At 55.7% G+C, this 69,442-nt stretch overlaps 1 protein-coding gene across 1 annotated transcript; it reads left to right on the forward strand.

The window, feature by feature from the left end:
* Positions 1-19,696: 19,696 nt before the first annotated feature.
* On the forward strand, positions 19,697-59,323 carry SFRP1 (secreted frizzled related protein 1). Its single transcript, XM_045535762.1, has 3 exons — positions 19,697-20,498; positions 25,300-25,377; positions 55,911-59,323. The coding sequence occupies exons 1-3, from the start codon at positions 19,955-19,957 to the stop codon at positions 56,231-56,233; spliced, it is 945 nt and encodes a 314-aa protein (XP_045391718.1). The 5' UTR covers positions 19,697-19,954; the 3' UTR covers positions 56,234-59,323.
* The last annotated feature ends 10,119 nt before the right edge of the window (positions 59,324-69,442 follow it).

Consider the following 69,442-nt stretch of genomic DNA (forward strand, 5'->3'; position numbering starts at 1 on the left):
GAGAGATGCAGCAAGGGGACAGGGTGAAAGGTGGGGAGCCTCGTGGCTGTTCAGGGCCACGTAAGTTGTTGGGGGGAAGCTGGAGGGATCGTGCGAGCCAAGTTGCAGAGGGCCTGGAGTCCGGAATTGAGCCTGCAGGTGGTCAGGAGCCACTGGAGGCTCTGGATAAGCATGTAGCATGTCCAGGGCCGTGCCTGGGGACGGCTGTGCTGGCAGAGGTGGCAACATCAGCAGCGATCCTTCCTGGCCCTTCTGAGGTGCCCCGCGTGACGTCCGCACCCACTCTCACCCGAACCTGGGAAAGCTGGCGTCCCCGCTGGCTCGGGCAGCCTCCCCTTCCCACCTCCCAGTACCGCAGCCGCGGTGGGAATCTGGGGACAAAGCAGTGCCAGGCATGGCCGGGTGACTCAGTGATGGATGGCCTTTAGGGAAGGAAAACATTGGCCTGAAGGACGTTCCAAATGCTCTGGGAGGCAGAGTTTCAGGCAATCGAACTTTCCTGGTGGCACAGAGAGCTGCCCCTTGGTGAGCGAGAATGTCCCGGTCACAACTGTCCTTTGGAATGAGAGGTTGGCTTGCTTCTCAGGGTATTTTCATGAGTGTTAAAGGGTGCTTTTTCCATAGTAATTATTCTCCCTCCTGCCCCCGTGGCCCCAATGGGTTAAATGGCTGCCACTAAATCCTCTTTCGGTATAGGTTACAAAGTCCCCGCACACAAACGCCTGGCGCTGAGAATGTGGTGCCCCTCAGGGTAGCACATCCCGATGCCACCAGATTCGGAGAGGTTGGCGCCCAGAGCCGAAGGCATTTTGGCCACCACGTAACTCGCGGTGCCTACGCCTACCGTGCGCGAAGGGCTGAGCCGGGGCTGGGAGCGGGCGACATAGCTGGGCTGCGGCACTGCCGACGCGCAGCGGCTCCCGCCACCCGGCAGAGCGGACCACGCACAGGTGGCAGCGTGTCTGTCACGCATCCTTAGCCTTTTAAACGCACGGTCTCGTTTAGACGCACCGACACCCGCTTGCAAGGGAGCTGCCGGGGTGACCGCCGTTTTAGGCCGTGCGGGCTCGCTCGGAGACGTGTGTGCATCGCTCTGATTCGGGGGGCGGGGCCGGGGCAATATACCCAACCTAAACTGCTGCACCCCCATAATATGCTGAAGCAAAAAAATAAAAAAAAAAAAAGAAAAAAAAAGCATCAAATGCGGGAGGATGTGCGGGGACGGGTGATGGGCGAGGGGCCCAGTGCAGACCCTGCCAGCCTCCGCCTTCCCGCCGTGGCGCGGTCCCAGCAGGCAGGGCCCTTACCTTGTGCCGGGGCGCGCCGGGAGGGGAGAGCGGGTCGGAGGCCGGGAGGGGAGAGCGGGTCGAGGCCGAGGCCGGAGAGACTCCCAGCGGCCGGGCCGGGCGTAGGGCAGCGTCCGTCCGCCCTGGCACCCCCGTGCCCGGCACGGTGGCCCTCGGCGGTCAGCAGACACTCTCCTTTCTCATAGCTCAAGTCAGGGACTAGGCCCCAAAGCGGCAGCTGCGGAGGCCTCAGTCGCAGTCAGAGCAGACCAGGGGACCGGGGCTCCGGCGACAACCCAGGACCCACCCAATCCCCACGTGGGCGCCCGGGAGGTGCCACCCCGCCCTGCGCGGAGCAGCAGAGCCTGCCCTGGCAGATGCTGGGAGGATGCATGTGTGTGTGTGCGTGTGGGTGTGTGTGCGCGTGTGTGTGTGAGAGTGTGAAAGTGTGAGAGTGTGCATGTGTGTGCGTGTGTGTGTGTATGTGTGTGTGTGAGAGGGTGTGTGCGTGTGGGTGTGTGTGTGAGTGTGAAAGTGTGAGTGTGCACATGTGTGCGTGTGTGTGTGTACGTGTGTGAGTGTATGTGTGTGTGTGTGTGAATGTGTGTGTGTGCATGTGTGTGAGTGTGTGTGTGAGCGAGTGTGTGAGTGTGTGTGTGTGTATGAGTGTGTGAGAGTGTGTGTGTGTATGAGTGTGTGAGTGTGTGTGTGGGAGTGTGAGTGTGCGTGTGGGAGTGTGAGTGCGTGTGTGTGTGAGTGTGTGTGTGAGTGTGAGTGAGTGTGTGAGTGTGTGTGAGAGTGTGTGTGAGTGCATGAGTGTGTGTGCGAGTGTATGAGAGTGTGTGAGTGTATGAGAGTGTGTGAGAGTGTGTGTGTATGAGAGTGGGTGAGTGTGGGTGTGTGTGTGAGAGTGTGTGTGAAAGTGTGAGTGTGCATTTGTGTGCGTGTGTGTGAGTGTGTATGTGTGTGTGAGTGTATGTGTGTGTATGTGTGTGAATGTGTATATGAGTGTGTGTGTGCATGTGTGTGTGTGAGAGTGTGAGTGTGTGTGCGTGTGGGCATGTGTGTGTGTGTGTGCGTGTGTGTGAATGTGTGACGTGTGAAAGTGCCTGTGTGTGTGCATGTGTGTGTGTGTGTGTATGTGTGTGAGTGTGAGTGTGAGTGTGTGTGTGCGTGTGTGTGTGAATGTGTGTGAGTGTGTGTGAGAGTGTGCATGTATGTGAGTGTGTGGGGGTGTGTGTGTGAGTGTGTGTGTGTATGTGTGTGAGAGGGTGTGTGAGAGGGTGCGTGTGTGAGAGAGTGTGAGAGTGTGTGTGAGAGTGTGTGTGAGAGGGTGTGTGAGAGTGTGTGTGTGTGCGCGGGTGTGTGTGTATGTGTGTGTGTGTGTGTGAGAGTGTGTGTGAGAGTGTGAGAGTGTGTGCGTGCGCGGGTGTGTGTGTATGTGTGTGTGTGTGTGAGAGTGTGTGTGAGAGTGTGAGAGTGTGTGCGTGCGCGGGTGTGTGTGTATGTGTGTGAGAGTGTGTGTGAGAGTGTGAGAGTGTGTGCGTGCGCGGGTGTGTGTGTATGTGTGTGTGTGTGTGAGAGTGTGTGTGAGAGTGTGAGAGTGTGTGCGTGCGCGGGTGTGTGTGTATGTGTGTGTGTGTGTGAGAGTGTGTGTGAGAGTGTGAGAGTGTGTGCGTGCGCGGGTGTGTGTGTATGTGTGTGTGTGTGTGTGAGAGTGTGTGTGAGAGTGTGAGAGTGTGTGCGTGCGCGGGTGTGTGTGTATGTGTGTGTGTGTGTGAGAGTGTGTGTGAGAGTGTGTGTGCGTGCGCAGGTGTGTGTGTATGTGTGTGAGAGGGTGCGTGTGTGTGTGTGTGAGAGTGTGAGACTGTGTGAGAGTGTGAGAGTGTGTGTGTGCGCGGGTGTGTGTGTGTATGTGTGTGTATGTGTGCGTGTGTGTGAGAGTGTGTGAGTGTGTGCGCGCGGGTGTGTGTGTATGTGTGTGAGAGGGTGCGTGTGTGTGTGCGTGTGAGAGTGTGAGAGTGTGTGCGTGCGCGGGTGTGTGTATGTGTGTGTATGTGTGTGAGAGTGTGTGAGTGTGTGTGCGCGGGTGTGTGTGTATGTGTGTGTATGTGTGTGAGAGTGTGTGAGTGTGTGCGCGCGGGTGTGTGTGTATGTGTGTGAGAGTGTGTGTGAGAGTGTGTGAGTGTGTGCGCGCGGGTGTGTGTGTATGTGTGTGAGAGGGTGCGTGTGTGTGTGCGTGTGAGAGTGTGAGAGTGTGTGCGTGCGCGGGTGTGTGTATGTGTGTGTATGTGTGTGAGAGTGTGTGAGTGTGTGCGCGCGGGTGTGTGTGTATGTGTGTGAGAGTGTGTGTGAGAGTGTGAGAGTGTGTGCGTGCGCGGGTGTGTGCGCGTGCACACCCTGTGCTGGGCCAGGCTCTCCGGCTCCCGTGCACACACCGGGCTTTCCTCCCAGGGCCGCAGGGCCGGGACGGCGACAGCGCAGCGTCCCATTTGCGGGCTGGGGGAAGGGCATCCAGCTCCTTGACACGGCAGCGGTGCGGGAGGGGCTGGGGGCCGTCCTGCGAGCAGAGAGACCCTTGTCCTATTCGTGTGAACAAACTGCAGTTGATAAGCCCAGGGCGCGGAAAAGTCCGGTGGGCTTTGAGAAAACCAAGCAGCGTTATGAAAAGCAAACGTCCTCTCTCTCTTTTCATTTTCTTTCTTTCCTGGGGGCTGGGGCAGAGGTGGACGTGGCTCTGTGCCCACAGAGGGACTTTGGAGTGCTTTCCGAGGACAGACACCCACCTTCCCGGCAGGCGGTGGCGGAGCAGGCGGCGAGGGGCGGCTTATGCAGCTAACCGCTTTTAGGAGCTGCGGGCGACTGCGCGGCCCTCTCCACCTGGAGGTTCCCACCTCGGTCGTCGCTCCGGTCTCCTGGTCTAATTGAGAAAAGCCGGAATTCAGCGGCCAGACCGGCCCACGGAGGTCCCTCGTCTGTAAGCCTTCCCTGACCCCCCAGCACCCCCAGATTAAGTCCCATTCATCTTGGATGAGAACGGCAGGATTGGGAGTGAGGAGAGGTGGGGCTTTAAAATGCCCAGATGCATCAGTTAGAAAGTCTTAGGACAGAGGTGCCAGCAGCTGTCACGCAGCGCCCCGGAACACTGGTTCTGCCCCTTGCCCCGGCTCCAGCCTTCGCCCCACCTGGAGGCCCCCGGAGCCCCGCAGCCTCTGCCTCGCTGGCCTGGTGTAACCTCAGCTTCCGCCACCTCCTGAAACCTCCGGCCAAGTCTAGCCGAGCGCCAACTCCACATGACTTAATGCCTGCCTGTCCCCAGTCATTGCACGAGAGATATCCTGGCCCTCGAGGACTTTAACCTCCCTCCTTGTCTCACCCTCTTAGGACATGGATGCCACAAACGCCATCACACCTGCCTGCCTTGCTCACGGCTGCGGCCCCGCGCCTGAAACGGCACCTGCCACGTCATAGACCCTCCAAAAGATATGTGCCCAATGAAGTGACGGCCGAACGCGTGCTCTGTACCCCTAGCATGACATCCATGCGTGTTTGCCACCGGGCTGGTGAGACAGCTCGAGGGAATGAGCTAAAGGCAGCACAAGGAGGACAGCAAAGGACAGAGAGGGGCAGGGAGGGGACCACGGGCAGATCCAGGACTAGGATTTGGGTTTCTTGACTCCACCCCCTGGGTGACCCAGGGCAAGTCCCTCAGGCTCCTTCTGGTTGGATGACACAATGTCTGGGGTCACTTGCAGGCCTTTCCCTGTGATTCCAGAGGTCTGCAGGTGGGAGCGTGGAGACCCTGGCCCGGTGCCTGATGCTCTGGCTGGGCTGGGACCTGCCTTGGCAGCAGGTGCCCGAGTGCAGGGGACCCGCCCCTTAGTCCCAGGGCTGCAGGCTCCGCACGGAGCCACCGGAGCAGGAGTCGTTAGCAGGGAGGGATGAGGAACAAAGAGGGCCCCTGCCCAACTATTAATAAGGCCGCAACCCCATCCATCTTAGTGAGACAGGGCGAGAACACCAGGGCCAGGCAGCCAGTGCACAATAGGGTGCAACAGAGACCCTGCTTTCTTTTCAAAAAGGAGGAAAGAAAGACAGACAGAGAAAAGGAAAGGACTTGCAGATTGGAAAACTGTGCTCCAACGCCCACCTCTGTCCCCTCCTGGGAAGGGACCCCCTGCTGTGCGGCCGCAGCTGTTTGAAGGATGCAGAGGGTGCAAGGTCCTGCTCTGGGCTGGGGTGGCGAGTGGCGGGATGGAGCCCCTTCCCCTGCACCGGGGCAGAGTCTGTGTCTGCTGGGTGCGGGGTGGCCCCGAGCGAACGTGAGGCTCTCTCCCAGTGACGCAGGACCGATTCGTGAAACAGGAGCTCAGGAAGATTTGTCAGCCTTGTGACGTAGGGCTCCCCGACAGTGCCATCACATCATGTCAAAGCGTTCCTGAGTCTGGCTCCGGTTCCTCTCCTCACTGACCGTGCGGCTCTGAGCAAAGTGTGTCCTGTCCCTTCGCAGTCTCTGCACAACCGACTCTCCTCCCAGATGCGCTGAGACCACGTCTTGCTAGCGTGGGTAAAAACCACACGAGGCGGGCACTCCGCACGTCTGAACCGGATCGGGGTCTGAGCTCACTTTAGCTCGAGGACAGGCGGGTGAGGTCTCCGGCAGGAGCCGGGGCTGCCTCGAGCGTGGATCCGTCTGTCTCCTGTTTATTCAGATTCCCTGGGACCCAGCACACGGCAGTGACGAGTGAGTGACAAGAAGGCCGGAACTATGATGGCTTTCTTGAGACGAGATGTGATCAAGTGCTGACCATCCCTGGAACCTGGGGACCTGTCCTTCCTGCTGGAGAACGTCCTGCCGACTGTGGAGGCCCCCCCACCCCGTGGGTCCCCACCCTCCCAGACAGTAGGACCCCTGCAGCAAGGCCCCGCGGGGCACTCCGGGCCGTGCAGATTTCCTGGCTGGTGTGACAGCTCCTGCGCAGGTGTGGGTGGGAGGAAGGGGCGCACCACATGTGCTCTGAGGGCTCCCGAGAGGGGGCTGCACAGGGGACTGCAGAGAAGGAAGGACACAGATCTCTGCCCACCTCTGCGCAGGCTGAGGTCTCCTGGGGATCGTGCTGGTGGGGACGTCAAAAGCGTTTGACGTGGGGGAAAGGGAAGAGGCACCGTGGGCGAGGCCAGCGACAGGTGCCACACAGGTGTCCCAGCGCAGCCTACCATGGGGCCTGTGATGGGGTAGGACAGGGCCTGGAAGTTTCTGTGGGGAACAAGGCGTGGCACTCACACACTGGTGCCCCTGGAGAAGCGGAGGCTGCCCCCGCAGCAGGGACTCCTGCCCCGACCCTTGTGAGCTCTGCAGGAAATTCTCGCGAGCCTTGCTGGTCCTGCCTCACGTCCAGCCACGCTCCCCGGTGTCCGAGGCACCAAGCTCTGGCCTCCCCTCTCTTATCCGGTGACCCACAGCGTGTCCAGCCTTTCCTGAGAACAAACACCTCCTGGCCTCTGCAGCACCCAGGGCAGCCGTCACCTCCCTCCTGTCCCGGGCAAGTGTCCAGTGCAAACGGGAAAGGTGTGTTTTGTATGGCAAGTTATTACAGGATGAATTCCTGCAGCCGGAAAGGGGTTCTGGCAGGCACTGTCCTGGCATGACAGGTATATGTCCTTCCAAGCCTCTCCTCTTGGCACGGCCCCCCGACGGGTGGATCCCCCAGGCAGCGCCAGTTCCAGGCCGAGCAGCCGGGAGGCTGGAGGGGCCTGGGGAGCATGTCGGGGGGCCGGAGGCCCGGCGTCCACCGCGGCTGACTGCGAGCCCTTGGGCAGGCTGTTCCATTTCTCTGCGCTTGTTTCCACCCTCCTGTGCTTCCCTGTCCGGAGTTGCAGCAGGGGAAGAGACCAGACTCCCTTCTCTTAGGGGGATGCGTGCGTGCTGAGCACATGCCCAGGGAGGCACGCAGCAGGCTGGGTGGGGAGGAGGGTGTTGTCTGAGCCAGTGAGTGAGCAAGTGACAGAGAGAGAGAGAGAGGGGACACCTCCGTGCAGCTCCCTGCACACAGTAGGAGCTCGTTAAATATTTGCTGATGATTGTTGGCCTAACAGTTCTCACTCCCTTGCTCGCCTCTGTGTGGCCTGGAAGAAGGATGGAGAACATGACTCCACACGTACGGAGGACTGGACAACGGGGTGATTATCCGGAGAACGTGAGCCCTCGCCCCGCCCCGCCCGCCAAGGCTTGTGCAATAATTACCGGATGCTGCAGGTGAAGTAGGACTTTTCAGAACCCGTGTAACTGAGGCTGCTATCAGAGACTCACATTGTTCCTGCTGCCCACGAGAAGACTGATGCTGTTCTAGTTTTCTGTCTTCTTTTCTTCAAAATTAATAATCTTTATGCCTTTACCTTTTTTTTTTTTGCAGAAGTGACATATCATCATTGTGGAAATTTTAGAAAATGAAGAAAAGCCAAAAGAAGACAGTGGAACCACCTATGGTCCCGACACTCAGAGGTGGCTAACATTTCAGTGTATCTATTTCAAGTTTTTTTTAGCTATCTCTTTGCCTTTTTCCTTCCCTCCCTCTCTCATTTCTCCCTCTAATCCTTCTATTCTTTCTGCAAAACTAGAACCATACTATACACATGTTTGCATCCAATATTCTCCACATCACATTGAACTTACGCCTCTCTCCTCCTCCCTCTTTCCCTCTTTCCCTCCTTCCCTCCCTCCCTCCTTCCTCCCCTCCTTCCTTCCTTCCTTCCTTCCCTCCCTCCCTCCCCCCCCTTCCTTCCCTCCTTCCTTCCCTCCTTCCTTCCTTCCTTCCTTCCCTCCCTCCCCCTTCCTTCCTTCCTTCCCTCCCTCCCCCCTTCCTTCCCTCCTTCCTTCCCTCCCTCCCCCCTTCCTTCCTTCCTTCCCTCCCTCCCCCTTCCTTCCTTCCTTCCTTCCCTCCCTCCCTCCCCCCTTCCTTCCTTCCTTCCTTCCCTCCCTCCCTCCCCCCCCTTCCTTCCCTCCTTCCTTCCCTCCTTCCTTCCCTCCTTCCTTCCCTCCCTCCCCCCTTCCTTCCTTCCTTCCCTCCCTCCCCCTTCCTTCCTTCCTTCCTTCCCTCCCTCCCTCCCCCCTTCCTTCCTTCCTTCCTTCCTTCCTTCCCTCCCTCCCTCCCCCCTTCCTTCCTTCCTTCCTTCCTTCCTTCCTTCCTTCCTTCCTTCCTTCCTTCCTTCCTTCCGCAAGCTTTTATTTATTGAGTGCTTAGCAGGTACCAGGGCTCTGACCTGTGGGATGCAGCTAGGAACAAATCTGATAAAAGTCTCTGTCCTTGGGAAGCTGACCTTGTGGTGGTTGACAGACAACAAACTAGATAAACGAGCAAACCGAGTCCTGCGTGAGAGGTATGTAGGCGAGTAAAGTGGGAAAGAGGGCAGAGAACGGTGGGGTGGGTGCAGTTTAAGTAGGAAAGGTCCCACTGAGTGGGTGACGTCAGAGTCTGGACAGGCAGGGCAGGATTCTCTCCTAAGGTGCTCTGTGTTCAATGTCAAATCTTTGAGGGCTTGAAATGACTTTCTCAGCGTGCACCAAAAAATTTGTGATGATAATGCAGTATTTCAAAAGAAAAATGCAAAGAAAAGTGTTAAGAGCCTGTGACTGAGTCCTGGGCCTTTCGCTCAGGGTGATCAGCGTATGTCACTGCAGAACAGCCCAGGGGGGCCAGGCCCCGGCTGGGGCGTCGCCGGAGCCTGGTCCTCGCGGCTGCAGACGTGCAGCGGACTGTCCTGTCCCCCTGCTTTGACATCTGCGTTACAGGAACAAAAAAATGTCAGAGCAGCTCTGCCTTTGGTGTTGGCTGTGCCCTGTGCACACTTATCCTGGCTAAACGTCACAACGATCACTGCCACTCGCACTGGGCTCTCCTGCTTTCCAAGTTCTGTTTTCAGGGCTCCCCACGCAGCATGGCAGCATGGCAGCATGGCGGGTAAAGGAAGCAAGGTGAGAGTTTTCTTTCCACATAAAATTTCCCATTTCCTCGGTGACAAGGACCTGAGACTCGAGTGTTGAAGCGGTTGCCGAACGTGACGCGGCTGCTGCACTGTTCACACTGCAGGCGCCTCACGCAGGTTGGCGAGACTACAGCATCCCTCCCCTGCTCGCAGCCACGGTGGTTTTCCCTAAGTAAAACTCCAACTGATAAAGGTTGTTCTGGAGTCAACCGCTGGCACCAGGTCTCTCATGTTAAAACAAAAGCTGAGCCCCTGCCTCAGGGCAGCCCGGGTGGCTGGTGTCACCTCAGGCTCCTTCCCGGGCACTGGGATGCTCGGGGCGTAGGTCCCAGGACGTAGCCCGGTGCCGGGTGCCCATTGCCAGCCCCTTCTGGAGCCCTGAATGTGCACTTTGTCTGCTCCTGAAGGACGGAAGCCAGTCATTTGGCAAAAATCAGCTCAGTTGCCGCCATTGTTCTTAGAGAGGCAGAGCTGAATGGCGGGGACTAATGTATTCTGCTGTGCCCCGCCGGCCCCTGAGTGTGGGCAGAGGGCTGCATTCCACAGACTCCCACCCCGGCTCTGCAGCCCACAGGCCCCAGCCCCACGGGGAGGGGGTCCCGGGCCCCTGGGAAGGCACATCTGGAGCCACTGGGGTGGGGAGGGTGGCGAGAGCGCCCGAGGGTCCAGTGAGGAGCCAGCGGTGGGAAAGGAACATCAGGACTTGGGGGGGTCCCGTTGCCAGCAGATAGCAGGAGGCGGCTGGTGGCTTCTCTGGGACAGGTCCCTCACCTGGGCCGCCCCGGCCTCCGTTGACAATCAGGCCGTGTGTGTCTGCAACCCTGTCTCCCTGCCAGGGGCAGTCCGCCTCCAGAGGACACAGGGGTCACGGGCCACTCTGAGCAGCCAGAGAATCTCTCATTCCAGGTTCAGGAATGCCCAGCCTGGCCGGGGTGGGGAGGGAACACGCACAGCAGGTGGGGGGCTCGCTGATGAGCTGCTCGCACTCCGTCGAAGCACAAAGGAGGGGTGTGTGTGAGTCTCAGGGTTGCTGCTCGGCCTCTGTGTTTTGCAAAGCTAAGTCTCCATCCAAGACGCCCCTTCTCCTTGGAGAGCCTGGAGGGAACCCAGCCAGGGGAGGCAGGAGGGAGGGTGGTGCAGCGCCTGGGCTTGGGCGTCTTTGCCAACAAGGCAGAGAGGTCTGGGAGTGTGGCTTCCCTGGCCCCAGGGCTGGGTGAGCTCAGTCTTCCAGTCTCTCTCCTTTTTTGGACATTAGTGCTGCCTGGCTCTGTTCCCCACCCCCACCCCCATCTATTACAAATGTGCTTGTTCTCATTGACAACAACTACCCAGACTTTGGGGGAAACAGCAGCAGCTGAAAGCTTGCATGACAGAGGCAGGGGAGGAGCCGGACAGACAGAGAGGGTGAGAGAGGGAGGGCATGCGGTCACGCTGCTTCTCACCCTGACCTGCGCCCAATGTCACAGGGAGAGTGAGGTGGCCTTCCTGGCGGGCTGGTCCTGGGGCTGGGTCCCTAACATGCCTATTGCTTTCTTTGGTTGCTGGGCAGTGGGTGGGCAGATGACTCCGCCAACATGGAGCACACTGTCCTGACTGGCTGTGACATTTCCTTGGTCCTAACCCTTCCGGCTCCACTGTCCCCACGCTTCCACTGGGCCCTGCTATCACTAGTGTCTGTCTGTCCTACCACCTCTGTGCTTCTTGGGGTGCGGGGACACACCTCAGATGCTCTCTCTTCCTGGCACCGCTCGGCACAGGACACAAGCACAGCAGGCGCCTCCTGATCCCTGGCTACGGGAATCCGAACACGGCTCAGACAGTGCCTGCCACGGCCAAGGTTATGCCTGAAGAAAACAGGATGGAATGAAATGCCAATCTGAAATCCCCATTCATTGCAAGGAGGCAATTTCCTTGGGGTGGGGATGGCAATAAAACCAAAAAGCTGGGGATTTGGGTGAGTTAAAATCATGCAGGAGGTAGAGCAGTTTCATCTTCCAGGAAGAATATTTTATTCTCTTGTCAAGAGGCAAGGATAATGGCAATAAAAGACAACTCAAGTGAGGGTGGTGAGGATTACGCAGCGATTTAGGAAGCAGCCGGTTGTATATGTATGGATAGAAATGGCTGGAAAACCCCTCGCGCCTGAGGAACTAATGCAGAACATGGAAAGCACTCTGCGGAAGCACTCCGCGGCCGAGCGGCTGCACTTGGGACGTTGTTATTCATGGAGGTTTATACTGTGTAGCAAGCAATTCGGTGGCCAGACTTACAGTTAAAAATAAAGGAAGAACAAAAGGGTTTGAAGGACAAATTATGCTGTTCTAGATTGGGGAGTGATGGCTTTCTTGTGACACTAAAGTGTTAGCAGGATCTGATAAAAGATGACGTTTGTATAGTGACAGATATTAAATATGATACAGTGTGAAACTGCTGGAAGGTTGCAGAAGCCTCGAGATACACAGCTGCCTGTGTGACCGCGTGGGAGACAGAAAGCAAGGTCTGTTCAGCTCCTGGCTGCTGCGGAGGCCTCGAGGGGCAGCACTTCCTTCCGGCCTGTCCTGGCGCTTGTGGCGCAGTTAGGCCTTCCCTGCGGCACCTGCTTCCTTAGCGAAAGAGAGCTGCTCCGTCCCCCTTCTTCCTGAGAACTTGACTTTGTCGAATGGTTCGAACCTGGGGTGGCCAAGGAACCTCTCTGCGACTCTGTCCCTTCTTCTGAAAAGCAGGGTCCACAGGAACCTTCTACTGGGAGGCCAGATAGAGGGGTCCAGAGTAATGTGGGTGCATGGGTGTGACAAATCCAGTGACACTTGGAAAAGGGGTGTTCTGCGGCTACAGGAATCAAAACAGGAGGAAGATACACAAACTTCCAGGGACATGGAAGTCTCTCAAGACGGCGTTTCTCAGCCTTAAATGTGTGTAGGATCCACCTAGAAATCTGGTCAAAATGCAAACTCTGATTGCACAGGTGTAGGGTGGGGCCGAGATTTTGCACATCTAACAAGTTCCCAGAAGACGCTGGTGCTCCTGGCCTGGGGACCACACTTTGAGTAGCAACCTGTCAGACAGAGTGAAAATTAGAACCTGCAGCTTTTGAGTGTCCTGCCTGCTGTGAGAATTCCTAAATTACAGATCCATGCTAGTTAGGTTTGGTTTTAGCTATGTGAAAGAGAAAAACCAAATGACTTTGGATTGAAACAAGTGAAAGAGAGAGATTGTAGGTCTCACCTAACAAGAATTCAGGCTGGGCAGCACAGGACTGATACAGGGATGACTTGTGACCCAGGCTCTTTCTGCCTGTCCCTTGTACCGTCCTAGCCTGCCAGCACTATCCTCCTGCTCGTGGTCTCACGGTCGCCAGACAGCTGCTGAGCCTCTTGGTATCACATCCGAATTCCAGGCAGGAAGCAGAGGGGAGAGGCAGTCTGTAAGGCTGTCTTACAACGCGTCCCAGGGTGACCCACTTACCAACTTCTACCTACCTCCCACTGGTCAGAGCCAGGTTGTCACACCAGTCTTGAGCAGGTGGCTTACGCAGCAATCACACTACTGTCTGCTGGGCACCAACTCCGTGGCAGGCCCTGGAGACACAAAGACAAAAAAGATATAGTTTCTGTACTCAGGAAGCTTCTAAAGGAACGTCAGACGTGCAAACAAGCGAAAGCGTGTTCGAGGAGAGTGCTCTGACAGCCGTGGTGCACAGGAGCACAGAGAAACTGGCACAAAGAGCACAGAGGTGCAAAGATCTTCTGCTTGGGGACTCTCGGGAGAGACCAGGCAAGGGAGGCCGGGCAGCTGCGCCGGGATGTGGGCCGGGAGAGTCCAGGCTGCCGACAGAGGCTGCGCCTGGGGCTGCACATCTGCTTTCTGCCCCCGTGCTGGGGTCCGGTTGGCACCCACCTGGCAGGCTGCAAAGGTGGTTTTTGTCTACATACAATCTGATTGGTTGGTGCCATGTCGTACTGGGTGTTAAATATTTTTAATACCACCCCTGGAAAGACCATGGAACTCAACATCTCTGGGCCCTAGAGAGGACCATAAACCTTTCTCTCTCACGGATATAATACGGAGCCCTCCCTTCGCCTTTTCCACCCGGAACATTTCTTCTGGGCATCCATGTGATGGCAGGTCAGCTACGCAGGGTTTTGGGGCAGTTGCCTGCACCCCTGCAGCCTAGGACAGGCCCAGGCGCCGTGCCTTGCAGCAGGCCTGAACCCTCCCCCCAAGTCCTGCAGGCCCAGCCTGCTCCATCCCTCCCTGCACCCACCGTGAGACAGCTCCTGCACCTGCCCAGACCTCCAGACCCATCTCCCTCGAAACCACCTTCGTCTTCCTGGAGAAGAGTCTGCTAGCTGAACTCACCATCGGATGTTCCCGACTGCCAAAGGCTGTCCAGGTAGCAACCGCAGCCAGGGCTGTGCGAAATCAACAGGATTGGGTCCGGACGGCCTGTGCTCCTGACCTGAGACTACCTAGTCCGCTGCAGAGGGCTGGGTGGTTGGACTGCTGGCGAGGCTGCCACCCCTTGGAGCCTCCACGTCTTCTTCTGTCAAACGGGAATGATAAACTTCTCAGCCAGCTCAGAGGCTTTTTGTGAGGCCCAGCTGTGATGATGCAGGTAGGGTGCAAACGGGGAAAGTGCAGAAAGGCATGTGACCGTTCCCTTCCCCCGTGTGTAATGCCTCTCCCAGGCCGAAGGCAACCGCATTGTCCAGGTGGAGAGAGACCCGGGGGACGTGGAGGTGAGGCGTCCCCAGCCCAGGCTGAGGTCACCAGGCCTGGGGAGCAGGGGAAGGCTGCCCTGCGAGGGAGGGGTGTGAGGATGGGCACCGCCACTCCTCTCGCTGGCACCTTGTTTATACCCACGCTATTCTCTGCCCAAGCGCTGGAGGGAGGCGGAGGAGCGGGCACGCCTGCCGAGAAGGGTTAGGTAAATATGCACGTGGCTCCTTAGGGGATGTGTCCTGGCGCTGCCACAGCAGTCTCAGCAGATTTATGGGCCTCCAGTCACCGAGGCATGTGCCACTTCACTTTCACTTCCCCGGACTCCCAGCTCAGAACGGAGTTCCTAAAGGCCCGTGCCTGGTGCTCTGTGGCGTCCCAGCCTAGCCTCCACCCCGAAGACAGGGCCTGGTACCAGGTGCCACACTGCCGAGCCCCCTCTGTCTTTTCTCGCTCCCCTTGCCCCCGCCCCCCCACCCTGTGCTGTGGAGACTTCCAGAAAACCCAGCCTTTAGGTACCAGCCCCGTTCGCATACAGCGTTCAGGGCTGTGGGAAGAGTGTATGCAGGAGTTGCAGTCGGCCACGCACCCACCCAGCCGCTCCCATGCCCTGGAGCAACCTGCCCCGTGCAGGCCCTGGGGAGAGCAAAGCCAGTCGCCCGTGGCATCTGCCCCTGGGTCAGCTCTGGGGTGGGAAGAGAGCAAGTTACGAAGTCCCACACTCTGTGTACAGTCTCCGTGTAAGGCACCAAAGATCACTTCCCTTAGAATTCAGATCTAGAAACGGTTTTCCTTTCCTGAAGACAAAGAGAACCACATGAGCTGTTCCTTGCTTATTGCTTTTGTCCCAGGAAACTCAGTGCAAAAGCAATGCGAGGGCGGTGCCCCATCAGCCAGAGTGTTTTGCAATGTGTCTCCCTACTAGGTATTTATTTGTTTATTGGGGTGAGGAAGCCTCACTGAGCGCTCAGTGTCTGTGTGGCATTGCACTGGCTGCTGGGGATGCGGGTTGGCTGAGACCAATACTTACTACTAGGTCCTGGCCCCCGAGAGCCCACAGTTAGGATGTACCCAGAGGAGCAGTTATCAAATGTAGACAAGAGACTGTAAGGAAGTGTGCACAGGTGCTCTGAGCCCAGGCAGAAGGGAAGAGTTGACCTGGCCCAGGGATGGAGGAAGGAAGTTATGGGTGGAGAGGAGGTGGTAGGTGCCTTTGCCAGGTAAAATACAGGACCCCCAGTAAAATTTGAATTTCAGATCAACAATGAATAATTTATAGCCTAAATGTGTCTCATGCAATATTTGAGACATCTTTATACTAAAAAGATTTCTTGTTTACCTGAAATTTAGATTTTACTGAGTGTCCTATATTTTTATTTGCTCACCTGGGAACCCTATGAGTAGGGTTTGCACAAAGGTGATGAAGGGCATTACAGACAGAAAAACAGCATGTGCAGACACACGAGCAGCCGCCGGACTGCAAAAATGTGAATACTTCCAGAGACGGAGGCAGGGCGGGGAGGAGGGAGGGCTGGGAGATGAAGCCCAGGAGAATTGGGAGGGCAAGCTCTTCATGTTCTACTGGAGTTTGGGCTTTTTCCTGCGGGCAAAGTGTCTGTGGGGGTCTTTTTTTTTTTTTTTTAAATGACAGGATCTCATTCTGTTGCCCAGGCCGGAGTGCAGTGGCGTCATCACAGCTCACTGCAGCCTCAAACTCCTGGGCTCAAGTGATCCTCCTGCCTCAGCCTCCCAAGTAGCTGGGACTACAGATGCACACCACCACACCCAGCTAATTTTTTTTTTTTTTGTAGAGATGTGGTCTCACTATGTTGCCCAGGCTGTTCTCGAACTCCTGGTCTCAAGTGATCCTCCGGGCTCAGCCTCTCAGAGTGCTGGGATTACAGGCATGAACCACTGAGCCTGGCCTGTCTGTGAGGGTTTTAACTGGAGGAATAGTCAATTAGATTTTGTCTCTATTTTGAAAGTCATCTAAAAATTATGCCTTTTATTTTTAGTTCCTTCTTTACTAGAAAGTGGCATATAAATCTACACTTTATATATAAATTAATTAATATAGTAATAAATGAACAAAAATTGTCAAGCCCAGTTGGGCAGAGCCCCACCTGGAGAGCGGGCAGGTGTGCCCACCCTGAGCAGAGTGGCAGGCACCGGGCGTGGCCTCCCCGTTCAGGCTGTGGCCGAGGGTGTTTTCCCAAGGCTGCTACTGGTTATTGGGGTAGGAGCCGATGCTGCGATGGTAGAAATTACAGAGAGCAGAGTTTCCCTTCAGCCATGGAAGTCCATTCTAGTGGATTGCCCTGAACTTGGTGGCTGTGTCCCAAGTAAGTGACAGGGATGCCCCACCAGCCCTGTTCCAGATCAGTGTGGTAGAGTGCTTGCACCGGGAAGAGGTAAGGCTGGGATTTGCCGTCAACTCCACGTTTTTAAGATTCTTCCCAGACATCCCCCAAGCCCAGAGGGGCTCAGGATTGCACATCCAGAGGCGGGACGGAAAAGAAGCTTGTCCAAGTAAGAACATGACTGTGCTTCACGATGTCTTGCATGGAATACCACTTTAAACCTCTTGGACTTGACTGACAACATAGCCACGACGTGCCTCACGTGACCCTAGATGCTGATAATTCACATCTTTTATTACACGAGGTAGCAGGACAGGCATGAGTAGCTCTGCTTTACAGATGAGAACACTGAGGCTGGAGAGATGAAGTGTTTCCTACAAGTCACCCAGCCTGTTTGGAGCAGAGCTGAGGCTGTAGCCGGTCTCCTGCCCGTGGGCTGGAATGCTTTTCTCCGCATTGCAACTGACCTCGGCTACCCAGCCACGGGCACAGCCCCTCCCGCCCTGCCAGAGCAGTGCTGCTGGCTGAGGGAGAGCATCACACAGTCACCGATGATGTGATGGTGGAACAAACAGGAGCCGTGGGCCGGAGGCTCCTCCTCTTCCAGTTTTCCAGGCGAGGGCAGGAAGGAGCTCTGCGTGTGGGAAGAGGCCACCTGGTAGGCACCTGGGGGGCCCTCGGTGACCCTGTGTGGCCCAAGGTCGGGCAACCAGGAGACTAAAGAATGCCTCCTCAAGCTGGCGTTAGGAAGCACAGGCTTCCTACTTCCAGTTTTCATGGACAACCATCTGGCAGTGTGGGGAAATCAGAATTTTTTTGAAATGAATAACTTAAGTTTAAAGTTAAATTTTGTCCCTGTTTATTTAAACTGTTCAAGAAGGAGGGAGGTTGTGCTTCCTGGCCCAGTTCTCACATTCAGGAACCGTGGTTTCTGGAAGCTCTGTCATGTCAGTAGCATGTTTCAAAGAGCCCTTGTTCTAGAACTTTCTCTTGTATACACACAAGTGCATGTGCCCCCCCCCTTGCCATCGGGGAAAGGGGGACTGGATTTTGAAGTGCAAGTGTTTGACAGTATGAAAAAGGATAAAAATATTGGATGTGCCTCTAAAATACGAAGTCCCCATGCTGTTCTGCCTGGTGCTGCTACAAAGTTTGGGGATCGACTGGTGTGGATTAAAGTGTAGTGGTGGCTGAGACCTCGAGCCCTTCCTTTGCAGCTGGGCCTTGGGAGGAGCCAGAAGCAGACTGGTTTTAAGATTCTGGGGTCTTCCTTGTATTAATACCAACACTCCGTGTCTGATCTGGAGACAACGGTGTCCCTGGAGTCACCTGGGAGGCTCATGTGTAAAGCATTTAGACCACTGGGGTTGGGGCTGGCAAACGGAGGTAACCAAAGTCACCATGGCATGGCCAGACCTGGGACTTCTGGGGCTGGTGGAGGTGCAGTCACCTAGACTGATTTCCAGAATTTTAACGGTGGAAAGACCCAAGTCCTCCTACCATTTGGGAACGCTGCAAACCTGGATGCTGCAAACCTGGATTCAGAGGTGAGAGGATGCTGTGTGCAAACACCAGTCTTTCCAAGCAGAGAGTAAACAGACACGTTTGGCTTGGGGCTGAGGGCCTGGCCTGAGGAAAGGACCCCCTACCAAATAGCATTTTTCTCTAAATGTCCCTTGAATTGAGACACAGTTGCCGGGTCTCCTGCGGTCTGTTCTGGTGAGGAATGTCTTCCCCCGCCTGCAGGCTGATCCTCACCAACTGTGTCGGATTAACCCTTGGCCACCCGCAGTCCTGCTCTCCCTTCTCTAGCTCCTTCCCCTCATTCAGCTGCACTGGCTTTGGGGCACCTTTCACTGGCCTAAAAGTGACAGAGAATTTGCCCATCGGTGGATGCTCCCTGTGCGCACACTGGAATCCCAGTCTCCATCCAGGCGCGATTGCTTTAAGAAAATAGCCCTGCTTCTTCACAAACTCTAGTCGTTTTACTTGGATTCTGTCCATCTAGAAATTAGGTCTGCAGAGTCCAAAGCAAGCTTCCCTAGAGCTTTACAAACAAGCTGCCCCAGCAGGGCAGCACCTCCCATGCTGTCTGCCTTGAGCTAAGGTCTGTGGCCCATTTGCCACATGGGGTGTACCGCTCAGACATGGTTTTGAGCCCCCTCGGCCTCCCCCCAGTCACACTCACGGACACAAGCAAACTCACGGCCCCTGCAAACTTCGTGCACTGCTTGCGGCCGTCTCCGGCTCCAGAGCTTGGCCCTCTCTTCGCTCTCAGGGGAATGTTTGAAACCTACAAGCGTTCCCAGGACCTCAGAGGCGGAGGTGGAAAGGGAGACTTCTGCTCCGGGGGCTGGATGAGACCGCTGAGCTGTGCTGCTGCTGTACCGTCCTTGTGGCTTCTGCCTTGAGGGGACCCGTGGTTTCCACTTGAGGTTCCTGGAGGGGGTCTGAATGTGGCATGTGTGCCTGAGTGAGGGATTGATATTTACACAAACCACGCTGATAAATGCACATGTGTTTTTAATGTTTTGGCTTTCTGCACCACAAACATGTCAGTGTGTGTGCGCGTGCACACACAGGCGTGCTGTCGGCTGAGCTGGGGCTTGAGAACGGTTTCTTACACACACACACACACGAAAATATATATATATTTAAACTCTCCTCCCAAAGCTAACCCCTTTGTGAGCAGTATTTCCCGCCACCCGGGGCAACATTCACCTGCTGCCTCCAGTGCTGTTCAGGGCCACCATCCGGTGGTCCCACCTGGAAAGGCGCAGCACCTTGATGCAGCGGAAAAGCCGTGGCCACACCTTCCGCAGCCCTTGCGGGAGTCCCGCACGAGACCAGCCTTCCTCGCCCGCTTCCTGGGAAACGACCTGTCTTTGTACTGTAGCCCCGGAGAACAAAACTCAGGGCGGGAGCCTCCAGTCTGACGGGCTGCTGCTTGAAATTAGGAAAAAGTGTAGAAACAAACAAACAAAAGTCTTCGTTATCCCATGGGTTTGCAAGTGCCACCAGGGTCCCCGCTTTTCCGCGAGGCGACGCGCGTTAATTGCAGCGCAAAACCTTCCGTATCCGCCCCGCGCCTCTCTCTGTCCCCCCTTTTATTTTTCCCTCTCGCTTCTTTCCTCCAGCTCCTTTTATTTATTTATTTCTGGTGGTGTTTCAGGGGGTGTTGACCTGCGCCCGGCCTGGCGGAGCGAGCCCGCGCGCGGGAGGCGATTGGTCCCCGCGCCGGTGACTGACGTGCGCGCAGTGCGGCGCGCCCCGCCGGGAGCTGATTGGCTGCGCGGGGCGGCTCCGAGGGCTCGACCGCGGGACCCCGCGCACTCGAGCGCGGCAGCCCGGGGAGTCGGTGCCGCCGCCCGCGCCCCGCGCCCCGCGCCTCGAGCCTCGCGCCCGCGCCCCGCGCGAGCTCCCGCCGCGGCTCCTGCGACAGGCCGAGGGCCGCCACCGGCCGGGACCCGGCAGGAGCGCGCGGCTGCGGAGTCGGGCAGGGCTGGGGACGGCGCCTTTTGTCCCCGGAGACCCCTGGAAGTGTGCGGCGGGCGCGCGGAGGCGGCGGGCAGCCCCGACGTGGAGGAGCCGGCGCGCAGAGCCGGCATGGGCCGCGGGCGCGGCGCGGGGGGCCGCCGCTGGGCCGGCCCGGGCGTGCTGCTGGCGCTGGCGGCCGCGCTCCTGGCCGCGGGCTCGGCCAGCGAGTACGACTACGTGAGCTTCCAGTCGGACGTCGGCTCGTACCCGAGCGGCCGCTTCTACGCCAAGCCGCCGCAGTGCGTGGACATCCCCGCGGACCTGCGGCTGTGCCACAACGTGGGCTACAAGCGGATGGTGCTGCCCAACCTGCTGGAGCACGAGACCATGGCCGAGGTGAAGCAGCAGGCCAGCAGCTGGGTGCCCCTGCTCAACAAGAACTGCCACATGGGCACGCAGGTCTTCCTCTGCTCGCTCTTCGCGCCCGTCTGCCTCGACCGGCCCATCTACCCGTGCCGCTGGCTCTGCGAGGCCGTGCGCGACTCGTGCGAGCCCGTCATGCAGTTCTTCGGCTTCTACTGGCCCGAGATGCTCAAGTGCGACAAGTTCCCCGAAGGGGACGTCTGCATCGCCATGACCCCGCCCAATGCCACCGAAGCCTCCAAGCCCCCAGGTAAGGCCACCCTCCGTCCGCGGGACAGCGCGGGCGCGGCGAGGCTGGGGACGGACAGCGCGGCCGCCTGCTCCCCCGCCGCGCGGCCGAGCCCGGACCGGCCGCCCTGGCGCCGCGCTGAGCGGTTCTGCGAAGCGCCGGAGTCCGCCCCGGCGCCCGGTCCGGCCTCGCCGCCTCTGTCCCCGAAACAAAGCCTGGGCTCCGACCCAGGCGCAGCGCTGCTCGCGGGGAGGGCGCTGAGACCCGCCGGAGCCTGTCGCGTCCGACACGGGACCCTCCAGTCGGAAGAAACCGAAGCCCCAAAGTGTAGAAAGCCCAGAAAGGCCGAGGAGCGCTCAGCGCAGCTTGGTTTATTTTCATACGTTCGATGAAGACTTAAAAAAATTTTTTTTTTTTTTAAAAACTCTTTCCCTAGCTAGTCATGGAGCCAAGTAGCCCCAGGACCCTGCAGCACTGGCCGAGAAAAAGTTCAGAAACGGTGGGGGTTTCCGTTTCTCCACCCCAGGGCTCAGGGGGCAAAGTCTCTTCTCACGCCGGCTCCCCCACTGCTGCTCTCATTCACACAAATCCTCAGGTGATTAGAATGATAAAAATGTAATTAGCTCATTGTTCATCTCCTCCCGGGAGTTCAACTCTGCGAATTGGAGACTTTCCCACCGCCTGGGGACTGGCCCGAGGGTCCTCTCTGAACCCCCATCTATTTAAAGGGAAATTCTTGAGAGGAAAGGAAAAACAAAAACCCGAGAGGCAAGAAATAAAAACAGAAAAACCCCAGCTGGTGGCTTGACTTCTATAGGAGTGAATTCAACCCAGAATTCGTGGGAAGCAGATTTTGGGCTCACAGGCGGGAGAGGATCTGTGTTGGGAGCCATGGCCCAGGTGCGCCGAGCGCAGGGGCCGCTTCCTGGGGGCCTTTTGAGGAAGGGGGTGGGAGAACAGCTGCTTGCACCTTGGCTGTCCTTGGAGTTTCTTTAACCTCTATCATTGATTCTAAAAAGGGAGGGGCACAGTCACCTGGCTCCCCCAAAGTGAGGTTTGAGGGTGGGTATGGGAAAAGGCACATCCCAAGTTTTGGATGCTCTTGCTTTTTCTAGGGAGGGAGGAGATGGTCCAAAGTGACCGGTGTTGGGTGGCATGGCCCCCCGGGCTGGGTGGGAGAGGCAGCTGCAGTGGCGAGGTCTGGGCATCTCTGCTCTTAGGGCTGACTTTTCGGGGACATGCAGCTGTTTGAGAGCCCTGAGCAAACAGAGCACTTTGTGCACGTGGGTGTGCACCCGTCCCCTGCAGCCTGCAGGCTTAGCCCCTTCCTCGGCCAGCCAGGGCGTCAGCCCAGCCCGGGTGTCAGCCCAGCCCTGTACCGAGAGGCTGTGCCCAGCTCTGCTCGGCTGAGTGCGAGTCCATTCCCGATTGCCACTCATGGTCTCTTGCTGGGACAGTCTTCGGACACAGAGTGGAGACTTTGGGGGAAGAGCTGCAGGACAGTGGCTGCAGTCTGAGGGGAAGATGGGGGCCTGGTTGGGGCACCTGCTCTCCAGGGGAAAGGATCCCCTACCCCAGCTCCACAAGGCTGCGGTGGGTGGGGGCAGCCCCGTAATCGCTGTCTTTCTGACACCTTCTGCGCCTCGGCTGCCGTTCCACTTGCCTGTGCCCTCCCCTCCTCTCCGTGCCAGGAGTGCTCAGGTCTCCCCAAGACCAGGCCTTTAATGAATGAAGAGCGAAATCAGTGAGCGGGCCCTTCAGCAGTGGGACTTGGGACCAGTCCTCCCCGCAGCGGTTTTGGTGAGGGGCTCTGTTCTGAGAGGGCACACGTGCCTCCCCAGGACTGCAATCCCTGGCATGAGGGAGCCCACGTGACTTCCTCCCAGGCCCTGCGCTGAGTGTGGAGCTGGGGTGCCGTGTGTGTGTGTGTGTGTGTGTGTGTGTGTGTGTGTGTGTGTGTGTGTGTGTAGGGGCCAGGTCAAGACAGACCAAACTACTGGTCCTCATAACTTTGTGGCTCTGGGATAAGAACTGGTACTTTTGGATGAGAATAAGTACACGCACACTACCCTTTTATTCATTTATTTTTTATTGTGTTTATTCTTTAGAATTAAAACTGAATTTTCAAAGCAAAGTCATATCTTTGCATACTTTAGGCTGGTTTCTGTTCATATTCATGGCCATATACAGTCTTGGGGTGTTGGTCTTCGGGGGCCGTGGGTTATGAAGGGTGAACCTGATAATAAGAAATGAATCAAAAGGTATTTTCTCCCCAAAGTCTGGTGCCTGAGCCACATCAGCTGCTGTTGTGGAAGAGGGAATTGTTCTTTTTCTAGGAAAGCTATTTCTAAATCTGCACTTCCATTAGACCTGTAAACTCCCTGGCTGATAGATTGTTGTACCCCCTTTCTGCCAGGTTTTATTGATTCATATTGTGTGAGCACACGTTTAGTTTTATTTTGTTGTTGTTTTTTAGCGCGTTATGCGTTCAGTCGGCCTGGCCGTGTTAGTCACAGATTGCAGAGGACACAGTGCCCTCACTTCCCCAGAGAGCCTTCCTTAGGGTCCCTTCTTGGTCTCTCAAGGGGCTGGCCAGGGAAGATCGCCGGCACGTGCGTGCGTGTGTGTGTGTGTGTGTGTGTGTGTGTGTGTGTGTGTGAGAGAGAGAGAGAGAGAGAGAGAGAGAGAGAGAGAGAGGGAGAGAAGGAGGGAGGGAGAGGTTATGTGTGTGCATTGATTTTTAAAAAATTCAGTTAATCCTGGCTCCAGAGTTAGTTTCCTTCCTCTACTCCTCCTTAACTATTAGTAAGATACAAAACCTTTTAGTTTTTTGTTCACTTGCTTTAAACATTATTTTAAACACACTTTAAAACAGTGATTCAGTTCTTCTTGGATGGACGCCTGGGTGGATTTCTGGTGCAGAGGCAGCTGCGGGCGGCAGGGTGCACCGTGGAGGCACAGATTACGGTTGTATTACACATTCCTCCTTCTCTCCCGGACCGGGCTGCCCTAGGGCCAGTCATAAGAAAAGTCGAGATGGGGGAAAGCCATGTTGAAAACACCCAGCACCCACCCCAATGAGCTCTTCCCACTCTGAGAGGCACTGAGGTCCAAATGTAATTGATGAGACTAAGGACAATGCCCCGTGGTGTGCAGAGCTGGCTGCCATCGCCGGGCGACTCCGGGGTGCCTGGAGGGGGTGCAGCGAGTGTGCGGCGGGCACAGACAGGGCCTTCAGATTCTGACTGCCCAGCCCCAGACCTGGCTTCTTGTCTGGTCAAGATTATGTTTGCAGGACCTGCAACGTGATAACTTCTGCATGTTTTTTCTTTTGATAACTTCAACAAGGGACATCCAAAAGCGCAGTTTACTCTCCCGGTTATAGGTGCCATAGTCCTTTCCATATTGAGGGACTTCCTCCCCTTTTTTTTCACACGTGGAAGCAAGAACCATAATGCAAAATTCTGGGTAAGTTTTTCCCTTTGTCAGAAACCCTACTTCCAGAACCCAATCTCAAGTTCTGAGTGCCAAGTAAATTTCCAACATTTGGCCTGAGGATGGTCACGCCACTTTCTTTTTGGAGTGTGGTTCTTGCTGCCCTGAGAATCTGAAGTGTTTGGTGCTGGGTGCAGAGTGCAGGTGGGAGGGGAGTCTGTCAGTGGACGCTAAGGGGGTGGTCTCTGCCAGGCCCTGCAGGGCCAGCTGTGTCCTGAGGGCAGCCTTGACCTGGGGGGCTGTGGCAGCTCCCTCCTCCTCTGCCTAGAGGCTTTGCCCATTTCACTGTCGGACCCATGGGGGGCCACAGGGGCGGACTTGCTGCCACTGAAGCCACTCCAGAGAGGAGGAAGACACCAGACCCCACCTGGTCTTCCATCGCCCTTGGGGTGACTCTCCTGTGCTCTTGTGCTCCAGCCTGGCTCGGCCTCCTGAGCTGTGCCAGGGATGGGGTGCCCCTAGAGTGTGCTCATGTGTTCCTTGATCACTGGTGCACTCCAGCTGTTTGAAAGATGAGGAGGGTGACGATGATGACGGTAAGCCACTCTGGGAGGATCCTGCTGTACCCGGCCCTTTGCTGTGTGATCCTCCAGCGTCAGCAGCATCTTGGCTCTGCCCAGGCCTAGGAGGGCTCCTCCCCTGGGGCGTAGCTGCCTCCCAGGACACGCCTGCCTGCCCGCACACCTCCTCTTCAAAGCGCTTTGCAGTCACCCGTGCAGGGCCTCCGAGGGCCTCCCCGTCCAGGTCCAGCCCTGTCCTCCCATTTGGCAGCTCTGGGCAGTGCCCCACCCCCACCGGCTGCCCGGGCAGGAGCTCCTGCTGCCACTGGAGAGGGAGGGTCAGGGCCCTGGGGTTGGAGTGTGTGGGCCTGGCTGCGCTTCTTTCTTGCTCCTGGGGAGCGGGTCAGACTGGTCAGCTGTCTCGGGAGTTTGGAAGTGGAGGGGCCGGAACCAGAGGGGCGTATTGGAAGAAGAGGGGAGAGAGGACAGACACACACAACTGGAATATGTCCTTTCTGGTTTATAAGCCAGTGTTTTCCAGGAACCCACAACACCCACAAGTCATAATTCACAGGACCTGCCCTCACCCAGCGTCAGATTGTGCTGGTTTAAATAATCGTGTCATATTCAACAGCTCTGGCCAGGATGTTTCAAGAAACCACGTGCCTGTCTATGGTGTTAGATCCTGGGCTCAAGCCCCCTTCAGAAATTCCAGAAGCCCTTAACCGCCTTCAGCCCGGTCGCAGGGCTGATCTCTTCCCCAGGGCTTGGTCCCCACCCCACAACCGTAACTTGTGGCTTCTGTTTCTCCCCCGTTTCCTTCCCAGGCACAACGGTGTGTCCTCCGTGTGACAACGAATTGAAATCTGAGGCCATAATTGAACATCTCTGTGCCAGCGAGTTTGGTAAGAAAGTGTCCCTGGTGGCCTTGGGGAAATTTGGCATCTCCTGGTTTGTGTGCCCCGTGAGTGGAGCCCTGGCATGTCCTGTTGGAGCTTTGTGTTCTCTGTCCCTGTCCTCTCCAAGTGGCTGCTGTTCTCAGGCAGGTGGAGGACTAGGCAGGGCGGGGACTGGCCAGTTTTCATGAAAGTCAGACTTTGCCTCTGCTTTTCTGTGTGAGGCGTCACCGGACCTTCTCTGGCAGAGGAGACCAGTGATGGGGGACGGGTGGAGGGGCCGGGGGGCAGCAGCTTACAGCCCCCACCTGTTCCAGCTGGGCAGTCTCTGGACTGGCCCTTTATATCCACCCCTGGGTGTCTGCACGGCTCTGCCCAGGGTTTGAATGGCATGCAACGGGGTGCATTTCCAGGGAGGGGGGATTTCAACACTTAGGGGATTCAGAGGAGGGTCCCCAATTACGTTCTTCCAGGCAAAGAAAATTGACATCCCTACAAGAGTGTGGGTTTTCTCTCTTCTTCCTGAACCACTCACTGTGAACAGAGAATTCCGAATCCAGTTGGCTCTCGCAGGAGCCCCTTGCATTTACTTTGCCCGGAGGAGAGACTCCCCGGGTGTTAGTTGAGGTCTCTGTGGGCCAGATTATGAGGGACCACCCTGAAAGGTCCCTGGGGTCTGCCCCAGGCCCGGTTTTCAGAAGGACAGGATCAGCCTACCCACTGAACAATGTGTTTCTCGTAATTCCTGCACTGTGTCCCTGAGCCTGCACTGTGTCCCTGAGATTGGATTTCTTGCAGAATTCTTACCAGGAAAGGCATAAAGGTAGGTAATGTGAGTCTTTGTGTCTATTCGGAGCCACCCCAGTCCATGTTCTGGTTGATTGAACGTGATAGACCGTACGAAGGTCACGTGCTGGGTATGGGCGTGGCGAGTGAGCTGCACACACGTGTGGGAGCTCACACAAATCGGAGGGACTCGGACGTTATGCCACGTACGTTCCCAGGGTGTCTGGAATTGTGAGCGAAGATGGAAGTTGGGTGCAGATGGCCACGGGGGCTGAGCTGGAGAGTGTACCTCCTCCGTCCACGCGTGGGGGTCACTGTGTTCTGGGGAGCGGCAGTGCACAGTGCTTGTGTGTTTCTGCATTGACCCAGATGTATCCCTGATCATTGCCTGTGTGCACAGCGTTTTCTGAGCTCTGGGGACACAGGGTTAGGGTAGAACTCCTGCCCTAAATAGGTTCAATTTACAACACAATACATGTGTGTTGTAAAAAAAAAAAAAGCAAGAGTGAGAGACGGGGAAGTTGGAGAATCCAGGCCGTTTGCCTCTTGCTATTGGCTGAGTTTTGCAGCTTTTTCGGTATCAGGCATCCCTGTCTGCCTTGTCCTACTCTGAGAAGTTGGCCCCTGACATTTTAGCAAGTCCAGGGAATCATATCCGAAAGATCATGCTGTCAGATGGCAGGCACCTCTGTGAAAACTTTGGTGTACTGGACATTTAGCTGCGTGTATTGGAGTCACACCCCTTTTCTGTTGGCATTTTAAATGGACTCAAATAAAACTGTGGCAGGCACCTGCAGCGATGTCTGCAGACACCGCTTACCCTTCCATCCGACGGCAGCAACACCTGCTTCTCCACGTTAACACTCCTCCTTCGTGGGGGTCGGGGCTGCGACAGGTGGGGCTAAGCCTTTGGGTTCTCCTGCAGTGAAGTCTGTGGGAACAGCCCCACGCGGCTTCCGCAACGAGCTTGTCACCCACAAATTGGGCGGAGGGTGGACGTTCCTTCCCTAACGTGCGTTACGGATGTGGAGGAAACAGGGACGAAAATAAAATCTCTGAGAAATGCTGACAAGGAACCTTTTGCCACATGGCCAGGGCAGGAAGAGCCTGCTCAGGTGTGGCTGAGATCCCAAAGCAGCTTTGCAGGGTTTCTAAGAAGCTGCTCTTTGACTTCCTGATCCTCTTCTGATGTTGTAAATCACAGCGCTCATGTGGAGAAGTTGGCCTCTGCCACTGTAGCACATCCAGGGAGTCCTATTAGAGTAGACTCTTAGAGACCACGTGTCAGCTGGTGGTTTGTGTTCGGATGGGTTGATCAGGCTCAGCCCCTGCGGGAAGAGTGGTGGGAGACCCCAGAGCCGAGTGCGCGGAGGGGCCTAGCAGGTGAGGATTCCTGTTAGGAGCTCAGGACCCCGAGTGTCTGCTCATGTGTTGGTTCATACATGCCTGCCTTCACTCAGCATTCGAGTACAAAGCACCGCGCTAGACACTGCAATCCAAAAAAAAAAAAAAAAAAAAACAATAGCTACCTAGAATAAACTAAAATTTAATTAAAAAAATTGTTAATCCTGACCAAACACTAGTCAGTGATTTCCTAGAGAATTTGGGATCATTCTGTAGTTCCCGCACTGCAGAAGAGGCTGTGGAACACGAGGCGGAAGTTGGCGTGCGGGCGCTGTGGGAAGGGATCCGCGTCTTTGCGCTCAGCGTGTCTGCCTGGAATTCACCCACTCGACGTTGTCATGAAGTCGCCTCCCTACTCTCACAGTTGCCCACCAGAATCCTGGGGGCTCCGTGGCACCAAGTTAAACCAGAGAGAGACATTCCCTAGCCGGGGCTGGGGAGGCAAGCCTTGGGGAAGAGTTTGACTGCAGCAGGGCTGACCTTGCGGGGTAGCACAAGGCTCTGGAGGGCACTCGGGTGCCTCACCTGCGCTGGGCATCCTTCCCAGTGCAGCAGGTGCTGCCGAGCCGCCACCAGCCTGCGGGAGGGAGGGGCGTGGGGGGGTCTTACGTTAATAGCCAGTCAGGTTTTGGTGAATCTGAGTGATTAGCTGTTTGGGGTTGTGTTCCTTTAGCCCGGAGATTATTTTCTTCATGGGTTCATGGGACTTTTGCATTTCTCCTGGACCTCAGAGGTCACCTCATGGAGTCCTGTTCTTTGATAGAGAGGGAATCTGGCTTTTGCTACCGGAGTGTTTACTCTCTACCCTCTGCCTTCCTCACTTGAGAGAAGAGGAACCGCACTGGGCTGTGCCACGAGGCGCTGGCCGCCTCGCTGGGAGTTAGTGTGTGCCAGCCTTCTTTGATCTGGGGCAGGGGACCTTATAAAACAATGCGTAGGATTTTCTCTCTCGCTTGCTCTCTGCAGGGGCTGAGCTTAGCTCTGCCCTTCTTAGCACCCCGGAGAATGCAGCCTTGTTGAGAAACTTGTTTCCTAGTTCAGTTCACTTCAAGTGCGAGAGGCAGTCGGCCACGCTGAGGGGATTCAGTTAGGAAACAAAGAAACTCAACAATGCGAGCTGACACATGGCAGAGAAGAAAAAGAATGCTTGACTCCCTATTCCAGGGATCAAACCTTGCATTAAGTGACCCTGACATCCCCGGTGGGAAGACATCAGGTTCCTGGAAGCTCGAGGAACAAGGGGCGCATTCCTCGGGGCCAGCACGCATGCTTGCCCCTGCCAGCGCCACGTGGACTCCTGCAGCCTCCCGGGTCTGGGAGCGGCCAGGCCTTTCCCGGCTGCCGGGCGGTGCACGCTCACCTGCAGGCAGGGCCTTGGCCACTGACTCGCCACCCCCCGCACTGGCTCCCCTCAGTTCAGAGCACATGTTTCCCCGAACAGGGAAAAAATATCAGCAGAAAGGCCTGAGTGCTGATGCTCAGGCATGCGGCTGCGTCTGCATCTGCGGATCAAGCTGCAGACTTGGCAGCCCCAGGGTGGACGGTGGGATGTCCCCGTTCAGATGGCAGTGGCTGCCTGTCCCCCTCCATGGGGAGCCCCTCGTGGCTTTTTGTTCCCACTCTGCTTTGCTGCTCAGGGTGGCCAGGCCAGTGTAGGACTGCAAGCTGCCCCGCCAGTGACCTTGCTGTCCACAGACGGGGCCCACAGGGTCTTCCCTTCAGGCTGGATCCCCCGGGGGCTGTGAGGGTCTGGTCTGTGAGTGCCAAGGTCCCGCCCAGCCGCCGCCCCTGGCTGTGTCCGCGCGTGTGAACACGGTGAGCTTTGCTGGCGGAGGGTTGCCTGCCGCACTCCTGCTGTCGGGTTCAGAGCTTCCTCCGCGCCGGCTTCTCCAGTTCGCTGAGGTTGAGAGTTCAGGTGGCGACGTCTCTAGCCCAGTATTTTCTCCCTGTGGATAAAGATTTCTTTGCCCCCAGAAATTTTCCTTGCCTTCTGGAAAAATATTTTTTTTTCCATTTAGGCATTTCCTCATGAAGAAAAACACTGTGCTCTGCAATGCTGAGGTTCATCGAATGGGAAAGAAAAGAAAATCAGCTCTAACAGTTGGCGTTTGGGAGTATTTCCTAGCAGAAATGTCTTCTGAGGTTCCTGAGGCTTCGCTCACTTGCTCTCATTCTGCCCCACGCGTCTTTGAAGGTGTCCTGGCTGCGCTGCTGGGGGGCACAGGGTTTTGCTCTGAGGGGCAGTGTGATCTCTTGCAGAGAGTAGGCTCAGCCTTTCCAGACGAAACCTGGCGTTTGTTTCCTCCCAAAGACGAGGACACCTGGCCGCCGCACGGTCGCTGTAATGTCGCAGGCGGCCGAGAGCGCACTGTTCGCCCTGTGCCGCTGATGGAGAAAACATACTTCACGCTAAGATGGGAAGGACATCTGTGTCCTGGAATTAGCAAGTCGCCCCTGGCACATGGTAGGCATGAAACAGCCGTTTGTCACATGAGCGTCCGAACGGCAGGGTGTGGACACTGAGCGTGAAGTGCGTTCACACTGTTGTGCAGCTGCCCCAACTGAAACTCCGTCCCCATTAGGCGCTCGCTCACCGGGTCGCCCTGCCCCAGCCCCTGGCAGTCTCCTCCCCCTCTGTCTCTGTGGGTTTGACTCCAGGTTCCTCGTAGAGGTGGCATCATCCGGTGTTTGTCCTTTTGAGTCTGGCGTATTGTACTAGGCATCCCGCCCTCGTCCTTGGATGCGTGTGTAAACTCACGCGGAGAAGGTGAGTGGGGGCCAAGGGTTTGCCTTCAAGCTCACCTTTACTTCCTGAAGCTTTTCCAGGGGTAGGTGGTAGAGAGAGCACCTGGCTGGGACGAGGGAGCTGCCCACGTCTTGTGGGTGCTGCGTTGCTCATCCTTACCACGTTAGAACAACTGTACAGATACACAATAGTGTTACATATTTGTGGGGTCCTTGTGGTATTTTGATACAAACGTATAATGTGTAATGATCAAAGCTGGGTCACTGGGACATCTGTCACCTCAAACACTGATCATTTCTTTGAGTTGGGAACATTCCAAATCTACTCTTCTAGTTACTTTGAAATACACAATAAGTTATTGTTAACTGCCTTGCACAGCGACCATGCTAGTCTCGGTATTGTCCCTTTCAGTATACGTGCTGCCGGGGCGAGCCCTGCAGCTTTGTCGCTGTAAAGATGTGTTGAGTTGCGTATGACCTCCGAGGTCAGCTAGCCCCTGCCCTCGTCTTGCAGACTGAAGAAAAGGAGACAGATGAAGGAGTCAGGTGTGCGATTGCCCAAGGCCCCTCCACCTGGGTCCCTGAAGGCTTCCCTCCTCACCAGCCAGTCTGACTGCAAACACTCCCTCCTTCCTGTGCTCTCAGGCCCGTCTTGTTCCCACCCTGCCAGGAGGGTCTGGGTTGCTCCCTGGGCAGGGGCATTGGGTGCTCCTTTGCTATCAGTTTGCAGAATTTAAATAGACGGATGTTTGTGCGCAGCACACGGAAGGAGCTCAGCAGTTGCTGAGAGAAGCAGGCAGTGTAGCAGAATAGAAAGAACGTAGGCTTTAGGCCAGACAGACTTGGATTAAATCCTAACCCTGCAAGCTGAGCAACCGTGAGAAAGTCTCTTAACTTCCCTGAGCCTGTCTCTTCATTTGCAAAATCTGGATGATAATTCCTACATTACTGTGTAATGGGGAGAACTGAACCAATCAGGTGTGTACAGTTTCTGGAATATGGTGGCTGTCCAGTCCATTATAACTATTATCTCTACCTGTTGGAAAGAATTGTTTCAGGGTAGAAATTAGTCTAGCAAGGAGAATTCTAGCACTAATGAAATCAGCTTGTTGGGCAAAAAAAGAAAAAAAATTAGGAAGTGGAATGGAATGTTCTCTGGTTAACAGAGGATTAAACTAAAGAAGCCTTTTTAAAAGCCCATTTGGAAAAACTGTAAAAGCTTTATGCAGCTTAAAGGTGCTATAGTTAACAATAACAAAAACAAACAAAAAAAATCCCAAACCATATATATGCTAAAGGTTAGGAGATCTAGGTTTTAGTTAGATGACACCCTTAAGTCACTAAAACTGGAAGCCTTCAGACAATTATGGCAGCAGGATTCGAAGAACTGGACAGGGCATACACTAGTTCTGGGACATGCCCGGAGTGTGTTTTTATTTCCTTTGTGTGTTTTTAAGACATTTTATACCTAATATGTTCTATTCATAATTTATTGGGGTCTGTTTAGGAGAGACCTTAGAGCCCTTTTGCATCATTGTACGTCCCTCTGCCCTCCTTTTTCTCGTGCAATACCTCCAGGGCAGTTTTCCTTTTTGTTAATTTTTTCCAACAGCGCCTTGTGTTATTCACTTTCTTTAACCAAAAAATAGGCCGTGTTCAGAAGCAAATGAGCATTTCAATATTGATCAGTTTCATGCAGTTTTGCAGAAATGAGTCAGAAGCTCCAATCTGCATTTTTTTAAAAAGAGAACAAATGGCCAAAGAAATGTCAGCCCCTTGCCCTGCCTCGACCTGCCTAGAGCAGCCAATTAAACGTGCATTAGCTTCGGAAGGCTTCTCAGAGGCCTATAGATTGTGCCTGAAATCTTTGTTTAGTCTTTCAGGAACACTGTCACACGGATGATTTATCAAAGAAAGTTGTTTATCTGGCAGTAAAATAAACTCTGGGCCTGTTCAGACTAAGATTTCCCGTGAATTTCCACCAAGGTAAACACTGGTAACTGGCAGGTTGCAAATTCCGTGTGAAAGCCAGACACATACAATAAACATTTGAACTACAGCTTTGCTGTGCACAGGGCCCGGCTTGTCACCAGCGCTGTCACTCCCGCCATGTGCAGGAAGACCTGGTACTGCGGCCCAGCCGGCTGGGCGTCCAGAAGGAAGGATCCCCTCGTGTCTGCAGGAGCCACGCCTGCCCAGGGGCCTCCCTAGGGCTGAGTGCCACTTAATGCTGGCACCTGGGGACTTCCTGGTTCGGTGGGGGCAGGCCTCAGGGCGCTTCCCTCCGCTGCACACAAACGGTCTGTGCTGAGTTACAGGGAAGTGGACCAGAAGCAGCCGGCTTAGGTTTCTCTGCAAATAGACATTTGTTGAACTGAATTGGCAGGAGGCTGGACGTGTTGACTGATTTGGGAGCTGGGGCCAGGAACCGTGGAAGGGGGTGACAAGGCACCTTCCGGATTGTGCCGAGTTGTAATTACGGTGGCAAAACCACGCTGTGGATGCCCCTCTGGGGTCTCTGGCTTTGCTTGCGTGTGGCAGCGAAGGGTCCCTCTGGGAGTGAGAGGGCGGGTCGCGCACTTGGGGGGCTGCAGCGGGAAGTGCCCGGTGCGCATGCACGCAGGGAGTGGACACGCACGGTGGCGGCGGGGAAGACGTGGAATTAAGCCTCCTGGGTCCTTCAGAGAGAGACGCCGTGGTGGCTGTTGGCTGTGGCTTTTCAGGGAGGGGCTGCTGAGCCATCGGCTGCCGGTTCTGACAGCCCCACAGGCTGGGGCCTCAGTGCCACGGTGGCCTTGGGACTGAGTGGAGGTGGTCATGGGCAGCTCCCGCCCGGGGTCCTTCCCATCCTGACCCCAAGGTGGGGCAAGGACCCCGGAGAAGAGGTGACGTCCCTGTCTGTTTGCGGAGGGCTGTTCGGGTCTGGGCTCCCATGCGTGGCAGCCATGCGCACGTCTGCGTCCCGGCTGTGGAAGGTGAGGGTCTCAGGCCTCGAGGGGCCGAGAGTGTGCGAGCGTGGCTGTGGACGGCGCGGGGGGTCGGTGTGCGGGCAGGCATGCTTCCCGGCTTGCAGGTGTCGGCCGGAATACAGGAGTGTTTTCTGGAGGGCAGGAAAGGATGTCTGTGAGTCGTAAAGAGATGGCAAAACAGGGCCTCGGCAGTGGGGAAAAAACGGGGCCCCAAGTTCCCCGCACTCTGCCCTTTCTCGTTCCGCAGGACTCTGAGAGGTTTCTCTCTCATTTCCTCTGGCCCTTCCATCGGCTTTCTGCACAGGACGCTTCCCTTGAGGACTTTCTCGGGCGTGTTCTCTTCTCTGAGCGCTTTGGAAACTGTCCCACACTGGCGTCTTCCGCAGCAGATCCGTTCGGCCGTTGGCGATGGCTCGCGGCCGGAGGACGCCCCGAGCTAGAGGCCGGCTGGAGAAGCGCTTTGTGCCTTCGGAGCAGCCGGCCGGGGAGAGCAGGTGTCCCCGTATGACGATCCACCCGGGGCAGCGGCACGGAGCGGGCCTGGCCCGCGAGCCCTGCACGCTCCCTGTGGTCTCACCTCCTGCCCTCGGCGCACGGAAGGATCTGGAGGCTGAGAGGGGCCCTGGCCAGCTCGTTCGCAGTAACCGGGACGCCTCGGGGTGTAGTCGCGGCTCCCAGGCTCGAGGGAGGGCTGGGTCTTCTGCGGCCTGGAGACGTTCAGAGATGTTCTCTGGGGGAGACGGGTGCCCAGCTGCCAGACTGAAAATCACGGGGCAAGTGAGGAAGGGCCTTCCCGTACCAGGACGCGAGGGCAGAGGAAGAATGAAGACGCCAGACAAGTAGCAATTCTTGAATGATGAAACCTAAGTCAGGTGAGGAAATACAGGTAAAGAAGGTTCGTTTGTCGGTTCTAGCTGCTAACTCAGGCCTCAGCCCAGAGCCTTGAGGGAGGCAGAAGGGACAAGTCCTCCTGTCGCCGCTGTCTGTACCCAGGTCGAAGGGTGACGGGGTCCCAGCAATTCCACACGTGCCCCTGTGGAGTGGCAGTTGGCAGGGGTGTCCCCGGTTCGGCTGTGGCTCTGGGCCTGAGTGGGCGATACTGCCCAGGCAGAGCAGGGCTACAGGGGCAGGAGGCCCGCGAGGTGCCGGGAATCGGGCGGACACCACAGAGCCGGTGAGGCAGCCTGGGACCCCCACAGACCCGCAGCTCCTCCCCCGCCCCGAGGGAGCAGGGCTGGCCGGGCAGCGCCACAGCCTTGGTTCTGAGAAGCAGAGGCACAGAGAGGCTGAGGAGGCCGCAGGGTACCAAATGCCAGCAGCACCCAGTGTCTCGGGTTCCACATTCTTCCCTCTTAGCACGCGTTCATTTAAAAACAGACGTGTGGTGTGTGTGCGCGAGCGCGTTCTCCGTGGAGGATCTGACGGCCCACAGGTGTGCAGTCTCGCGGAGGTTCAATGCAGCAGGTGGTTGCTGGGCTTCTGCTGAGTACAGAGCCCCGCTGCGTCCTTACACCACTCCTGCTGGTGCTGGGGTCACCATCCGCGGAGATCTGCGTTGTGCAGATAGGCGTGTTCGTGTCACTCCTCCCCGGGGGGCTGGGAGAGGCGAGTCTCTGTGGTCGAAGCCGGAGGGCTGCTGTGGGGTCAGTCCTGCCGTGGGGGCCCTGCAGCCCCGCCCTCCTAGTGCTCTGGGCCCAAGTGAAGCCCTTGACCAGAAAGGTGATCCCTTTTTTGGCCGGAAGTTTGGTCTTACCTGTGCACATCAGAACAGGCAGGGGCGAATGTTAGCATAAGGCACAATTCCGTCTGGTGGCACGTTGCCCCTCAGACTGTACGTGAGTGACAAGCCCTGCACAGGGCTGCCTTGGCGAGGAGGGAGCACCTGGCTTATCGGGGTCTCGAGCTGGCCAAGTAGGAGCTGCTGAGTTTTGGAGGTGGGGTTGGGTGGGGTGTGTCCATGGGGGAGGCCAGGGGTGGACCGGGGCACTTCGCTGTCCCCCCTCCTGGGGCCAGCTTGCGGCAGAAGCTTCAGGTTTGTCATGGGCTTCCCAGAGGTGCCTCTGCCGCCACACCCTGCCTGTCAGTGCAGTGCTGCTCCTACGGTATGTCCTGCCCTGGGGAGGAAAGCGCCTGGATTAAGGGCCACACGCTGGCCTGGCGCACAGAGGCCGGTTCTTCCAGGAGGGGATGGGGAGCTGCAGAGAGGAGGGACCTTGTGCTGTCCTGTGGGGGCCTGGCAGGAGAGCGCCGGGCGGAGAAGGTGGGCGGGGGAGGGTAATGCAAGCAGACCTCGGGACAGGGGGGTGAGGCACTGTGCGCTGCGGGTGACCTCTCTGTGGGTGGCCTAGCAGGTGTGTGCTGGAGCCTCTAGAGATGAGGCTGGCCAGGCAGGCGGAGGCCAGGCAGGCGGAGGCCAGGTGGGCAGAGGCCAGGCGGGCAAAGGCCAGGCGGGCGGAGGCCAGGCGGGCAAAGGCCAGGCGGGCGGAGGCCAGGCGGGCGGAGGCCAGGCAGGCGGAGGCCAGGAGGGCGGAGGCCGGGCGGGCGGAGGCCAGCGCAGGGCCCTGAGCGCCGAGCGCAGGGCGAGGGCTGCCTTCCTGGCGGTGGAGAGGCAGCAGAGCCTGTTCTGAACACTGACGTCCCACGTCTTTGAAAAAGCCTTCAAGGAAAAATAGAGGAGGAGAAAGAGGGGGCCTCCGAGAAGACAGTCTTTAGCCCAAAGTAACGGAGCTCTCGCAGCAGAACTTCAGGCACCGTGGTGAGATGTTTGGGGAGGTGAGGAGGGACGGAGGCGTCCTCGAGCCACGTCCCTTAGGAGCTGGCTCAGAGCTGCGCTGGCTGGGCTGGTCCAGCTCAGGGCCACCCACCTGAAGGTGTCCTCGACAGCTGGGCTGAGGAGGCCCGTGTGGCCGCCCAGCAGCCAGGGAAGGGGCCGTCTGCTGTGTCCGTGCCCTGGGCAAGCTTTGCTCTGGGTGTGCTGAGCGGGAGCTGGAACCTATAATCAGTTCATACTCAGGTCACCGCAGAGCCGGCCGTTACCGAGAGCAGTTGTCATTAGGAGCTGTCATAAACCGCCCTGACCTCTGTCTCCAGACTTTGTTAGGGGTCCAGGAAGGCCACACTTCTGGAGCCAGCCCGAGTCGCTGGACTGGGGACGGCGTTGGTCAGGGCCGAGGGTCTGGCTCAGCCCAGGTGTCCAGCGCGTCTCTGAAGGGGGACGGCAAGAGACACTGCGGCGGAGTAAGGGGCGGGGCCGAGGCGTGTGGCCGGTGTGGGCGTGGTGCGTGTGAGTTTATGCCTCTGTGCGTCGGTGGGTGTTCTGTGAGGGGTGGGTGTCGATGCTCGCGTGCAGTTGGGAGGTGCGAGGGGCCTCGTGCTGTGCACACACGTGCATTGTGCTTGTGTTTGCCTGTGTGTGCGTAGGTCCGTGCGGTGTGGGTGTAGACAAAGGTGGGAGTTTGTGGTATGGTGGGTGTGTGCACGTGCCCTCTGCGCGTTTGCCTGGTGAGCACGGCCACGCCGGGCAGCTGCCTCTCGCGGTCGGCCTGACCTTTCCAGGGTGAGGCTGAGGCTCAGTTCTGTCCCCAGCGCTTCGGAGAGAGACTGCCAAGATGCTGCTAATTCCCCCTCGGGAAGGGCCTTAGAGAAGCCCACGTGGTATTCTCTGCAGGGATGCCACTGTGCAAACCAAGGCCTCCTTTGTAAGTTTGGAGACCTCTTCTGCAAGTCCTGGTAAGTTATTGGTTACTCCGAATGCCAGGTAGGCCTGTTTTGTTCAGCTGTAGTGTTTGCCGCAAGCATTCAGAGCTGCCGGTTCCTGGGGAAGAGTGACGTCCTTCGCAGGCTGCCTCGGTTAGGGGGAGCTGGCAGAGGACGTGGCGTGAGCCCTGGGACCTGACGAGCACTTGGGAAGGAAGGCGGGAGCCACACAGGCCTGAGTCCGGTGCCCGGTTCTACCACCTACCGTGTCAGCGCAGGCGGGTCACTTAAACGCCCCGTGGCTCAGTTTACCCACTTGATAAAAACCAAAAATAAAAACTTCTGTGTTAGGAGATAAAACGTGGACTGACAGGAAACAGCACGAGTTCAGGAGTCCTGGGATCTTGTTCCAGCTGCCACGGAGCAGCTTTGTGACTTGGGCCGGCCCGTCCACGCTTGGAGCCTGTTTCTTTCAGCAAATTGACAGGGTCCCCACAGGTGGTCTCGGAGGCTCTTTCCTGCTCTGAGATTGCTTGGCTTGATTCTGTAAGAGCTCCGTGACCTGGTTTCTTTCTTTCTTTTTTTTTTTTTGAGACAGAGTCTCACTCTGTTGTCCAGGCTGGAGTGCCCTGGCATCAGCCTCGCTCACAGCAACCTCAAACTCCTGGGCTCAAGCGATCCTCCTGCCTCAGCCTCCCAAGTGGCTGGGACTACAGGCATGCGCCACCATGCCCGGCTAATTTAATTTTTTTTTCTATATATATTTTTAGCTGTCCATATAATTTCTTTCTATTTTTAGTAGAGATGGGGTCTCGCTCTTGCTCAGGCTGGTCTCAAACTCCTGAGCTCAAGCGATCCTCCTGCCTTGGCCTCCCAGAGTGCTGGGATTACAGGCGTGAGCCACCGCGCCCAGCCTTGACCTGGTTTCTTGATGTGATACCTGTGTTGGCTCCACCGTGCCCCCTGGCATGCCCGCTGGAAGACTCGGCCTTCGTCTGGGGCACGTGGGGAAGAGAAGCCCATGTGTGTCCAAGAGGCAGAACAGATGAAGAGTGAGGTGGACATTCTGATTGAAGAGTGGAGTTGGGGGTGGCGTTGGGGGTGGCGCTGCTGCGTAGGGCAGTGCAGCATGTGCAGTGTGGACCGGCATTCTCTGACCACGGCCTGGGGGCTGCTGGGCGTCCTGACCTCAGACCCTCTCCCTGGGCTGGTGCCCACACTGGGAGTCCCGCTCCTGAGTGTGTCTCTGAGCCTCTTGCTCTTCCCTGTGCTCACTCAGAAACCCAGAGGTGGACGGCATAGGACTCTTCCCCCGTGTGGGGTAGATAGAGCCTGCTGATAAGGAGGCAGTTTGGAATTGTGGATCAAGTACTTTCTGATCAGTTACTCTCCAAAATTCCCAACTGGATTTTTATTCCTGCCCTGCAACTTCCCGGCCATATGGCTTTGGGCAAGTGCGGTTCTAGGAGCCACGGGTCTCGGGGTGCCTGCTCCTCTGGGCTGGTGTGCGGACCTCGCGCGAGCGTGTCCCAGTGTCCAAGCCACAGAGTGCAGCTCGCAGCTAATACGTGGCTCAGCCTGGGGCTGCCAGCCACGGGCTCTGCGTGGCATCCCAGGAAGGGTTTCCTGCTCACGGAGGGGCTGTTGGCACACCCTGCACAGCCGCTCTCCCCCTAAAGCATTTATAACACAAACCACACCTTCCCTAAAAAAGAAAAAAAATTAAAGGTGAATACATTGCACACATATACCAGATCCAAACTAGGATAGCAATGGCTGCGTTTCTCAGGGGAGATTAAAAAGAATTTTAGAGGTTATTAAGATGCAGACCCATCTAAGCCCTGGTCATATCTGTGGGCTCACTGAAGACTCTGGGATCGAGAGCACTGAATGGGAGAGGACACTTGGGCCATCTTGGCTTGAGGCTTTGTGCCAGCCTGGCCCCTAAGAGGGGACAGAGCCCCCAGCGGATGGGACACGTTGGGGCCACCTGCCTTCGATGGTGAGTGACGCGGTGCTTATATTGACGCTCTTGCTGCTGTTCCAGCATACAGGACGAGTGCTCGGTGCCCCTCTGGCTGTGCTGGCTGACGGCAGGCGTCTGGTGTAGGCAGGAGCTGTGAGGCGGGGGCACAGCTGCCACGCACATCGTTCCTAGATGCTGTGTGTCAAGTTGAACGTTTCCCACTTTCCGAGGGGCCTGCAGTTCTCCCCGTATCCTGTCCTCAGACAGCCTGGCTGTGCAGGACGTCCGCCTGTTATGGTCACAGGTGCCAGAGGAACACGGTGGCGAGGGCTGAGCCTGTGAGGTCCAGCGAAGGGCCGACTTGCTTGCGGAGCTCCGGGAGACCGTGACTTCCTGGAGACCTCGAAGGACCTTGTTCAACAAAGGGACGGCCGCCTTGTCAGGCGCTGGGGAACCTCCCGCAGGAGGTTTCGAAGGCTGGGTGGCCTCTTGCTTCTGGTCCCCGCAGGCCTGCAGAAGGCCTGGCCCAGATGGCCCCTTCCAGCGCTTCAGAGTCCCCAGTGCCGTGTTTCCGGAGGCACCTGCTGTCTGCTCTCCAGCTGGTGGCTTCTCCCTGGGAATGGGCTGCATCAGTGGGCGAGCCTTCCTTCTGGTGGGGACGTCCAATGACATTGCTGAGGAAGGTGGAGTCAAGTAGGGCCCCTGCATTAGGTCACCAGCAGTGTGGGAATCCCACCCTGCAGATGTGTTCCCAGTCAGCCTCTGAGCGCAGGTGTAGACCTGCCCTCCACAAGGAGAGGGACAGCTCCTGGGTGTGTCAGACAGACTCTCGACATCGTTCTGTGTGGCACGTCTTGGAGATGAAGCCCAGAGGGCCTGAGCATCCCAGCGGTCACGACTCTTTGGGAACGGTCCTCCAGTTGCCGGCGAGGAGGCCCCACGGGCCTGGCGTGGAGGCCAGGTGGGGCTGGGCCTCCCCTCCTGCCCTTGCCTCCCCGCGCAGCAGCGTCTGGGCCCGGCCGGCTCCTCCCCGCTCTTGGTGTCCGTGTTCGTGGTGATTCTGAAGAAATCGCTTTTCACCTTCCCAGTGGTGCGACTGTGGGGTGAGGGGAGGTGGCAGGTGGCGCACGAGGTTGCTGCTTCCCCGGGAAGGAGTCGAGTCGGGCTGTGCTGCTGGTTTTCTCTGTGGCTGGCAGCTCGTGTCCGGAGCCTTCTTCCCTTGCAGACTTCGTGTGTCTGCCGCAGACTTCCTTGCTGCGAACGGTCGCGCGGAGGCGGGATCGGCCAGGCCTCGGGAGAACTTGAGCTCTCCCTTCCTCCCGTCCCTGTCCCCCTCTCCTGGGGCTCCTGGGGTAGCATGGCGCAGGGATCTGATCTGGGCCAGCTGAAAACTCTGCGTGCCCCCACCTTGCCCCCGTTCCTCCTGTGGAGCCTCGGCCTGGAACTTCCTGCCGGACCCTCACCCCAAAACTGTGCACAGGACCCCGACAGATGGCTCCCTCTGGGGCGGCACTGGCATCCCCCTCTGATTGCCAGGGTTGCTGCCCCATGTTGGCAGCAACGTGAGTGAGCACCCCACCTGTCCGGGCCCAGCCTCACCGGCTTGCTCCTTGCAGGGGCAGGTTGGGGACACAGCTGGGCACGCCCCAGGGGCTCGGCCGGGAGCTCCTGAACTGGAAGGGGTGGGGTGCTGGGGGCAGCCCCGCTGTTTACCTGACCTGCAGGGCCGGGAGCTGGGCTCTGGCGCCGGCTTTCCCGCTCGGAGAGACGACGCGCCTGACAGTGAGCCGGGCTGTGCTGCTTCCGCCTGGAGTGGCGCTCGGCCCTCTGGTTTTGGCGTCTTGCTCTGGCATTGACCTGGGGAGAGGCTTGCGGCATTTGGGGAAGGAGGGAGTGGGGAGGCCGTTTGTGCCACGGGGCTGGGCGCCACCCTTCCCAGACCACGTGCATGTGAGGGACACACACACGGGGGGAGAGGGGCCCGGCACGGCGGTGGCTGCGGGGGTCGGGTCGGGGTCCGGGTCTGGTGCCTGAGCAGCGGCTGACGTCGGAGGGGCCGTGGGCCTCGTTTTCTCTCCAGGCCTCTGTTCTCCGATCTGTGAAATGAGACTTTGGTTAAGTGGCCTCAGACCTCATGCTGCTCTGGGAACCTGTGCTGCCGTAGCCGTCCTGCGTCAGCGCTTCTTAGCAGCTCGCGCGCCACGAAGCACGGCCTTTTCCTCAAGGAAATCTCACCCTGACCTCTGCCACGGACCACCAGGCAGCAGGGCCAGCGGGTCTGATGACGAGGGGACCAGGCGCCATCACTTGCCTGTGGGACACATGCGCGGGGCGTAGGGAAGAAGGGTGTTCGATGAGGGGCTCACTGGTCGGTCCCTGGTGTTTGCAGCCAGCTCCTCTGCCGGCAGCGCCTCCTGCCACAGACCTGGCCGTCAGAGGCCGCAGGAGCACCATGCCAGGCCTGGGGGCGCCCAGCAAGGTTGCCCGGGCCCAGATGTGGCACAGCCCTCGAGTGTGTTTACGTGGCACCCTCTCCCCGGTGCGGCTGGTTCCCATGACAGCCACCGTGCCCTCCTCCTCTCAGTCCTGTTTGTGAGTCTGGGCCAATGAACGAGCTCTCTCCTTCCTCCTGGATGTCTCCAGCCACCACCCCTGTGCTGAAGTTCCTCTAGGTGCGTCTGTGTGTGTTTGGACCCTGCTGCCGCCAGTCTAGGGTCTGATTTCCTCCACACGGTGCTCAAGCACTTCCGTGAGGGGCTGGCTGCACACAGCTGGTGAGGCTGGGGGCGGGGCGGGTTGCCCAGCGGCCCACAGTGCTGTGCAGTGGCCCGGTGAGGACACCTTGGTGCAGCAGTAGGTCAGATGGACCCGTCAGTCTGAGGAAGGGGACAAGCTCTAATCAAGTCTCTGTGTTAGTTGAGCTAATCAATAGATACAAGAAAATTGGAGGAATGAATTTTCTTTCAGTTCTGTAAAAAATCGTGTTGATCTAGAAGGTTTTTCACAAGCTCAGCAGCTGGTTTTGGCCTGACCCTCTCTGATCGCTGCGCTGGGTTGTCGTTAAGCACATCTTGAGAATGGCTGTAAAGAACAATCGGCGCCTACACCGTGACTTTCCCAGGGTAATCTCACTGGTCTTGTCCAGCCACCAGGTCTGTCTGATGTGGGGGGCGTGACACATTCCCAGGAAAAGGCCCGAGGATCCTTCCGGTCCCATTTCTGAGGGAGATGCGGCAACTTGCAGGGCAGCGTGGAGGAGGGGAGGTGCTGCAGGTGACGCCCCCTGGGTCTGACGCTGACGCCCGTCAGGTAAGAGGGCTTCATGTTGTGACAGATGTGACCGTGTAGGAATCCAAATCCAGCACTGCTCTTTTCTGTAGTGCGGGTCTGGACTCTTCACTCTTTTGGGAGTGGAATGGAGAAAATGGGATCACAGGTAGTCACAGCGCTGCTTGAGAGACCACAGGGAAATGAATCAGATTTCTAAAGCTGGAGTTGTTTTGGTCTGATCAGAGGAAAAACCTTTATTTGCACTTCTCTGCTTTTCCTGAAGCAAAATATGTAAATACTCTCCTGAAGGAAGTACTTAAAATTTGGACACAGGTGCAGTGGCTCATGCCTGTGGTCTCAGCTACTCGGGAGGCTGAGGCAGGAGGATCCCTTGAGCCCAGGACTTCGAGTCCAGCCTGGGCAACATAGCAAGACCCAATCTCTAAAAAAAAAATTGAGCAGGTCAGGAAAATCAAATAAATGAATGATTGAAGCATAGATAAAAATGTAGATATATATATAAAAATTATTTTTGAGCATGTAATTTAGTTTTGAAATGGCAATGTATTCACACTGTATCAAGTAAAAAATGTCCAAGAGGACAGAATTAAGAACAAGAGGACAGTTGCCATTTTCAAAATTCTTTCCCTTCCATGAGCTTATTTTTATACTGAGTCTATGTGCGACCCTTGGTGGGAAGTATTATTTTCTTTTTGAGTTAGGGACATGGAGCTCAGAGAGACTAAGTGATTTGCCTAGTGTCACACAGCAGAGTTTGGCGTGGAACCCAGGGCAGCCTGGGCAGGGCCTCTGGAACCCGGCAGCGTGGCAAACCCGAATTCCCCGTGCCGACGCCGGCGTCTCTCCGAGGCGGCAGTGCAGCAGGCCCGTTTCCCGGGGTTGCCGTAACAGATTACCAAGTTACCACAGCCTGGGTGGCTTGAACAGCAGAAATCTGTTGTTCCACAATTCAGGAGGCCAGAAGTCCACTGTCAAGGTGTCGGTAGGGTTGGTTCCTTCTTGGGCTCTCGGGGAATCTGTCCCACGCCTCTCCCTAGCTTCTGGTGGCTCCTGACAATTCCTGGTGTTCCTTGGCTTGTCACTGCGATCTCTGCTTCCATCTTCAGATGACTTTCTTCCTGCGTGTCTGTGCATGTGTCTCTTCTCTTCATCTTACAAGGACACCAGTTGTTGGATTTAGGGCCACCTGAATCCAGTGTGAGCCCATCTTAATTTAACTAGTTACCTGCAAAGACCCTGCTCCCAGATGAGGTCACATTCGGAGGTTCCGGGTAGATGTGACTGTTTTAGGGGCACTGTTCCCCCGGCTAGAGCTCTGGAGCCCAGTTACCTCAGGTCGAATCACGGCTCCGTCACTTCCCAGCTGTGTCCCTTGGAAGAGCGTGTGCCTAAACCTGCTTGTCCTCAAAGGCAGGTGGGGATAGTACCCGCTCAACGAGGTAGTTGTGAAGGTTAAACAGAGCAGCGCCTGGCACTGGACCATCCACACCGGGATCCCAAAGGCAGATTTGGTAGGTGACAGTGGCAGCTGGTGGCTGTTAGAGGGATGATGAGCTCGCAGCCGTGCACCCAAAAAGCCAGCTGCATGCAGTTGCCGTGGACACTGGTGTGTGAATCTTGAGAGGGGTTTCCTGCAAAGAGAACATCATCAGTCAGGGGCGCCTTGCTCTTTGGAGAAAATTCTAGACCAGGGATGGCAGCCAAAGGGATGCTGTGTCGAGCCCAGCAGGGCCTGGCCTCTGATGGCTCTGGGAGGCAGGGAGCAGCTCAGAATATAGCAGTGGCCCTGCTGTTTGGCTGCTGGGGACGAGGGCGTGTTACAAAGCCTGATTTCCAGCATCAGAAACCTGCTTTGTGAACGGACCAAACAAAACCCAGAGCCACGAGAGGTGAGAGGCTGTTTGCTGTGCAGCCAGGCCAGGGCGATGAGATGCAGACGGGCAGGGAACCAGCCAGCCACCCCCAGGCCCTGCGGAGCTGGGTCCTCTGGGGCGACGAGGGGCGGAGGGGCCACCCGCACCCTCCCTGCATGCTCTGAAGGTCTCCAGGTCGCAGGTGAATTGCTCCAGCAGCTCACTTTAAGCTCTTCAGACACACGAGGACCCTCCCAAGCCTGTTTGTTGACCATCAGGCACAATGTCTGCGTTCGGCAGAGCTACTGTGGACGCGCGATGCTCAGGGCAGTTGGAACAGCAGGGAGCCGTCAGCGGGGTTGTGGAGGGATTCTAGGTCCTGGGCCTGTGTCTTTCCCGATTGGCCTCCCCGGATGCTGCACACGCTCCTGAGGCCGTTGCTTGTAGCTGCCACTGCGCACACGCCACGTGAAGGACGGCTTTGCGGGGACCCTCCATTTACGACAGGTTGGCATTGTGACTACCGTTTGCAAAGTGTCTCCACACACGTCTGTCTGCAGAAGGTACCAGCTGGTGCCGGGGTTGTGCAGCGCGCGACCGTGCACAGGCTGCCACCGCCCAGCTCAGCTGAAATGTCGGTGGCCACGAGCGGAAGCATGTTGTGTTCTGAAGGGACTTTGCTGCTGCTCCAGCTGTGGTTGTGTGCAAGGGGACAGCTGTCTTCTGTCGCCCCCCACCTGTGGCTGCAACGTCGGTCCTCCCATGCTGCGAGCGAGGGGTGCTTCCACCCCCTCCTCCCCAGCCCCCTGGACGCTCCGGCTGCGTGACAGGGCAAGGCGTGCGGCGGAGGCCGGGGAGTGCGGCACGACGAGGCCAGCCGGGGCCTTGGCGAGGGGTGTAGGGGAAAGGACTCCCCCTCACCCCCTGTGCGGGCCGCAAGCCCATGGACAAGGGGTAGGAGCACTTGGCAGGTGGCACAAGAGCAGGGAAAGGCACTGGAGGGAAGCTGAGTGGGCTGGCGCTCCAAGTCAGAGACAGGCACACCTGCTGGGACAGCTGGGTGCTCAGGGCACTGTCCCGCGGGACTGAGAGCCGTGGCCCCTAGCCCTGGATTGCGACTGTTTTCTGGAGGAAGAGAAGCGCTGACACGGAGTGTGCTGTGGCACAGTAGAGGACAATCTGCTGGCCATGGATCCGGGGACTTGGTAGACATACCTGGCAAGCATTTGCCTCCCACGTGGTGGCAGAGCACTCGGGAGGTGGGGAAGGTGCCCGTCTGTGGCTGGAAGCCTGTTCCCGCTGACTCTGTCTCTGTGCACCGGAGTCTTTGCCCACCACCAGACTCTAGTGTGGGCCTCCTTCAGGCATGGCCGTTTGTCCCTCTGCTGGGACCGTGACCCCCAGGGCTCAGCAGCTTCCACAGCCATGGGGAGTTTCGCGTTTGTTTCTTCGTAGTACGTGGTTTTCTTGGAGAAGAAGAAAGGGAGCACAGAGTTACGGGCGTTTAAGTTTTCTTCTCTTCTTTTTTTGAGGCAGGGTCCTGCGCTGTCACCCAGGCTGGAGAGCAGTGGCGTCATCATGCTCACTGCAACCTCCAACTCCCAGCTCAACTGATCCTCCTGCCTCAGCCTCCCGAGTAACTAGGACTATAGGTGTGCACCACCACGCCCGGCTAATTTTTTTAATATTCTTTTAGAGATGGGGTCTTGCTATGTTGCCTAAGCTGGCCCCGAACTCCTGGCCTCAAACGATCCTCCCACCTCAGCCTCCCGAAGTGCTGGGACTACAGGCGTGCGCCACGGCGCCGGGCTTAGTTTTCATCGCCTGTATTTTTCTTGCGCCTTGTGCTCCCCTGAGGCTGTCGGAGCTCGGCCTTGTTACTTGTGTGGAGGTTCCAGAGGGCGAGAGAAAGGAGAATGCGGTGGGGGTCAGGGGACCTAGACGCAGAGGTCAGGACACTCGGCTCAAGGCTGATACGCCGGCCGCCCCGGTGTGTGCCAGCTGAGTACGGCGGGGACGGGAATGCAAGGACTCAGGGACAAGGCCCCCTTTGAGACAGGCCTGGGTGCCGACTCCATTAACTTTTCTGGTTCTTGGCTTCAACCACACTTCTCTCAGGCCAAGACACATTTCACCTTTGAGAGACCAGCGTTCCTCTCCATCCCGTTTGGGGGACATTGAGAATCGAGTGACGGTTAGAAGGAAGGAGGGACGGAGGGTTCTTTCTGCCCTTTCGCAGCTTTGTGCGGTGGAGCCGTCGGTGGTGAAGCAGAGGGCTGCCTCTCCGAGCCCCCTGATACCTGAGCGTCCTTGCGAGGCCAGTGAGGCCTGAGCGGCACCTTCCCCGGCCGCGGGATTTTGGAAAAGCAGCCAGCCCAGTGGGAGGAGGGACAGTCCCGGACACGGGCCTCCTGTGCTGCTTACGCGGGTCATTTTGCCTCTTACGTTATTTGTACTTTGTGAGCCACACTTCCTGGGATCAAATTCCAGCTCTGCCGTTGCCTGGTTGTGGGACCTCGGATCACATGAGCCTTTCTGGCCCAGTTTCTCCACTTGGATACTGGTTATAATTAGAACGTCGACCTCATAGGGTTGTTAGGGGACCCCGTGCATGAATATATGTAAAGGTGCGTAGACCTTCACCCCACACTCCAGCTTGGCTGCCTTATTTAAGGATTCTCCCGTTCCCCCGTCTCTGCATGGTGGCCGTGGCTGCTGGGTGTGCACAGGGGTGGTGATGGGCCGAAGCTCTTTGTCCCACAGCAGGGCCCAGGCCCTTGCTGCCGGAGCTGCCAAAGCACATGCCTTCCCAAATAAAACCACACCAGGCAGCAAGCTGGGTTTTCATTTTGCACCATTAGCTTAAGCCAGTGGGGACTTAACACAGTCCATGAAATCAAGCAATTAGGTAGCAGGATTCCAGATGCCTGACACTGATACGGATGTGCGTGCGTGTGTGTGTGCGTGTGCGTGTGTGTGTGCGTGTGTGTGCACCTGCAGACGAGCACTGGGGAGGGGCCTGTGCAAAGTTGCAAACTCTGCTCTCCTGCCTGGCCAACTCCCCAAGGGATCTGGGATCCAGAAAACAGGACAACTTCAGTTGAATTGTTTGTCCCATGGGAGTCACCCAGGAGTGTGTTCCATATCTGCGGTACTTTTGTAGATGAGAGAAAAAGAAAGCTGCATTCAATCTTTCTTTTTTTTTTTTTTTGGTTTTGTTTTTGCCTTTTTTTTTTTGGTAATGTATGTCCTGGAGTCAGTAAATGCGTGTAAGTATGCAGCATGTGGTTTGCGGTCAGGGGAGAGAGGCTGAGTTATTGTGACAAAGTGCAAGCTCCTTTCTTCGCTAAGCGAATTAATGATGCCAAACACTGTTCCTGCTGGGCGCAGAGGGGGCTGTTAAGCTGCCATCACAAGGCCTTTGTCAGCAGGGCTTGTCCGGGCCTCACAGCCAGCTCATCACGTGCCGGACCCTCTGCTGAGTGTTGGAAGGAGCATGCAGTTTCTTGCACGTCAAGGGCCTTCCCGGTGCTGTTACCAAATCTCATTTGCACAGTTGGATTTCTGTCTCAGGCCTTGGGGTTGCCCACCCAAGACACGTGTGACCTGGGGCCGGAAGCAGAGAATCCGGTCCTCTGTCGTCCTGCCTTAGAGAGGCATTGTTATCTGAACAGGCTTTGGCTGGGAGGCCCCACGTGGCAGGAGAGGCATAGCCGCCGGCAGGGCTAGTCGTTGGGGGGCCCATCTGTGGGCCCTTCCTGGTCAGACAGGCTGGTGAAAGTCTAGTGACAGGCCACTTTGCAAAGCGTTTGCCAGTCTCTCTGTGACCAGCCTGCGCCTTGCTCCTCGAACCATCTATCTGGGCACTTTGGCCCTGTGGGAAAGAGAGAGCAATTTAGGGAAAAAGCAAGTCTCTTGGGAACCAGGGTGTGTGGTCTGCTGTCTGTCTCTGGATGCTGTTTTAGTACCTTTCGGAGAAAGTGTGTCCAGGTGCTTGCTGGGGCACCCCGGAATGTGCCAGGACCTCAGTCAGCCCCTCTTACTTTCCCACCAGAGGAACCGTGGAGTACAGCAGAAAGCTCTGGGCAGGGCGGGAGCAGGCTCTGGTCTGAGCGGTGAGGACTCAGCTTTGCGGCTTGGGCAGGTTGCTCCACTTGTGAGCACCCGTGGAACGAGTTTAAGTCTCTTCTGGTTCAAAGTAAATAATGCACATTCTAACATAACTGATTTTTTTATTTGAAAAAGATGGGGATTGACTACATCTATAGAGTGTCTCTCCTCCCTTCTCCTCCTCCTCCAAAAAAAAAAAAAAAAAAAAAAACTGCTTGAAAATGCAGAATTTTTACTCAAAGCCCTAAGAACCCTTAAGTAAAGCCAAGTTGCTCTAGTTGAATAGATAGTGACAGATCTGGAAATGTCATCTCTGTCTTTCCTTTATGATCTCACATTTTGAGATTCATTTATGTTTTATATTTACTTTTTATTTAGACTGTAAGCTTTTAAAATTTAAGTTTTTTGCTTCAAAATGTGTATAGTTTAAAACATAAAATAGGAATAAAAGGCTTTTAACAAAAAACTGCAGTTCCCTACCCTCTGCCCTCCCACCCATAATTCCCATGGCTCAGAGGCAATAATTTTCAAGGATTTCAGCTATTTTTTGTGATATCCTGCAAATTGGAACAAATAAATGACATGCTTAAATTGGGGTTCTTGATTTAAAGTTTAGACATTACTTATTGATCTTCCCTTATTGAAGGTAAAGATTTATCTGTGTCACGCTACCTTTCCAATATAGCTATATCTCATTTTTGGTTAAGTTAATATTCAGTGTTTAACTTATTAGCATTACATAAATATTATTTGCGGCTGAGCCATGGAGTGTACTGCATGTTTAGTTTCTTTCTTTTTCCCCTTTTTGTTTTTCCTTGGGATAGCAACTGCCTCATTTTATTTGCCCAGTGACTTATGTTCCTGGTGTGGATTCAGCCTCAAACTTTCTGGCAGATATGCGTCGAGTAATCTGCCTGAGCTCTTCTCCCTCCTGTTTCATCGGACCGATGGCGCGTTAAGCCTGTGTGTCAGACAGGGTTCTCTGGGGAAACAGAGCCAAGAGGAGGTATGAGAGGGGATTTATTAGGGGAATCGGCTGGCATGATCACAGAGGCAGAGGGTAGGCTGTCTGCACGCTGGAGAGCCAGAGAAGCTGGTAGTGTGACTTGGTTTGGAAACCTTAGAACCAGGGAAGCCGGCAGGGCAGTGTCCCCAGTCTGAGGCCCAAAACCTGAGAGCCCTGGGGGCCAGTGGTGCAAGTCCCAGAGTCTAAAAGCCAAAGAACCTGGAGTCTGATGTCCACAGGCAGAAGGTGAAAAGGTGTCCTGTTGCAGAAGGCAGAGAGAGAGCAAAGAGGGAACCCCCCTCTTCTGGGGCCCCCGGCTGATCGGATGGTGCCTGCCCATGTGGCAAGGCAGGTGTTCCTCTCTGCCCACCCACTCACAGGTCGGTCTCCCCTGGAAACACCGGCACAGACACGCCCAGAAGCAACACCTCGTCAGCCTTCTGGGCATCCCGCAATCCAGTTGAGTGGACCTAAGATTACCCACCGCAGCCTGCCACATGCAGTGGTTCTGGAAAACCATTCGAAGCCTTCCTTTGCCTTTCTCATGGTAGATCTTTGTTTCCTGAATCCCGTATTGTCGTCTTGTTTAATGTGGCATTTTTTGACAGGTAAGTGAGGTGACAGATGTGCTTTCCAGCTGGATTCAGTCACGCCACATTGTATACATACGGCAAAACATCACACCGCACGCCATTAATGTGTACAGTTATGGTTTGCCAGTCAAAAATGATATTAATGATACATTTAAAAAAATAAAAATATTCTGCATTTTTATAGAGCACATCATTGAGTAGTCTCCTAAGAAAAGATACATGGGAGGTAATTTTTAAAAACCTTTTAATGCCTGAAGATGCCTTTATTCTACTCTCATACGCCAGTTGATAGTTTGCCTTAGTATCAGATTTGGGAATTTTAAAAGCATTGGTTCATTGTCTTCCAGCTTCTAGTGTCTATATTGACACACCCAGTGCCATTCTGATGCCCGATCCTTTGTATTAGATGTACGCTGTCTTCTTCTCTTGAAGATTTTAAAAGTTCCTTTTATCCCTGGTGCTTCTAAATGTCATGATTCTTTGAGTTGGGTATTGTTTAAGCTGAGAACTCATGTGATTCATTTCTGGAAAGTTTTCTTGTATTATTTCTTTGGTATTTTTTCCCATTTGTTTTCTTGGTTCTTTCTTGCTATAATGCCTTTCATTCAGATGTTGAAACTCTTGATTTTCTATCTTTTTCTTTCTTCTGTTTTCCATCTCTGTGCCATTTTGTTCAGCTTTGTCTTGAAGCACTTACATTGTGTTCTTTATTTTTTCTCTTATGCTTTAAATTTCTAAGTACTCTTTCCTGTTCTCTGAACATTCCTTTTAACAGCTTTCTGTTCTTGTTTTATGAATACAAAATCATATCTAATATTATCATTTTAAAAAGTTTATGTTCCCTACATTGATTGTGTTATCTCTGAATTCTTTTTCTTTTTCTATTTGTTTTGTATGCTTTGGTGTCTGTCATTCACATTTAGAAGCTTTCCGTAAATACCTGCCAGTCCCTGATTGTCCATTTGAATTTCACAGTGAGGCACACAATTGGGAGCTCTTTGTGTATTTGCAGGGCCTGTGGTTGCTGGGCCTCAGTGTGGAGTCTTTTGGGGGCCTGTGGTCTTTTAGTCTTTTCTTCTGAGCTACTAGTTTCTTCAGAGGGAAGCCCGCAGTGCTCTGATGGGGGTACGTGCAGTGCTCTGAGATCTGCCGGTCTCAATCTTCACTTTGCAGACTTTCACTTAACCCTTTGGTGCCCACGGAGTGCCCTGTCTTCCTGGGTGTCTGGTGTACCCCAAGCCCACAGGCTGGGTCAAACCGGCTGTGTAGAATACACCCTTTGGCTGCTGCTAGCGTGGGTGAGGTGCCCTGGAGTCACGGCCCAGAGGAGTGGGGCCGAGTGTCCCTACAGACTGTATACCCATCCCCACGCTGAATGCCACCTCTGCGGTGCCGCCAGGAGTGCCCAGGGCCCCGAGTTCGGGAGCGTTTCTGGGTCCGGCAGTGTCGGCTTGTGTTTTCTGGCGCCCCCTGTCTGTCAGTGGCTGCGTTTCAGCTTCTTTCCCTCCCTCCCTCAAGCCAGGTCCACCATCCATTTGCTTCCTATTATACAAAACGCTGTTGGTTTGTTCCTGTTTTCTTCACCACTTTCCTGCATGTGTTTATAACTGTTTTTAAAACTATAATTTTAAACTGACTTCAGGAAGGAGTGGAAACGATTGTATTGCTCCATCCAGTATGTGTGGCCAGAAGTCCTGGTGGTGACTCTTCGTAAACAGTGCAGAAGCTTGGGGACGTTTGTGTGGCTTCCCGCTGTCTTCCCCCCGGCTGGTTTCAGCTCTCAGGAATTCACCCTCACCACCTCTGATCCGTCCTCATGACCCCCTGGTCCCCAAGCCTGGCGCTCCAGTTTCAGACTCCTTCGTAAACTCTTCGGCATTTGGGGCTGAGGGGTGTCTCCTCCACTTGGAACGCCTTCCTCCTGTGGTTGTCATGACCCCGGGCTGCCGGGCTTCCCACTGGTGCCTCTGATGGCTTTTACAGTGACTCTTCTTCTTCTTCCTTGCGCCCCAGCGAAGGTGTTCCTGGGTCCCTCCTTTTTCTCTGTCCCTTACCAACTTCACTGCAGCTGTCATCTGTGATCAGGAGAGTTACAAGTTGATTCCTGCCTCAGCCCATTCCCCATCCTGGCAGCTCCTTCCCAGATTCCTACGGCAATCCCATGGTGGTGGTGCACACGAGTGGCCCTGGGCCACGGCGGCCGCGCTCAGGCCCCGTCTAGCGGTGGAGGCACTGCTGCCAGAAGCAGGGAACTCAGCAGGCTGGGCCGGCTTTGAAGGGAGCGAGGACTGGGGATGGGTGTCTTGGGTTTCTGATTCTCAGCTCAGCTCAGAAATACGGCCAGGCTTCGTGGGGAGCCTGTTAAGGAAGTCTGATTTGTGAGCAAAAACGAGGTTTGGGTGGTTGAAAATGGAATGAAATTTTAATGGTTTACTCAAGTGTAAGGGATTATTTATTTTAAGATTACTGAGAAAGACCCAGACAACCCCTAATTGCAGCCTCAAGTCTGGGTTTCAGCGTTTCTGGGTCTCTGAGTTCTTGGTGGTGGTGCCTAGGTGGGCAGTAACGTCCCACCGCTGGTGGATGTTAAATTGTTGCTAAAAAAAAAATAAAGAAAGAATTTTTGCTTTTGTTTTTTATTTTGCTTTAGTTCAGGGTCCAGCTGTTACGAGGAGCTGAAGTCAAGGGCCCGAGGTGGTGGTTTAGTTGGGACCCTGTCCTCCAGGGTGCGTGGGGCGCAGTGTACAGGGTAGGGCTGGACATGAACCTGTGTCTCCCCAGTGTCGCCTGGCCTGGGCTCCCAGCCGGGTAATTCTGCCAGGCCTGCAGCCAGACACGCTCTACTCTTTACAGACGGGGACCCAGAGGCTGCTGTCACCCCAGCTGCCGCCTCCTGGGGCCTCTCCTCCCTGCCTGCCCCGCCATTTGCATTGCAAACTCCGCCCATGGGAGGGGTAGGGGAGGTTAGAGGTGGCATGTGGGGGGTCAGACCCAGGCTGCCCCCAGGCCAGCACCTACCCCTCCACCACTGGCTCAGCGTGCACTCCACAAGGCACCGGGAAATCAACCTGGGACAGCTCATGGCCTGTTCAAACATTGTCGGTAATCTGCATCCCTGAAATCAACCCTTGAAAAACGCAAAGATGTTAGTAATTTCTGGCCATATGTGCCTTCTTCCCTACTCTCCCCACCTCAAAAATGAAAGTGAGCCAAATGGCAAGAAATAGGGACTAATGCATAACACATTTCCATCATCTGATTTCTCCTCTCCCCTCGCTGTCCACCCCCCACCCCGTAAACCAAATTCCTTTACACGGTCATGGCAAAGGAACATTAATTTTTGATTTGAGTTGTGATTAAAAGCAACACAATCAGAAGAGCGAAATAGTTTCCACTGAAGCAATATCATTTTCAACTGTGTGGCAGGAGGGGGCACCGTCTTTGGGGCTGGTGTGGGTTCTGGTCCTGATTCTGCATCCCACAAACCGGGTCTGTGCTGTCGTTACCTGACCCGAGTCCTCCTCGATTGTGATAGATTGTGATAAAATAATAGCAGTGGCTTCTTCACACGGTTTCTGTGAGTGTTACACAAGGGGCCATAGACTCACTCTCGCTGTGGTCATCTACAAGCCCAGTGCGTGGTGGGTGTTCAGTCGACGGTGGCTCTCTGCCCACAAGAGGGTGCCCGCCACGCCAGCTGGGGCGTGCGCGGCTCTCTCCTGGAACTCTTTTTGGTCACTGCTATGGTGATGCTTGGTTCCGGGCCCTGGACCTTGGGCAGCAGCTGGGGCTTATCTCCAGACCTGGAGCCGCGCCTTGGAGGGGCTCGTGAGGGAACAGAAGTGTCCTTCCTGCCGGCTGCCATGCAGGGCTCTGCCTTGCTTTGCGAAGCGGTTTCTAGCACTGCCACTGCTCTGCAGAGGGGAGGCAGTGAGATTCCTCCTGCTGGTGCCTTACCCAACCCCGCTGAGAACTTGTCTCATTCAGTGAGCCACGGACTAGAAGAGGTGGGGTCTTTGCTCCAGTGGACCCCCAGGGCCAGGTCTGTAAGACAGCAGTGGACTCTGGACCAGGTATGGGCCTATGTCGGGGTGAGGCCAGGGAGGGGTGGTCTCTGCTGCTTCCTGTCTGCTGCGCCCCCATGGCTGGTCCCCGCTGTGCTCTGTGCATGGCGGGAGGGCATCAGCGTGTCCAGGAGCCCTGGGCAGCGGCGGGTCTGGGTGGGGCAAGAGCGAGCCCCGGGAGGCTGCGCCTCGCCCACCCTCCGACCATGGGTGCCAGGCAGCCTGGGTGGTCCCTGAACCCCTGGCTGGCACGTGCTGCTCACTGGTGCCAGCTCCTGCCCCTTCCTCCACCCTTGGGGTGAGCTGTTCTCAGGCCTAGGATCTCCTCTGGGGTCAGGCTCTGGAACTCTTTCTGTAAGACAAAGAAAGCGGAGGGAGAGTGTCTAATTTACTGACTCTGACACATTCATTAAAGATTTGTTCCTCTTTGTTCTCGGGTTAGCCAGGGCTGTGCTTTGCTAATCAACTAAGTATCACATAATGAAGCCTCCGCAAATGCAGGTTTCCCTGGCCAGGGCAGCGTCTGTCAGCCGGGGGGGGGCCTTCCCCTTGTCGTCCGGCATTTGGAAAGGTGGTGAGACTGGGGAGAGGCTCTGGGCTCCTCGTTGAATGTAAATCCTGGTCCGGTCAATCAGTACTCCCAAGTTTTGGGTTCATTCTGCAGAATTTGGGGACCACAGAGTCCGCGTGGACAACATGGTGATTAACAGCACGTTCAGACGTGGGCTTCAGTTTAGGGTCAGCGACTGTGGGCGAGTCGACTTCCCTCCGCAAGCCTCAGTTTTCTCCTCTGTTAGATGGGACGATAACTGCCTTCCCCGGAGTTGTTAGGATTAATTGAGGAAATGGCGAAAAATCCTCAGCACATGTCCTGGCAGGTCACCTGCTTTCGTAATTGTTAGCGATTGTTACTCAGTTCCTCGCAGGGTGTGGGCAGAAGCTGTGTGCTATTAAAAAGAGGGATGTGGTCATTTTGAATTCAGGAGACCTCAGAGGATGTGCAGATTATCTGGTGACTCGCATCCGGAAAGCGACTTCCAGCTCGTTTTGCAGTAGCTGGGGCTGGCCAGCCTCGGAGGGGACCAGCCTGTGCCGGCGACACCGAGTGTCTCCCGGGAGTTTATCTTCCTCAGTGCGCCCCGCGGAGCCGTGGCTCATGGCTCCAGGACCCGTCCCCAGGGTAATGACAGTGTTAATTCAAGGTCTGCAGAGACAGAGGAACAGGATGCAGACTGGTGGGCGGTGGGCGGGCTGGCTCCCCTGTGTGCCGTGTTAGATTTGAGGAGAGTGTCACCTGGACCTACCTTTTACGTCACCAGCACTTGCGAGAATCTGTCAGGAAGTCAGAGTAGGTTTTGCCTCCGGGCGGTCTGTCGCTGGTGGTGCCTGTTGTGGGATTAGCGGTGGCTCAGTGGTGGGCAGGACGCCAGCGGGATCTGCCGTGCAGCCACCTGGAGACAGTCGCCGGTGCTCTGATTTTTCCCCTGCTGACGTTGGGCGTTGATGTCTAATGCACCCAACCACGACAATTAGAAATACTCTAACTTTCACTTGCTGAGTGAGCACATATAGATTCTGCCTGTCTCATTTATAGGACTCAACTTTTAGGATTTTACATCTTTGGATGTTAAAAAGCTAAACCAAGAACTTTCTCTTTAAAAACAACCTCAGTTTTTTTTCCCTTTGAGTGCTGGGATCTATAGCATTTGAGTACATGGGTTCAATTGGATTATATGATCTCTTCAAACAGTATATGATATTTTCAGTCAATGAATTTTAAAAGAGAAATATGATTTGGATTTGAGAATTTATTTGAGAATCTTATGGCGCCCAGTGGCAATTACTGAGATTAGACCACATAAAACTGGGGCCTGAGTCAGTAGCCAAACTCTGAGTGATGGAGACCTTGGTTTTGATCGATAAAACTGCCTCCTTTTACTTCCTATTTGCTTTTCATTTTCCCATATGTGTGGTTCATTGTTTCAGATGCAAAACTGTGTTCTAAAACGCTTTCTCTCCCCTCTTCCCTTTCTCTCCTTTTCTGCTCCACCGTCTCTAGCACTGAGGATGAAAATAAAGGAAGTGAAGAAAGAAAATGGTGACAAAAAGATTGTCCCCAAGAAGAAGAAGCCGCTGAAGTTGGGGCCCATCAAGAAGAAGGAACTGAAGAAGCTCGTCCTGTACCTGAAGAACGGGGCCGACTGCCCGTGCCACCAGCTGGACAACCTCAGCCACCACTTCCTCATCCTGGGCCGGAAGGTGAAGAGCCAGTACCTGCTGACGGCCATCCACAGGTGGGACAAGAGAAACCAGGAGTTCAAAAACTTCATGAAGAAGATGAAGAACCATGAATGCCCCACTTTTCAGTCTGTCTTTAAATGATGGCCCCCCCGGGGCGGGTTGGGGAGGGAGCTGGGGGGTGGGGGGGAAAGTGGACGACCCTAGGCCCCCACGGGTCGCACACACGCACACATCGCTCCTGTGGTAGTGGACATCGTAGTCCTGCCGGCTTCGTCCTTGCTGCCTTCTCACCCCCTTCCCTCCACAGCCACGCTCCAGCCCCAGGGCAGCGCGTCCGGGGGAGGCGAGGGCCGCTTAGGTTAGGACGGCTTTGCGGTCTCGCTGTGCAGAGGAGGTGCCAGAGCCTCTTCCCCAGGATGCAGTCACCAAGAAGCAAAGCCCTGTTTGCCAGGACGCGCACACGCGCAAGGGGGGCACTTGGGCAAAAAATGAGAGCCAGCAGCAAAAACTAAGCTTTGCAACTTGTTGGATGGATCTATCGGCTGATCTCTGCCTTTGCAACCGGCCAATTCTAACTATTGCTACATCTTGTTGCCTTCCGTTCCAGAGTGATTTCTCACCTGCTTTAGACAGAAAGACACACACCACACTTACGCTTTCAGATTAATTCCAGGAGGTAACAGGTGCAGGGAAGAAGAGTGGCAAGTATAGAATCTCATGGTGCCTGCAGAGGCGGGGCAGGGAGGTCCCCTCTGGCTCTGCCCTCCGCCCTCCACGTGACTGTCTCTGGATGTGAGTCAGCCAGTTTCAGATGCCACAGAAGTGGCAGGGCCCATCAGCCCGGGGCCCCTAGACACACGGAGGGGTGGCGTGTGCCCACCTCCGTGTGAGGACAGGGAAACACGGTGGGCATGAGCAAGACCATGATTTCCAGACTGACAAGGCAATGGTTAGTGGTTTTTGAAAACATAGTTAAAGGAGGGGAAAAAAAAACACTTTAGAACAGTCCAGGAAATCGCTAGTCAGGGTGAGCTGGTAAAGCTGATTGGAGAGATTACCATTCTTATTTCACCTGTCTGTTCGATTCACATTTTTCAAAGAACATCAGCAATAAAAAACAAACCACTTTTCAAGGGTTTTTTTTAAAGTCGACATGGAGCATTTGAGAGGGGTGCTGAGGCAAGGCCTCTCGGTCCGCTGGAGGCTGCGGTCTGGCAGCGCAGGCGGGAGGTGGGTTCCCCGGCGGGGCAGCCCGGGTCCTGCCTCCCCCCAGTCACGGTTGCCTGGACGCCCACACAACGCCAGCACAGCTCACCCGCTCCTCTGCGAAGGAATGGAGTCCTTTCAGCTTGATTTCCTACAGATCAGCCTGCCTGCCTGTCCCCTGCGCTTTTTACATATATATTTTTTTTTCATTTCTGCAGAGGGAAAGTTGTTTCCATCCAAGAGAGAGTTTCAAAAGCAAAACGTCTCTGCGGTTTTTCCCAAGTGCCCTGAGATATTTCTGAAAGCCCTTATGTTTGATAAGGGATGTATGTAAACCAGTTCACGTAGACAACTTTTTCTTATCCAATGTATAGGAAGTAATTCTAAAAAATGAATGTTAATGTCTTCCCCCAAAGCCGGCCCTGTGATTCTCTGTGACGCCTCCGGGGCCCTTGAGACTGCCGCTCTGGGCGACTGTTCATGCCCAATCCGGCCGCGGCTGTGGGGCTGCGAGGTGCCGCTGCCCACGGCCCGGCCTGATGCGGGACCCGTGGCATGTCAGCGTGCCAACTAGTCACCCACCTGACAGCTGTCCTGATATAACTAACGGCTCACAGTTAGTGAGCCCATCATTTTAACACCTTTTCTGGGGGGGCGGGGTTCTCTCTGACCTTTAATCATAAAGTGTTGGGGACCTTCAGTAATTTGCCTGTAATTTTGGATGGTTAAGGAATGTGTATATATATATGTTAGCTAATTAGAAATATTCTGCTTTCCTGTCGTCAAAGTGAAATTCAGAGTAATTTCATGAGTGTGTGGATCTGGGTCTTGGCTTTGGTGGGTGAGTGCACGAGTCAGCGCGTGCCGCATCTGCGCCTCCTGGCAAAGCGCCCGGTGACAGGGCCTTCCCTCTGAGGCAGGGGCCTTGGCAGAGGGGTTTGCCTGGGGCGTGAGGAGTTGCCGCGGAGTGTGGAGGAAGGGTGGCCGTGCTGTGCAACCCTCCCAATGGGCACTGGCGGCTCGGAAGTGACGTTGCAGAGTCCAGAGCGCGGGAAATGTGAGCTGCCGCTGCGGGGCTTGTGCAGCCCCAGAGTCCCTGGGCTGGGAGCTCGCTGTGGACTTGCATGACTTGGACGCACACCAGCACTGTCTGTGTCACCTCAGCAATTTCAGGACCAAGAGGGCTGCTGTCCGTGGGCCTGGAGCTGCGTTATCACCAGCTTCTGTTTTTCTCAACGAAACGATGCAACAGAACCGGTGTGCATGCTCATTGGATTGGCCCCTGGTTTCCTGAAGAGGAGGTCTGTGTCTGGTTTGGTAGCCACTGCTAGTGCACAGGTCAGATCTGTAAAGCTTTAAAATGGTCACTCTGGACAGAGTCCTGTGAGTCCATTGGCAGAACTCAGCTCCATCTTCGAGGCATATTCGTAGTTATCTTGGAAGACAGCGTGCTAAGAGAGAATTCCAAGAACAATCTATTGTTAGGATACCCTGTGTGACACCCGGCTCCCGATGCTGGGGGTCAGCACCCAGTTCTCCCCAAGGCAGGGTCCCGGCAGAGCCCGTGTCCCTGTGCGTCCGCGAGTTGCAGCTGCCCCACTTCCCAGACCGAAACCCGCTTCCTCCTTGGACTCCAGGGAACTTGTTGCTCTGCCGCAGCCTCGCCCGTGAGCCACGTGCTGGGCTCGGGTGGCTGTTTCGGGGACACCTCGGGCGGCTTCCGCGAGACCCGCTGTCCTCCGCGCTGGCCCCGCCCGGCTGATACGAGAACCCAGACGAGATTCTGTTCCCTAGTTCCTTCTTGTAGGACTCCTCTTTTCCAGTCTAAATCTCCTACAAAAGCTTGGAATACTGTGAAAATGTTTGACATTCCATTTCATTTGTGTTTTTTTAAATGCATTTTACCAGATGTTTTGATGTTATCACTTATGTTAATGGGAATTCCTGTACGTGTTCACTTTATTTTCATGCTTTTCCTGCCATGTATCAATATTCACTTGACTAAAATCACTCAATTAATCAATGGCAATGTGAGCTGTGACTTTTTCCCCTCCAGTGACACACTCCTCACCTCTTACCTGCACACGCGCCCCCTGGCGTGGTCCCGGGTGTTTTCTGGTCCTGGCTGGCAGCGGTCAGCGGACCCGGCGTGGGTGGGCTGGGGCTGACGGAGCACGAGGCTGCATGGCGGGTTGCCCCCGCCCCTTCCCCATCTGCTCCTGCGAACAGCCTCCAGGAGTGCGGCTCCCAGCCAGCGTGTTTCAGATCGGAGAGAAGGTTCCTACTTGCTCTGCAGGAATGTGGCTCTCAGCCCTGCCCAGCTTCTTCCCCATGTCTGTGGTTTCAGATGTTCCTTCCCCGCCAGCCCGACTCAGCGTGAGAATTACCAACCAGAATCTGAAACCGTGTTTGTATCTGGAATCCTGGACCCACAGGAGGCCTCAGAGAAGAGGGCCCTGTTCAGCCCTTTAATTTTAGGTGCCATATGGCCAGGATTTCCCAGCTCGTTCGGGCCTCCCAGGTCACTAGCCTTGCTGGACTTAGAAGCCAGGGCTCCTGGAGCCAAGGTGTGTAGCCACGCCGCCGCCTGCGCTCCCTCCTGAGCGTCCTCTGGGCCAAGAGTGTTGCAGTCTGCGACAGTTTGCCGGGCCCAGCCTGTCCCATGTTAGGTTATATGCTTCTTGCCTAAGGAATTCTTCCACGTGACGTGCGATTCCGCGGGAAGTCACTGCGGTGAGTCCAGTTGATGTCGTTCCCGGCTCCACACGGCCTCTCCAAACCTGGGATAACTGGCACTGTTAGCCAGAAACAAGCAGATGTTCGCAAGTCACCCCAAACCACACCCAAGCACAGAGACACTTTATTATTTTTAAGGTATGGGATGAGGACTTGTAGAAATTCTGTGAAAGTTATGCTCCAGTATAGAAAGATTTTCACACACTGATGTACCTGGCTGGTGCAATAGTGGGATGCTAGCCCAGCCAGGGAACACGTTGGGATTTCCTTTTAGTTCCCCTGTGGCTGATAAGAAGAAACATTTCTTTTAGACTGGGTGTAGGTGTCATTGTCACCCCCACTGAAACCCCTCCACCACCACAATGACCCATCATTTCCCATCGCTGGTTTTCTTTTTGTAAAACAAGCAAAAGGGTGATGACGTTTGTGCGAAGGCACCTCAGCTCCAGCTGCGGGAGCCGCCCTGGTCAGGACCGCTGGAGGCTGGCGCCCCAGCGCTGCCCTGGCTGTCCAGCGCCCACACCTAAGTGAACCGCGCAGCCGCACCCCTTCCAGGGGCAGTAGGAGATCAAGGGACACAAGGTCAGGCTGGCCTTACCTCTAAGGCACCTTGGGTCCAGAAGTGCCAGGATTCTCTTTTGTTCCCGAGGAGGAGATATCTTAGCAGTCGTCCAGTAGCAATCCGGGAAAGAGGAGCGCTGTGCTTCAATTTAGCATGCGTGAGTGTGGGAGGGGGCTTGCTGACATGTGGCCCCTGCCTTCCACCCCTAGAAATGCTGATTGGGAAGGTTTTCGAGGGGGCCCTGACTCTGAACTCTGAACCGAAGCACTAGGTTTCTCAGAGGCCGGCAGTACTCGGGCACTTCACTTTGCAAAACGTCCCCTAGGACGTATGTGCCGGGGGTGCAGGCAGGAGGCTATTTTGGCATCTTCCTCCCCCATTCCCACACTTCACATGGCTGCCGCCCCTTCTGAAGTTCCGCGAGTTGTTCTTACCAGCCGTCAGTTAACAGAGGCAAGTTACCTGCGGAAGGGAATGAGCCCTCTGTCCTTACGCTGGGTGCTGGGGACAGCTGGGTGCTGGGGACAGCACGTCTCTTTCTCCAAAGGGGGCTTCTCCTATTTTAATATGCAAACGAGTCACCTGGGACCAGTGTGAAAGTGCAGGTTCTGACGGCTGCGTCTGAGGTCAGGCTGGGGGTCTGCAGTGCCTGCCCTGGTGAGGTGGGCAGGGCACACTCAGATTGGGGCACTCTAGGGGCAGGTGAGCCGCTTTGGGGGCTCCACAGTGTCCTGGCCCTGTTGTAGCAGCACCGTCTCTGCAATGCTCAGAGAGCCCATCTCCTAGGGATGCATAATATCAACCATGCTTTGGATTGGGAAGAAAAAACCCACAGTTGTGGTTAGAAGCCCAAAGCTGGCGGCCAATCTTCTCAACCCACTCGTTTCATCCTTGTCGCAGACCTTGAGGGTGGATTCTCTTCCCCTCAGACTCCACTCGCGGAGACTCACAGGTGTCTGCCTGTGCCCAGCGCTGTCAGCGTGCAGGCAGGGCCTCTGCCGCCCTCCCAGTCCCCAGCCCCGCGCCCCGGCCATGGCCACGCGAGTGGGTGGGTTAACCAACTGGCGGCATTTACCTGGACAGCTAAAGTGATACAGGAATTTGACAACGGAATTGGGACTTTTCCTGTTCCATTTGTCCCCACCTGGGCAGTTTCAAAGCCAGGCTATGGGAGGAGCTAAGAAAGGGAAGGGGAACGGCGTCTTTGGAGGGGACGTCCCATGTCCTTGACAAATCCAGGGCGGGCTGCCGGGCGGCAGGCATCAGAACTTCTGCCCGAGGCCGAGGAGGGCTGCTTCCCTGTGGGTTTGCAGAAGATGGATACCAGAGCAAGCTCCAAACTGGAGCAGAAAGCGCCTGTGCCCTCACACATCTGTGCACTGTTTAGATAAGAAGGGGCTGTGCCTAATCACAGACAGGCTTGTTTGCTTAAATACAGGGAGGGGAAGTTGGCGTGTGTTTCAGGAGAGAAGAGGAGGTGGGAGGAAGGAGAAAAGGTCCAGCAATTTTTCACAGCTGAAACCCCCCCACGTGGTCTAATGAGGGTGACCTTCCCATCACCTGAGCTTGGCGGGTGGCAGGTGGCATCTCAGCGAAGTTCTGCTGTGGGCAGCTGTGGGGGCCCAGGAGAGGTGTGTCCTTCCCCTTCCCCGCAGGGCCGAGCCCAGGCCCCTGTGCACCCGCAGGAAGCCTGTGCGTTGGCTGGCCAGGTGGACGCAGGGCCAGAGCTTCGAGATCTCTGGGTGTCGGGAATTAAATAAAGTGATCAAAATGCAAAACTGCACCTTAAATTTCCTTCCAAGAAAGAGCATTAGGAAGGAAGCAGGAGATCCTGCTGAAGTGCTCCGTGCACGGGCCCGTCACCCTGCACGCAGCACTGACCCTCCCTCGCACTCATCCCTGGGGATGGCCCGGGTGGGTGGCGGTTTAAGGGCCTCAGTTTCCCTTTTTGCGGCCTGCTTCTCTGGAGGGCTTATGCAGATCCAGGGAGTTTTGCCCCTTTGCCCAGACGATGAAGCACATAGTCGGAAGGAATAACGGGACCGGGACCACAGGCCAAAGCCCAAGTGCCTGTTTCACAGCGTGGCCCTGGGACAACCAGGGTGGGCTCCTCGGAGTTAACTGGATTCCTCCGGGCTCAGCGCTCCCTCCCCAGGCCTGCAGCAGGTGGGGGGACGGGGACGCTGGGAGCCAATTTCAATGATGCCAGCAGCAACACCTCCCTGCGGCAGGGCAAATCAGGCCCGGGGAAGAGGAGGAGGAGGAGGAGGGGGAGGAGGAGGGGGAGGAGGAGGGGGAGGAGGAGGGGGAGGGGGGGAGGGGGCTAGCTCTGCCCCCCCCACCCCGCCAGCCGCTGCTGGGCACACTCTGCATCTCGCACTTCTCTCGAGCTGCCCCCTGTCCCTCAGCACCGCAGCTGACAGCTCCTGGGTGACGGTGGCGCCCACAGTGCAGCCCAAGCAGGAAGAGCGTACATGTGCACTGGGACCCAGGGACCGACACTGATTTCCACTCAACCGGGGGGAGGAAAGAGTCCCCCTTTCAAACCCCAGTAACTAGCCTGACTGCACCCTGGATCTTGATGAAGAAAAAGGACGGCTGGTGTGTCCTGGCAGTTTGGCTCTGGGCAAAGTATTTCTTTCTCAGCCCCTTGTCACTGGGACCCCCCTCTGCCCTGAGCTGGGGATCGCAGCTCCTGGCTGGGGGCCGCTGTCCCCTCCCATCCGCACACTTCCCGCAGCCCTGCGGCTGCACCCGCAGCAGGTCCAGAGAAAATCCTCCCCACTCTTCTGACTCACTGTTTCCTCCGGGCCTGGTGGATGGAAACGGGTTTGCTCAGGAGAAGCGGTTTCCGCTGCAGGGGGAAGAGATCCAGCTTCTAAGTCAAGTCCAAGCAACGTCCTGCGTTTCGAAATTCATGTGCTTCACATGCACGCACCTGCACGCGTGCACACACACACACAGGATCACACGTGTGCCCAGGGAGAGGGTCCCAGCCCCGCCCCAGGACGACTACGTGTTTTCCAAGGTGCAAGCTGCCCCGGCTCTCAATTTGCTGTTCTCGTTTTTTGTAATCACTGCTGTGTGTCCCGGTGATTGTGAGTTGCGTTCAGAATGTTTGTTCTCGTGTAATTGCATGTTTCCTACTGAAATTTCCATGTCAGACCCTGTCATTGCTCTCCTCACTGCCTGCCTCCCCTGCTGCCCGGCCCGCGGGCATCGCTGGCATCGATTAGCATAGTGGGTGTGGCTGTTGCCCGCACCTGCCGTCGGGGGAACCCAGGGCTGCTTGGTCCTGGCCTGGCCGGTGGGGCCCCGTCGTGGCTGCTGGGCCGAACATCAGGACGAGAGGCTCAAGGGCTTGGCCAGACACGAGTGCACTGCACACGCCACCCCCGAGTATTTCAGAGGAAATGTGACCCTGGCGTTTCTGATTCATGTGCACTTATTAAAATGTTGGTTTACAAAGGGTAAGTGATGTCCAAACAAACCTCTGGGGCCTCCATTCCAAGCCAGCCCTTTTTTTCATGGTGGTTTTTTGCAGGGAGGGTAGGTGGGAAGAAGGAATCAAAGATTCTGCCTTTGAACCGGGAACTTACATTCCATCAGCAAGGAAACTTGGACCCAGCAGGCAGGAACAGGAACGCAGGCCTTTGGGACGGATGGGGTCCTCTTTGGACGAGTCATGTGCTTCCAGACCTAATCAGAACCACCTGGACTTCCTCGGGGCTCAGTCACCATCCAGGCCGCACAAAGCATTTGGACTTGACCTGTGCTGAAAGCGAGCCAGGGTACATAAAAAGAAAGACCAGCCTCCACTCACAGGAATAGTTCACATCTGCAGAGAGCACCCGGAGCCCCACAGCACACGCTCCGCCTGGCGCTTCCCTCTTTCACCTGAAATTCCAGCAACCACCTCCCACGAACACCAGTTTACTCCTTTTCAAAAGCCAAGCCTTCTAGGAACTTAGGGCACATTTTATAGGGTGCATTTGAAACCAGTTTGGAATCAGGCAAAAGGAGGTCGTATTATAAACTCAGCTGGGGGTGTCTTCTTGGGCCTCCAAACTTCTTGAGGGAGCCCTGGGCTTTTGTCCTTCCTCATGTCTTTTAGGAGAGGAATGTTAAAGAAAACATTGATCCTTGAACTGGTGTGGGAGGAGCTCATCTCTTTGTAGTGTGTCTGTGTGCGTGTGTGAGCGTGGGTGTGTATTAGGGTCAGCATGTGCAGGTGTTGGTGTCGGAGTGTGTGCGTGTGTGTGTGTGTGTGTGTGTGTCGCTGTTTGTGTAACACGGCCCCATCTCCAGGCCTGTCTCCTGCGAGCCCCCACCATGCTTGGGGAACTATGGGATGTCAAATTGGGTGGTACCAAGTCCGCCTTGTATCATCCCTCTTTTTCCTGAATGTCTGTCATCACTTCCGCCTGTGTGTCGGCACCGTGAGGACAGGAGCTGTGTGTGACACTCGTTCTGTGCTGCCCACCCGCTGCCTTTGCCCTGCACACGCCGTGTGCGCAGTAACTTGCACCGGGTGGTTAAGTGAGAAATGAGTAGAGGCAGCAGGACTCCAGAGTGTTGCAACTGTGGCCTGGGGGGCCTCCGGGGAGAAGGGCGGGTTACTGTGACGGGCGCAGAGTTTGGGCAGTGTTCCAGCCGCTCTGCCGTGCCTGCTGGAGACCCGTCCCCACCTCCTGTTGGCACTGGGGGGTTGGCGTCGTCTTCCACTAAACTAGCTTTGTTTTTCCACCATGAAAGGAAAATGGTGCACTCGTTCCAGTAGATTTGACTGTTCTAAAGGTTGGTCTGGCTTCACAGACGGAGCCCATCAGCTGCTGACATACCAGAGAAACTGAAGAAAAGCTGCTTCCCAGTGTTTCCTTGGCAGAGAACCCAGCAGCTGACACTGGATCAGAATTAGGGCTCATAAAACATGGAGCCAGGACCCTGAACGCTGAGCGCTCTCTTGTAAGATGCTTTCAGCTCCTTATCTTTCCGAACAGTTTAAATGACCGTGCTTGGCTCACTCCCCTTGGGACATTTATTGACTTTTTAGGATGATCTCTTCTGGTGCAAGGAGTCAAGATTTGAGCTGGCCAGCGAACTTGGGATGTTTTCTTCCACATAAGTGGTTCATTTGGATCTTTTGTGTAAATTTAATTCTGCAGGATTCCTTGCTGTAAGACTTGAAAGACATTCTCAGAAGTAGGAAAAAAAATTACCAGCATCAAAACAATACCCAACCAGACAACAACAACAACAACAAAAAACCCAAAAAAGCAAACATACAAAGCCCTCCATATAGCATACATAGGTCTGCAAAGAAAGGGTTTCTGATAACCTCACATACAAACTCTGACCAGGAAGGTAACTGAACGGGAGGGTTAGCTCCTCGGCTGCTGTGTGGGGGCTCAGTCTGAGACACAGTGGCGCTGGGGGGACACACACTGCAGTGGTCAGGATGGGGGCTTATTTATCTTAGTCTTTCTCTCACTTGGTAACATCTTGAGAGAGCCATAGTATTGCAGTTGGCTTAAAATACTATTCATCAAGGGCAACAAAAGGAAGAAATTAGATAAATTGCATTACATCAAAATTTAAAACTTCTGTGTGTCAAAGGATATGATCAACAGGGCAAAAGTCAACCCACAGAATGGGAGAAAATATTTGAAAATCATGAATTGATAAGAGGTTAATATCCAGAATATGCAAAGAATTCCCACAACTCAAAAACAACAACAAAGTAACCCAGTTGAAGAATGGGCAAAGGACTTGAATAGACATTTCTCCAAAGAAGGTATGCAAATGGCCAGTAAGCACATAAAAAGACACTCAACATCACTAATCATTAGAGGACTGCAAATCAAAACCACGATGAGATGCCACTTCACAGCGTTAGGATGGCTACTATGAAACACACAGAACATAGCAAGTGTTGGCGAGGCTGTGGAGAAACTGGAACGCCGTGCTCTGTTGGTGGGAGTGAAATGGTGCAGCTGCCGTGGGAGACAGTATGGTGGTTCCTCAAAAAATTAAAAATAGAACTACCATAAGATCCAGCAATTCCTCTTCTAGGTGTACACCTAAGATAATGGAAATGAGAGACTGGAATATTTGCATACTTATGTTCATAGCAGCATTATTCACAATGCCAAAAAGTAGCTTAGAGGAAAACTAAAATGTGGTATATAAATGCTATAAAATATTATTCAGCCTTAAAAAGAAAGAGAATTCTGATATGTGCTACAACATGGATAAACCTTGAGGACATTATCCTAAGTGTAATATGCCATTCGCAAAAAGACAAATACTGCATGATTCTGCTTATATGACATACTGCCAGTAGCCAAATTTATGGAGACAGAAGGTAAGATGGTGCTTGGCAGGGGCTGGGAGGAGGAGGAATGAGGAGCCACTGTTCCATGGGTCCAGAGTTTGAGTCTTGCAAGAGGACAGGAGCTCTGTGGATGGGAGGTGGCGATGGCTGCACAGCAACGTGAATGTACTTGATGCCACTGAACTGTGCACTTAACAGTGGTTAAGATGGTACATTTTATGTTACGTGTATTTTGCCACAATTAAAAATTAAAAAAATAAAAAAATATATTGTTCCTTCTCCCACTTCTGGGACAAAAGATGTTCTCCAAAGTCCAGGAACCTGTGAGTAGGGCACTCTGTGTGTGGCACACCCGTAGTTCTGACTTACGCGCTCGGTGACCTCTTCCTGCACACAGGACTTCGCTGAGCGCGTTTTCCCACCTTCCGGTCACTGCACTGAGGATGCCAGAGGAAAACAGCTACGCCAGAGTCGAAAGTGATCAGACCGCTGATTTCCCAACTCTGGCAGACAAGCCACACTCTCGCGCGCGCGCACACACACACACACACACACACACACACGCGCGCGCACGCACACACACACACACACACACACACACACACACACACACACGCTCTTTTCCAGCCGATCAGCAGACGTCCTCCGGGAGCTGACACCCTCCGCAGCTCCCTGCGGCTGGAGCAGAACCTGTCCCTGGCCGGGACTTTGGCCGCGTGGCAGGAGGAGGCCAGTGCTTGGGCTGCACCGCGGCTCCTGCCTGCAGCGCCCTGCTGGGCTCCCGGCCAGGGCAGAAGTGGGAGCTTGGACCAGGGGCCCCTTGTGGAGGGGAAATGGATCTAAGAAACATTTTCTGTCAATTGACAAATTCTCAAAAGCTGTTATTATTAATACTAACACTGTTTCTTATTTGCCTTCTCTTCTCTCCCCACCCCCTTTAAAAATGTCCTATTTTTCCTTTTTTCCTGCTCACTTTCTGTCTTTCCTCTTTTCTGAAATCCGCTTCCTTCACGTCTCTCCCCCAGCCCTGTCATCTCCTCCTCAATCATCCTGTTTTTCTCGCTCCTCTGCGTCTTTCTCTGTCTTGGTTCCCCTCCACAGCCACAGGAACAGTCCCCGGCACAGGGACTCCTGCTCCACGAGGGCCACAGCGGTCTGGCTGGGGCCCCTCCGGCAGGCCGGGCATCTGTCCCCGCCGCGGAGGTCGGCAGCCCCCTCTCGAAAGCAAAGCCGGGTGGGAGGCTCTGCCACCTCCCCACGTTCTCAGTCGCCTTGTCCAGACCTGGGGGGGGGCACGCCTGATTCATGACGGGGCACCACCGCTGCATTGCAGGAAGGGCAAACCCGGGCCAGCGGGTCGGGTTCCTGCAGGTATGAAATGTGGCACATCGCGCCTGCACGTTGCCATCAGTCCTGGTGCATCTCCAGATGCAGGGACAAAAACAAACCGCGACTGTTTTCCAGCAGGTGGTACCTTCCTTGTCAGCAGGCCTCGTGCCGCCACGCACACCCGGGGCCGAGACAAAAGTGGTTTCCTTCACAGGGCGCTCCCCCGTCTTCCATCTGTCACGTCGGCTTCCCCATCTTAGGACAACTGGCGCTGGGCTCTCACACCCCGCCAGGGACTAAGAGGCCCAGGGGAGATGAAAGGAAACGTCCTGTTGACTGAGACAGGGGACAGCTGGTGTCCTCGTTTCCTAAGAGCCTGTCAAAAGTGTCCACTTAGCAGCCAACTGTTTCCCGTGGTGCTAGTGATGGGGCTTCCCTGGCCGGCGCCCCACGGGCGGCAGCTTCCTGGCACTCGAGGTAGAAGAGCAGACAAACAGCTACTGTCTCTGCCCAGCCTGCTCCTTCCAGACCGAGGGGGAGAGTCCTTTCCGTCATCGATGAAAGCTGGCTTTACTGGGTAGCCCTTGTGCCCGCTCTCGGGAAGGAGGCAGAGACAAGGCAGGAATGAACCCTGCCCCCAGGTAGCTTAGATCTCATCAGGACGGTGGGACTCAGGCGTCAAGACCACCGCGCTGGCAGGAAAGGACGGGCGCTGAGGGAAGTCAACCCTGAGCAGCCTCCGCAGCGTGACGTCCTGGAGGACGGAGAACGTGGAAGCAGGTGGCCTTGAAGGGGATGGGGAACGTGGAAGCAGGCGGCACTGAAGAGGACGGGGAACCTGGAAGCGGGTGGCCTTGAAGCGCAGCCTCGGAGAGGTGCCAGGACTGGATGTGCCAGGCCGGGAGAGGACATTCCCGGCAGAGGAACTAGCATAACGTCGGACTGAGAACTAGGGCAGAGACGATGCTGGGACCCATGAAAGCTGACGCTCAGGAGAGTGACCTAGTCAGGAGTCCTTTAAGGAGAGACCAGCCAGGAAAGGGAAGGATGGGCCGGGGCTGTCAAACGCGACTGGCTGCCCGGGAAGTGTGGTCGCCAGGGCTGGCTGCTCAGAGCAGTCCCTTGGCTGGGCTGGGGCTGCCCCCAGCATGGTCCGTGGACTGGCTGCCCCCGGTCCGTGAAG

The sequence above is a fragment of the Lemur catta genome, chromosome 22 (assembly GCF_020740605.2).
Source record: "Lemur catta isolate mLemCat1 chromosome 22, mLemCat1.pri, whole genome shotgun sequence".
Lineage (NCBI taxonomy): Eukaryota > Metazoa > Chordata > Mammalia > Primates > Lemuridae > Lemur > Lemur catta.

Excerpts from the sequence above, each read along its gene's own strand:
- SFRP1 (XM_045535762.1), top strand. The coding sequence starts at position 19,955 with ATGGGCCGCGGGCGCGGCGCGGGGGGCCGCCGCTGGGCCGGCCCGGGC. Across the intron at positions 20,499-25,299 it reads CGAAGCCTCCAAGCCCCCAG|GCACAACGGTGTGTCCTCCG; the intron begins GTAAGGCCACCC and ends TTTCCTTCCCAG. Across the intron at positions 25,378-55,910 it reads TCTCTGTGCCAGCGAGTTTG|CACTGAGGATGAAAATAAAG; the intron begins GTAAGAAAGTGT and ends CACCGTCTCTAG.